The 72,089-nt window shown below is 39.4% G+C and overlaps 1 pseudogene; it reads left to right on the top strand.

The window, feature by feature from the left end:
• The first annotated feature begins 13,111 nt into the window (after positions 1 to 13,111).
• On the top strand, positions 13,112 to 45,654 carry LOC100584871 (annotated as a pseudogene).
• The last annotated feature ends 26,435 nt before the right edge of the window (positions 45,655 to 72,089 follow it).

Consider the following 72,089-nt stretch of genomic DNA (forward strand, 5'->3'; position numbering starts at 1 on the left):
TTCTTTCACTTTCACCTGAAAATGGAGCTGACAAGGCCATCTAAATTTGGTTTTGAGAAAAGTGAACATAGAAAACTTGCTTAGAGAATCAAGTTGCTGCATTTACATTAGTTGAGAAGCATTTTAGAGTCTACCTTAAAGTAATTGTCATATACTCACTTTAACCTAGATCAAACGTGACAGGTCTCTGTTAAAAGCAAGACAGACCAAACTGAAGATGACCAGGGATCAGGAGACAAGACTAATTCATTAGTAAGTAATAGAGATCTAAACAGCAAGCCACAAAAGGTACTGCAGACAGGTGGACAGGTGGTGTCAGCAAGAGCCAGCAGGTGATAATAGATATGATCTCTGAAAGTAGAGGAAGTATGACATTAGGAAAATATGAGTTCAGAATTATATTCCACCCTTAGTATTAGAGACTCAAAAAGTATAGGGTTACGTGAGATTTATTTTCTGTTTCATGTAATTAAAAATCCAGCAGTTTTTATGGCAGGGCTGGTATGGCAGTTCTTGGTGTCATCAGAGAACCAGTCTCCCCTATTGCCTTCATTTGTCATCCCTAGAGTGTGTGACCCTCTTCCTGAAGGCTACATAATGGTCACTGAAACTCTGTTACATCTGCTTTCATAAAGGAAGAAAAGACTAAATGGGGAAGGACACAGCACACCCTTTCAAAGAGACTTCCAAGAAGTGCTGACTACTCTGATAACATGTCCGCTTTTAGCACTCCTATCTGTAAGGGAGACTGTCACATATAATTTCTCATCTTGACACACTGCCATCCCCAAATGCATAAAAGTTCTGTTTGTAAGGAGGAAGGAGAGACTAGAATATTGGCTAGGCAAGTAGCAGCATCTACAACAGTCTAATGCAGTATTCGGTGGGAGACCTTCTGTTCAGTGATTCAAGGTTTCAGATTCCTTCTACCCTACAAGCTGTTTTCAACACATGGTTCCAGTGATCACCATAAAAGGGGAAAGACAGGGTAAAGAAAACACTACCTACTTCTTAATCACATTGACACTGAGTCATATACCTCACTTTTACTCACATCTACAGGTTAGGTACACCCTGGCTGGTCATACACTTCCTACAGTAAAGAAGGGTAACATTGATATTTGGCGGATAGCTAGTCATATCTGCTACAGTAGTTGACATCAGGGAGATTGAGCAACAGAAATAGGAACTCAGCTACAGATACAGGTTCAAAGAGCAGGATACTACTCTATGAAACAACTAGTGGAGTGGCTTCACATCTTGGCTGCTTATTAGATTTATTGGATACACTAGATCTTTTAACAAGTATTAGTGCCCAGCCCCAAGCCAAATATGATGGAAATGGGCATCGGTACTTTTTTTAAAGTCTTCCCAAGTGATTCTAGTGTTTAGCCATAGTTGAGAACCATGCTGTGAGAAGGATATGACTGGACTTCAGACTCAGAAGCATTGAATGTTAGGCAAAGATTGAAGATAGAGACTTAACTAATCTCATAAACAAATTCATGAAATTATGCAGAAAAACAAGCTTGATAATTAATTCTAAGATCCTGAACCTTGAGCTACTTGTACAACTTTATCCAAATATCTGAGGTGAGGCTAATATAAATAGGGGTTATATGGTTCCAGCAGTAAAGTTTAGAAGACCCCTAGGCAGGGAGCCAATCACCACAAAAAAGTTTAACCTTCTAGAATTTTTGAAGTATATGCTATGTACATGATGGACTTTAACAATTTCATGTATTAGCATATCCCCAGTGCTGGAACAGACCCAGACCTAGAGCAGCAAATATTTTTTTAAACTTACAAACTAACAAGTATTTAGGGAGACTATGTACCGTATGTACATTGCAATTCTCCATACTAAGAAAGGTGATTTAAAAAGAAACATTGGAAGGGTATAAAAAATATAAGTAATAATTGCCTCATAAATGAGAGAGAGAGAGAGGAAGGAGAGACAGAGACAAGCTTTAACACATTAAGCAATAGAAATCAGACAAGTGGGCTGGGCTCGGTGGCTCACACCTGTAATCCCAGCACTTTGGGAGACCTAGGTGGGTGGATCACCTGAGGTCGGGAGTTTGAGACCAGCCTGACCAACATGGAGAAACCCCGTCTCTACTAAAAACACAAAAAATTAGCCGGACGTGGTGGCGCATGCCTGTAATCCTAGCTACTTGGGAGGCTGAGGCAGGAGAATCCCTTGAACCCAGGAAGCGGAGGTTGGGGTTAGCCAAGATTGCGCCATTGCACTCCAGCCTAGGCAACAAGAGTGAGACTCCGCCTCAAGGAAAAAAAAAAAAAAGAAATCAGACAAGTGGTTGCCTGCTGCTGGGGATGGATTGATGGTAAAGGAGCATGAGGGAATTTTGGATGTGATATTAATGTTTTATACCTTAATTGTGCTGATGTGTGTAGTTGTCACAACTCATCAAGCTATATACTTAAAATGAGTAGATCTTATTGTATGTGAAGTATAACCTATATTAGTTTTCCAATGCCACATAACAAATTACCACAAATTTAAGGGCATAAAACAACACTCATTTATTAGCTCATGGCAACGTAAGTCTGGTTACAACATGACTGAGTTCTCTGCACAGGATCTCCCCAGGCTAAAATTGAGGTGTCTGGCAAGGTGTGTTCTCATCTGAAACTCAGGATCCTCTTCCAAGCCCACCTGGTTGTGACATAATCCAGTTCCCTGTGACTATAGAACCAAAGTCCCCATTTCTTTTTTCTTTTCTTTTTTTTTTTGGAGAGAGAGTCTCACTCTGTCACCCATGCTGGAGTGCAGTGGCGCGGTCTTGGCTCACTGCAAGCTCCGTCTCCCGGGTTCACACCATTCTCCTGCCTCAGCCTCCCGAGTAGCTGGGACTGCAGGTGCCCACCACCTCGCCTGGCTAATTTTTTGTATTTTTAGTAGAGACGGGGTTTCACCGTATTAGCCAGGATGGTCCCGATCTCTTTACCTCGTGATCCGCCTGCCTCGGCCTCCCTAAGAGCTGGGATTACAGGCACGAGCCACCGTGCCCGCCCTGAAGTCCCCCTTTCTTTGCCTGATATGACTCAGTGGATGCTCTAATCTCCTAGAGCACATATTTCTTGCTGCATGGACCCCTACATCTTTAGACCCAGCAATAGAGAATTTCTCTTGTATTGAATCCCTGTCCTGTTTCAAATGTGTCTCTCCAGGAAGAGCCCATTCCCTTTTAGGCGTTCATGTGATTAGTCAGTTACAATGACAAATTCCCTTTTGCCATAAAACGTGACATAATCATGAGAGTGATGTCTCACACATTCGTGGGTTTTACCTGCACTCAAAGGGAGGAAATTATAAAAGGGAAAGCGTCATTGGGTCATTTTAGAATTCTGCTTACCACATCCCTCAGTAATATTTATCATAAAAGTAGATTAACACATAGGAAATTAAGGAGAATTTAATACTGACCTTTAGCTACTTACTCCCAAGGCCACATCTCAGAGTTTATTATCATCCAGAATTGCTCAACTTTTGAAATCTTAAATTGAGACATCCTACTATCTGTCTACAGCCTGTTGTCTCCCCAGTTTCCTCACTCTGTTTCATCTTTGACCTTGCAGGTCCTCTAGTCCCTTGACAGCTCTATGGTTTTATATCTACTATCATTCTTCTATGTTCACTTTCTTCTCCCAACCAACTTAGATGCTATGATGCATCATTTCACTCTCTTGTTTCTCTCCATAATAACTCTTATTATATTGTGTTGCCATTTGTCTATCTCCCCCACTTGACTGTAAATTCTAAGGCATATACTTACCCTGCTATAAGATAGCATCTAGCAAATAGAAATACCTAAATAAATGTTTGCCGAAAGGAGAAATGAATGGTTGAGATACTAACCATATGTATAAAAGGAATTCAGGGGTGGCAGGAAGGGAGAAGCCCAGTGGGCTGGAGCAGCTACAAAAGACTTAATACATGTGGTAGAAATTGAACTAGGCCTTGCGGATGGAATAAAAATTGAATAACTTGGAGCTAATTGGGGTCATTCCAGGATGAGGATTATTAGTACAAGCACTGCCTTTCACTAATTTTGAGTAAGAATGTGCATCTTGTATGAAGTGGGGTTACAAGAAAACCAATTTGTTTGATTGATCGGGAACAGTGGGAGCAGACAGGAAACTGGGACACATAGCCGATAAGTAACAGAAAGCCTTGAATAGGAGACGCATTCGTAGTGGGAGACACTGTCGTAGATGTCAGCAAAGGTGATTAAAAAAAAAAAAAGAAGTCATGCAGAAAATCTATAAGTCTAATAAGGAAAATCTTCAAGCTAGAAAATAGGAAAGGAGTCAACTATTGGGAACCAGAGTGCTCTATCGTGTATCTAAGAGTGGGAGTTATTAATCTAATTCTGCTGATTATCTTTCTCAACCAGGACAGTTTTCACTAGACTTTCCAACTCTTGCCCTCTCGCTTTAAAAGTTTGCCTAGCATCTGACACAAAAAGTACATTTCATTTTTAAAAATCTATTTGATTTTCCATAGGTTATTGGGGAATAGATGGTGTTTGGTTACATAGATAAGTTCTTTAGTGGTGATTTGTGAGATTTTGGTGCACCCATAACCCGAGCAGTATACACCGCACCCAATTTGTAGTACTTTTTCCCTCAGCCCCTTCCTACCCTTTCCCCCTGATTCCCCAAAGTCCACTGTGTCATTCTTATGCCTTTGCATTCTCATACCTTAGTTCCCACTTATGAGTGAGAACATAACGATGTTTGGTTCTCCATTCCTGAGTTACATCACTTAGAATAATAGTCTCCAATCTCATCCAGGTTGCTATGAATGCCATTAATTCATCCCTTTTTGTGGCTGAGTAATATTCCACCGTATATACATATATATCATATATATATATATCATATATATATATACACACACACCACATATATATGATATATATATGATATCTATACACCACATATATATGATATACACATATGATATATATATATATATATATATATATATATACCACAATTTCTTTATCCACTCATTGATTGATGAGCATTTGGGTTGGTTCCACATTTTGCAATTGCAAATTGTGCTGCTATAAACATGTGTGTGCAAATATCTTAAAGTACATTTCCAAATAAGTTGGAGATAATATTGGAAAGAAAAATAAAGGGCTGGTTATGGAAAGCCTCAGAAACATGGAAGGGAAGTTTAAATTAAATGTGACAATAAACCAAGTGGATACCTGTTTCTTAACCAAAAAGGTGGCAAAATAGAAGCTATGTTTTAGGAACATTTTTTAAGCTGGGAAATGTAGGACGAATTCATCATAATAGATTTTTTTCACCCTAATTTGAAATTAGTGTTGGGGCCATAATAGCATTTTCTATAACCCAGGAACAAGTGATTTCTTAAATAATATGTCCATTTCTTGAAATAAACCATAGAATTCATCCTATTTCTGTCTAATTTTATCAATCCCAAAATGTACTTTCTGTTACAGATACAAGTTGGATTTAAAAAATAAGCAGTTATGTACTAAAATGAGAAGGGTACACAACACATTCAGTTTTTTGTTTTATTTTATTCATAAACATGGTACTATATATTTTAAAATCAATTAATTGACCTAAAGTGCAACAAATATAGAAATTAATGATTTCTTTAAGGCTTTTCCATCTGATTTGAGGGAAGAGATCAAACCAACAGAGAGAGAAACTTTCACTAAATTATAGAATCACATTGTATGATATGGAAAAAGAGGCTCGGTGAAGACTTTAAAAGTTGTCTAATGTGGCCAAGCGTGGTTGCTCACACCTGTAATCCCAGCACTTCGGGAAGCCAAGGCAGGTGGATTACCAGAGATTGGGAGGTCCAGACCAGCCTGACTAACATAGAGAAACCCAGTCTCTACTAAAAATACAAAATTAACTGGGCCTGGTGGCGCATACCTGTAATTCCAGCTACTTGGGAAGGCTGAGGCAGGAGAATCACTTGAACCCAGGAGGTGGAGGTTGCGGTGAGCTGAAATCACCATTGCATTCCAGCCTGGGCAACAAGAGTGAAACTCTCTCTCAAAAAAACAAAAACAAAAACAAAAAAAAGTTGCCTAATGTAACAGGGGGGCCTATATTTAAGAATACATGTTCTATTCGGGCAGACTGCCACCTCAAGTGGGTCCCTGACCCCCGAGTAGCCTAACTGGGAGGCACTCCACAGTAGGGGCGGACTGACACCTCACACGGCCGGGTACTCCTCTGAGACAAAACTTCCAAAGGAACAATCAGGCAGCAGCATTTGTGGTTCACCAATATTCACTGTTCTGCAGCCACTGCTGCTGATAGATACCCAGACAAACACGGTCTGGAGTGGACCTCCAGTAAACTCCAACAGACCTGCAGCTGAGGGTTCTGACTGTTAGAAGGAAAACTAACAAGCAGAAAGGACATCCACACCAAAAACCCATCTGTACATCACCATCATCAAAGACCAAAGGTAGATAAAACCACAAAGATGGGGAAAAAACAGAGCAGAAAAACCGGAAACTCTAAAAATCAGAGCATCTCTCCTCCTCCAAAGGAACGCAGCTCCTCACCAACAATGGAACAAAGCTGGATGGAGAATGACTTTGATGAGTTGAGAGAGGAAGGCTTCAGAAGATCAAACTACTCCAAGCTAAGGGAGGAAGTTCAAACCAATGGCAAAGAAGATAAAAACTTTGAAAAAAAATTAGACAAATGGATAACTAGAATAACCAATGCAGAGAAGTCCTCAAAGGACCTGATGGAGCTGAAACCCATGGCACGAGAACTACATGACGAATGCACAAGCCTCAGTAACTGATGCGATCAACTGGAAGAAAGGGTATCAGCGATGGAAGACGAAATGAATGAAATGAAGCATAAAGAGAAGTTTAGAGAAAAAAGAATAAAAAGAAACAAACAAAGCCTCCAAGAAATATGGGACTATGTGAAAAGACCAAATCTACGTCTAATTGGTATACCTGAAAGTGACAGGGAGAATAGAACCAAGTTGGAAAACACTCTGCAGGATATTATCCAGGAGAACTTCCCCAACCTAGCAAGGCAGGCCAACACTGAAATTCAGGAAATACAGAGAACGCCACAAAGATACTCCTTGAGAAGAGCAACTCCAAGACACATAATTGTCAGATTCACCAAAGTTGAAATGAAGGAAAAAATGTTAAGGGCAGCCGGACAGAAAGGTCGGGTTACCCACAAAGGGAAGCCCATCAGACTAACAGCTGATCTATTGGCAGAAACCCTACAAGTCAGAAGAGAGTGGGGGCCAATATTCAACATTCTTAAAGAAAAGAATTTTCAACCCAGAATTTCCTATCCAGCCAAACTAAGCTTCATAAGTGAAGGAGAAATCAAATCCTCTACAGACAAGCAAATGCTGAGAGAATTTGTCACCACCAGGCCTGCCCTAAAAGAGCTCCTGAAGGAAGCACTGAACATGGAAAGGAACAATCGGTACCAGCCACTGCAAAAACATGCCAGATTGTAAAGACCATCAAGGCTAGGAAGAAACTGCATCAATTAACAAGCAAAATAACCAGCTAACATCATAATGACAGGATCAAATTCAAACCTAACAATACTAACCTTAAATGTAAATGGGCTAAATGCTCCAATTAAAAGGCACAGACTGGCAAATTGCATAAAGAGTCAAGACCCCTCAGTGTGCTGTATTCAGGAAACCCATCTCACATGCAGAGACACACATAGGCTCAGAATAAAGGGATGGAGGAAGATCTACCAAGCAAATGGAAAACAAAAAAAGGCAGGGGTTGCAATCCTAGCCTCGGATAAAACGGACTTTAAACCAACAAAGATCAAAAGAGACAAAGAAGACCATTACATAACGGTAAAGGGATCAATTCAACAAGAACTAACCATCCTAAATATATATGCATCCAATACAGGAGCACCCAGATTCATAAAGCAAGTCCTTCGTGACCTACAAAGAGAATTAGACTGCCACACAATAATAATGGGAGACTTTAACACCCCACTGTCAATATTAGACAGATCAATGAGACAGAAAGTTAACAAGGATATCCAGGAATTGAACTCAACTCTGCACCAAGCAGACCTAATAGACATCTACAGAACTCTCCACCCCAAATCAACAGAATACACATTCTTCTTAGCACCACACCACACCTATTCCAAAACTGACCACATAGTTGGAAGTAAAGCACTCCTAAGCAAATGGAAAAGAACAGAAATTATAACCAACTGTCTCTCAGACCACAGTGCAATCAAACTGAACTCAGGATTAAGAAACTCACTCAAAACTGCTCAACTACATGGAAACTGAACAACCTGCTCCTGAATGACTACTGGGTACATAACGAAATGAAGGCAGAAATAAAGATGTTCTTTGAAACCAACGAGAAGAAAGAAACAACATACCAGAATCTCTGGGACACATTTAAAGCAGTGTGTAGAGGGAAATTTATAGCACTAAGTGCCCACAAGAGAAAGCAGGAAAGATCTGAAATTGACTCCCTAGCATCACAATTAAAAGAACTAGAGAAGCAAGAGCAAACACATTCAAAAGCTAGCAGAAGGCAAGAAATAACTAAGATCAGAGCAGAACTGAAGGAAATAGAGACACAAAAAACCCTTCAAAAAATCAGTGAATACAGGAGATGGTTTTTTTGAAAAGACCAACAAAATTGATAGACCGCTACCAAGACTAATAAAGAAGAAAAGAGAGAAGAAGAAAATAAATGCAATAAAAAATGAAAAAGGGGATATCACCACAGATCCCACAGAAATACAAACTACCATCAGAGAATACTATAAACACCTCTACGCAAATAAACTAGAAAATCTACAAGAAATGGATAAAGTCCTCGACACATACACCCTCCCAAGACTAAACCAGGAAGAAGTTGAATCTCTGAATAGACCAATAACAGGCTCTGAAATTGAGGCAATAATTAATAGCTTACCAACCAAAAAAATTCCAGGACCAGATGGATTCACAGCCGAATTCTACCAGAGGTACAAGGAGGAGCTGGTACCATTCCTTCTGAAACTATTCCCAACAATAGAAAAAGAGGGAATCCTCCCTAACTCATTTTATGAGGCCAGCATCATCCTGATACCAAAGCCTGGCAGAGACACAACAAAGAAAGAGAATTTTAGACCAATATCCTTGATGAACATTGATGCAAAAATCCTCAATAAAATACTAGCAAATTGAATCCAGCAGCACATCAAAAAGCTTATCCTCCATGATCAAGTGGGCTTCATCCCTGGGATGCAAGGCTGGTTCAACATTCGCAAATCAATAAACATAATCCAGCATATAAAAAGAACCAATGACAAAAACCACTTGATTATCTCAATAGATGCAGAAAAGGCCTTTGACAAAATTCAACAGCCCTTCATGCTAAACACTCTCAGTAAATTAGGTATTGATGGGACATATCTCAAAATAATAAGAGCTATCTATGAGAAACCCACAGCCAATATCATACTGAATGGACAAAAACTGGAAGGATTCCCTTTGAAAACTGGCACAAGACAGGGATGCCCTCTCTCACCACTCCTATTCAACAAAGTGTTGGAAGTTCTGGCCAGGGCAATCAGGCAGGAGAAGGAAATAAAGGGTATTCAATTAGGAAAAGAAGAAGTCAAATTGTCCCTGTTTACAGATGACATGATTGTATATCTAGAAAACCCCATCGTCTCAGCCCAAAATCTCCTTAACCTGATAAGCAACTTCAGCAAAGTCTCAGGATGAAAATCAATGGGCAAAAATCACAAGCATTCTTATACACCAATAATAGACAAACAGAGAGCCAAATCATGAGTGAAGTCCCATTCACAATTGCTTCAAAGAGAATAAAAGACCTAGGAATCCAACTTACAAGGGATATGAAGGACTTCTTCAAGGAGAACTACAAACCACTGCTCAATGAAATAAAAGAGGATACAAACAAATGGAAGAACATTCCATGCTCATGCGTAGGAAGAATCAATATCATGAAAATGGCCACACTGCCCAAGGTAATTTATAGATTCAATGCCATCCCCATGAAGCTACCAATGACTTTCTTCACAGAATTGGAAAAAACTACTTTAAAGTTCATATGGAACCAAAAAAGAGCCCACATTGCCAAGTCAATCCTAAGCCAAAAGAACAAAGCTGGAGGCATCATGCTACCTGACTTCAAACTATACTACAAGGCTACAGTAACCAAAACAGCATTGTACTGGTACCAAAACAGAGATATAGACCAATGGAACAGAACAGAGCCCTCAGAAATAATGCTGCATATCTACAACTATCTGATCTTTGACAAACCTCAAGAACAAGCAATGGCGAAAGGATTCCCTATTTAATAAATGGTGCTGGGAAAACTGGCTAGCCATATGTAGAAAGCTGAAACTGGATCCCTTCCTTACACCTTATACAAAAATTAATTCAAGATGGATTAAAGACTGGCATGTTAGACCTAAAACCACTAAAATCCTACAGGAAAACCTAGGCAATACCATTCAGGACATAGGCATGGGCAAGGACTTCATGTCTAAAACACCAAAAGCAATGGCAACAAAAGCCAAAATTGACAAATGGATCTAATTAAACTAAAGAGCTCTGCACAGCAAAAGAAACTACCATCAGAGTGAGCAGGCAACCTACAGAATGGGAAAAAATTTTTGCAATCTACTCATCTGACAAAGGGCTAATATCCAGAATCTACAATGAACTCCAACAAATTTACAAGAAAAAAACAAACAACCCCATCAAAAAGTGGGCGAAGGATAGGAACAGACACTTCTCAAAAGAAGACATTTATGCAGCCAAAAAACACATGAAAAAATGCTCATCATCACTGGCCATCAGAGAAATGCAAATCAAAACCACAATGAGATACCATCTCACACCAGTTAGAATGGCCATCATTAAAAAGTCAGGAAACAACGGGTGCTGGAGAGGATGTGGAGAAATAAGAAACTTTTACACTGTTGGTGGGACTGTAAACTAGTTCAACCATTGTGGAAGTCAGTGTGGCGATTCCTCAGGGATCTAGAACTAGAAATGCCATTTGACCCAGCCATCCCATTACTGGGTATATACCCAAAGGATTATAAATCATGCTGCTATAAAGACACATGCACACATATGTTTATTGCGGCACTATTCACAATAGCAAAGACTTGGAACCAACCCAAATGTCCAACAATGATAGACTGGATTAAGAAAATGTGGCACATATACACCATGGAATACTATGCAGCCATAAAAAATGATGAGTTCATGTCCTTTGTAGGGACACAGATGAAGCTGGAAACCATCATTCTCAGCAAACTATCGCAAGGACAAAAAACCAAAGTCCGCATGTTCTCACTCATAGGTGGAAATTGAACAATGAGAATGCATGGACACAGGAAGGGGAACATCACACACCGGGGCCTGTTGTGGGGTGGGGGGAGGGGGGATGGACAGCATTAGGAGATATACCTAATGTAAATGACGAGTTAATGGGTGCAGCACACCAACATGGCACATGTATACATATGTAACAAACCTGCACATTGTGCACATGTACCCTAAAACTTAAAGTATAATAATAATAAAAAAAAGAATACAGGTTCTATTATATAATGGAAATCTGTTGACATTAGTGGATTCTGTAACTGCTTAACTGTGATTCTTTTTCCTACTTTCCAACATAAAAGTTATGCTTTTCTAAAGGGCGTAGATTTACTTGAGTTCTGAATCTGAACATTTAATAAGTGGATTCCAAGTGTATTTGTATTATAAGCTGATGACCAAAGTTCCCTATGTTTGGAATATAATAACATAACCAAATTTTAGTATTCTAATTATGGTCATTGTTATATAGTCTCAATAAAATTGTTTGTAAAACAGAGGTGAATATATCCAAGTCTGCGAAACCACACAACTTCCTAGATATAAATGCAGATAGACACACTATACTTGTCAATACAAATGGAGCAACTACATGATCAGCTGGGCCAGGTGACAGAGAGGCTGAGCTACTCCTTCAGGCATTAATTTTACTGTCATTATAGTTGACACATTTGCTTCTTTTTCATTCTACTGGGATCACATTCCAGTTGTCAGAAGAGTGTGCGTGGGAGGTAGGATTTACCAGCACTCCCTTAACTACCTCTTACTCCTGACACCAGTGACTGATCACTGGTGAATTCTTTTCAGTTGTCAAGAACTTCTCTCACTCTGTGTGTTCAAGTATGTGTATGGGCACACACACCCGTGGCAAAAAGAAACTTCTAGACTTATGACCCAGTGCTAATGCAGATCCCACTTATTTGGCAGTGAAAAGTAAACACTATATAATATTTATTGTATATATTAATGGATTTTCAAAATCAACATTTGGATAATTGTCTAACTGTGATAGTCACTCAGCTACTTTTAATTTATGCCTAGAAAACATTATACAAAAGAAGGTACTATGTTATTTTATGGAAGGTATCAAAAAGCATGTGTTTTGGGTCTCTGTTCACATTACACATTATCTGTTTTAGAAAAGTGATTCACTTTATATTTATATCCATGAAAGATCAATTGCTTTTCAGTATTTTTATTAGAAAGAATAGTCAAACATAAGCACACTTGAGTTTTCACGGTTTTAAAAATGTCAGCGTCATCACTAAACATTTTTAAACCTTCAGAAATATGTCTCCCTCAAAATACATGATGATGAGCTCATTCCAAATGCTTTAGGTTAAATTATAGTAGTATTTTTATTTAGTAAATTACATGGAAGCTTGTACAAGCTATCTTAGTTTAAGAAATGAATCTTCATAAGCGATTTATGATTTTTATATATATTCCTACGTTTTATTAAATATAATTAGACTATGTTCAAATATGAATACACTATTAAGACTTAGGATAAGTGACATGCCTTTCCCACTAGCATATTATTCAAATGATATATAGCCTTTTCTGGTCAGAATGATAGATAATGACTTTGCACAAGCTAATTTGAAATCGGATCCTTAATTTTCATTCATTTAATTACAAAGCAGCATTATAAAATCCCTACCAAAATAGTTCACATAGCAGTCCGCGATGAGGAAGCTTTTATGTGAAAGCACATTGTGTAAGCTTGGTCAGTTGCCAGAAGTGGTAGGATTTTGCTGAGCAAGTCATGGCATTATTAGAGGATGCTGGCATAAACAGAAATGCAGATCAGTAAATGAAATGGAGGATAGAAAGAAACCAATAAAGATGGCGTATTTAAAAAGTTGAATGTAGCTTATTAGAATACACTTTTAATAGTTCAGTGTGAGTAAAGACCTGAGGAAATAACTTTCCATTTCAGCATAAAAGAAATGTGGTTAAAATTTATTCCAACTGTGCTCTTTCACAATAATATAGAATCATTTACACTTGCCCATGAAAATGATTTTATTGATAAGCTGGCACTAATGATAAACTAACTCTTCATGATACCAACACAATGACTGGTAGAGAACTTACAGAGATGGTGACTTTAAAGAGGAACTGTGTCCTCTAGGACAGCGGTCTCCCACCTTTTTGGCACCAGGGACCAGTTTTGGGGAAGACAATTTTTCCCCAGAAGGAGGAGGGTGGGAGCTTGAATCCGTTACACTTCAGATCATCAGGCATTATTAGTTAGATTCTCACAAGGAGCGAGCCATCTAGATCCCTTGCATGCGCAGTTCACAATAGGGTTCCTACTCCTATGAGAATCTAATGCTGCAGCTGATCCGACAGGATCCGTTGGTGGCCTGTGGGTTGGGGTCCCCTAGTCTAGGAGAATAAAATAATAGGTAACCTATACAGGATAAACAATCCAGTTTGTTATTGTGATATTTATAATATCTACTGCAAAACTCAGGCTTTGTAACAGAAATAGCATGGCCATCAAATTTTCTTTTAAAAAGAGAAAATGAATCCTACTAACAATTTTCTTGTTCAATTAAAAGTAATGATACTATTTCATTTTCACAAAGAAATTATCTATTGAGATATTTATAATCAGATACATCATAGGACACATATGTTTGTCATAGCACTTACCAGAAGAGAGATGACTGGGATCTCAAATCTTAAAATCTTCAGATTCCATCATGCCGCTTGCTCCTGTAGGAGGCTCCTAAGGCATATATATTGCACAGAGGATACACTGGACAAGCGCACACTGCATTCTGGCTAGAGCTGTGGCCTTAAATCTCTATATAGCCTCAGGTTAAATTGAGCTGGACCACTTGTGAATGAAGATGGCTCTTTATATACCCAACCTCCATCCTAGATTATGACCCAGACTAGAGGTAAGAAGAGTGACTTCTTGGCCTTTTTTCTCAGGATTACTCCACAGTCTTGACACTTGTCTTCTTTCCACCCTCAGGTCTTACCCAGATAGTAAGATGGACAAACAGAAAATCTTCCATGAAAAACCTAGAGTAGGACTTGCTTAAAACTGCCTCCTGTGCCCTAGACACTAACCTTAAGTACACTTAGTTTTACCAAAAAAAGGAGTATGAGTGGGCTGTCAACACGGAGGAGGCTCATATCACACCTCTCATATAAGAGCACACCTGAAACTTGAACTTTTACTTCTTTGTGTCTCACACCTAAAACTCTAGCTCTTGAGAATTATGTGTGCTTTACCCTCATTAGAGAGTTGTTCCTTCTACAAGATGGATTTGTTGAAGGAATATTGGGCCTTTCCCAGCAGTTAGAATATGCCACTAATAATAATTAAGACTAAACATGAAGAATGATTAAACATCTTGTGTTGGAGTTATTCTTAATTCAGGGTCACAAAATCTAATACTTCATTGACCTGGTACATATAAAGTAGCAGGAACTGATATATTTTTTTTAATTCTATGTCCACTTCCATTACCTAGCTGTTTACTGAATAATAAGCAATTTATTTTCTCTGTATAGGAATATACACATTACGGTACATATTTGGAAAAATAGCAATTGCTAATTGTTCCAGCTTTTAAAATTTTTTTTGTTTTTTGTAGAGACAAGGATCTTGCTATGTTGCCCAGCCTGCTCTCAAACTCTTAGCCTCAAGCAATCCTCCACCTTGACCTCCCAAAGTGCTGAGATTACAGGAATGATCCACCATGCCCAGCCTGGTCTAGCTTTTGAAGAACTAGTACTGCAGCCAGTCTCTACTATGCAGTTATTTATTTGTTCACTATTAATATCAACACATATTTACTGAGCATTGACATGGTTGTGCATGGCTTCGAAATTGGCTTCTACCTTCTAAAACAATCTAGTATTCAAGATAAACACATTACACAAACAACTTATAAATAATAAAGACTATGATAAATACTATAAGAGATATAGAAAGGATACAAAATATATGTTAGAAAGAAGAGCTATTATTCTGAGAGAAGGAATTTTTATATGGAAGAGGTAGGATTTAAAGAGAGGCCTAAAATACACATAGGATTTCTCAATAGCTGAATTTCACAAATATAGTCTAAACCAGTAATTGCTAATATGTGGTTCAAGGACAAGCAACATCAGCATTACCTAGGAATTTGTTAGAACTGCGACTTATTAGGCCTCACCCAAGATGTAATGAGTCATAAACTCTAGGGATGAGGCCTGGCAATCTATGATTTATCAACCTTCCACATGATTCTGATGCATGCTGGAGTTTGAAGGCCACCACTGGTATAATCAGTCAATAAGCATATATTTATTGATTGACTTACGTGCAAGGCACTGAATAGACATTTTGGGAATGGAAATAATTATAGACACAGTTCTTATTATTCAAAACATTTCACTAACATTAGGATAGTAATCTTACCAGACATACTATAAAAGAAACCTAAAAACACAAAGTCACAAGGCCCAAGGGACTTGGCTCAAGTGCCAAAGTCCAACATGACATGGTGGCAGGTAGAGATTACAGAAACTTCCTACCTAAGGGGAGAGTTCCAGGGTATTCAAAGGGGGATTTTACTAATTTACAACCCTTCCCCTTTGTCAACATGGACATTAGCATTGCTTTGGCCCAGGTGACAATCAGTTTTGAGAAATAAGAAAAGAAAATAGATCAGGGAGCCAGAAACAAGGAAGAATAGAGCTAAGGAATCAGAATAAAAGCCAGTTCAGAAGCCAGGATTCGGGGAACAGGAAAACAAACACAAAGGGCCACTTTATTTTTCCTCCTGGGAGTTTGTTGAGCTTCCCGGATATGTGCATTTGTAGTTTTTATCAAATTTGAAAAGCATTTGGCCATTCTTTTTTCAAATATGTTTTCTTCCATCTTCAGTCTTTTAGGACTCCACTTACAAGTATGTTAGACTGCTTGATATGGTGATTACTTGATACAGTCACTGAGGCACATCTTTTGCTTTTTTAAGGGTTTATTTTCCACTCTATGCTTCCATATGCATAGTTTTACTGCTATGTCTTCAAGTTCATTAATCTTTTCTTCTGCCATGTCTATGTTGTTAATTCCATTCAATGTAATTTTCATTTCAGACATTGTATATTTCGTCACAACAACACTTCCATTAGGTCTCTTGCACCTATCATTTCTCTTCTCATTATGCTCATAGCTTTTTTAAACCTCCTAACATGTATGGAATATGTACACCATAGCAGTTTTAATGTCCTCATTAATTTAATAAGAATGAGAATAACTCCAAGAAGTGTCCAATTATTTTTCATTTTTATTCCTAATTATTTAATGTTCTACTTACATAATGTTTAGAAATTCCATCATCTCTCATTTCAGGGCCTGTTTTCTTCTGCTTATGGGTCACATTTTTTTGCTTCTTCTTATGTCAAGTAATTATTTTACTGGATGGTGGACATTATGAATTTTATGGTGTAGAAGGCTGAATTTTATAGTATTCCTTTAAAGAGCATAGGACTTTATTCTGGCAGGCAGTTAAGTAAGATGAAAATCATCTTTGCTTTTGAGGCTTGTTTTTAAGCATTTTTTTAGCCCAAGTACTAAAGTACGATCTTCTGGGATCTCTGCTGAATGCCCTGGATATTCAACAATGTCTCTCTCTTCTGGCCAGCAGGAGCCAAAATGATTCCCAGCCCTGTGTGAACTCTTGAAACTATTTGGCTTACAGCTTCCTGGTAATTATTCTTTTCCTAAGAGTTGTTCTTTGCCCGTCCTGATGGATTTTCACTCGACATATGCACAGAATGGTTTCAGCCAAAGACTTGAGACTCCTGTGTAGATTTCTGGATCCATTTCTCTATGTAGCTTCCTCTTATCCAGTATTCTGCCTCACAAATTCTAGTTGCACTGGCCTCCTGTAATCCTGATCTCTATCTCCTCATTTTAGTGAGATTCCCTCTCCCTGTGCCACTGTCAGAAAAGTGTTTCTACCAGAAAGTTAAGGTGGTTGTAGGTCTCCCCTCATTTACTTTCTTCCTCTCAGGGATCAAAAGCCTGTACAGCCTACAGTCTAATATCTGAAGTGTTGTTTCATATATTTTGTGCATCTTTCTAGTTGTTTATGAAAGGAAGGCAAGTCCCATAGTAGATATTTTTCGTGGGTGGAAGCTGAAGTCCCCAAAATGCCCACTGCAGAAACATGTAAGAAAAATATAGCCACAGACATATGGGCCTTAAGGATGGGAAGCTGAGAGAGTTGTACTGATATACATTTGGTAAACATATTTTGGAGTAGATAGTTTTTCTACTGAACCCTGGTTAGTTTTAAAGGTGTCCTGGCTCCAAGTGACTGAGCATTCTATATGCACTGACATTAATAAATAATTGCTGTAGACGTTAAGTGCTTCTGAAGGAATGCCTAATTTATTCTCTTTATTAACAAGTCAGATAAAATGCAACATTTGCATTATCTTGTAGACTTGTCTGCTCTTTATGAGAGGAAACTTTTTATTATAAAATAATATATGCTTATTATTAAAATACTCAAACAAGACAGAAATATATAGAACAGAGTAGAATTAAATCACTCCACTCTATCTCATTCACTGTTAGGAGTTTGATGTATATATCTCTCTAGCTAGCTATATATCTATTTCTCATCTATCACAAAAATGGATTTCTCTATCATTTATTGTCCAGTCCCACTGAAGAACCAGTAATAAGGCTTTCCCTACTATATCACGATCATTCTCTGTTTTGGGATCTTATGAGTCTTGGGCTATTGCCAAGAAAAACCATTCACAAGGAGTAGTTTAGATGGGACCCAGAAAACCTCAGTGCCTGCTTCTACTGGATGAGGATCAGTGAGGACCACAGGCAGATCTTAAAGCAAAGTTTTGTCTGATAGATAAAAAATGACATAGTTATGGTCCTTAGCATAGCCATTTACTCTCGACTAATAATGAATTTTTGCTGGTATCAATTCAGCTTTCATTTGGCACCCTGACAGTGGTACCAATAGAGTAGTTGGTGTCCCTCAATACGGCTTCCCTCCTGTCATCCATATTCCTCTACATCTAGTCTTTCTGTGTCTAGCTTATAACCACCTCCAAGGACGCGTCCTTTGCCCCCTTCCCCACACACACACCTATACTTCCTCCTGCCCAGGTGACTTTAATCTCTTCTCAGGACCAGGGATAGAGTGAGTAGACAGGGTTTTTTCTCTTTTATTTTCCTTTCAAACTTTATATTGTCATGAATTCTATGTTCTGCTTTCCAGAGGGCCTTCCATTTTGTTTTTCTATAGCCTTGTCTATAGAAAATGTAATAAAACAAAGAGTGTAATAAAACAAAAACAAAATGTAATAAAACAAAGAGTGTATATTAACTTTTCCTTTGAATTCTTGCAGTAACTATGCCAATTTATCTCCAAAGCCATGCAAGTGGCTTTGACTGACTAGGGAAAGGGTCAATAAGTTCAGGAAGTGAAAGAAAAGAAGAAAAAGCACAAAGATGACATTCAAAGTTATATTCTGAATCCTTACAAGCCACTACATATAGAAATGCTTCAGGTTATTATGCTATTATTACACCATATAAATCACCATAATATAGTTGACCAGTCTCTTAATGATGCACACAATGAAAGAAAACTGCATTGTATGTGCTCAAACTTTTCTGTTTATTTATGTAGGAAAAATTCCTGAAAGTGGAAATGCTGAATCAAAAGGTATGTAAGAACAATTTAGGTTTTAGTTCCAAGATGGCCGAATAGGAACAGCTCCAGTCTACAGCTCCCAGCATGAGTGACGCAGAAGACAGGTGATTTCTGCATTTCCAACTGAGGTACCGGGTTCATCTCACTGGGGCTTGTTGGACAGTGGGTACAGGACAGTGGGTGCAGTGCACCAAGCATGAGCCAAAGCAGGGCGAGGCATTGCCTCGCCTGGGAAGTGCAAGGGGTCAGGGAATTCCTTTTCCTAGCCAAGGGAAGGAGTGACAGATGGCACCTGGAAAATACGGTCACTCCCACCCTAATACTGCACTTTTCCAATGGTCTTAGCAAACGGCACACCAGGAGATTATTCCGTGCCTGGCTCGGAGGGTCCCATGCCCGGCTCGGAGGGTCCCATGCCCATGGAGCCTCATTCATTGCTAGCACAGCAGTCTGAGATCAAACTGCAAGGTGGCAGTGAGGCTGGGGAATGGGTGAATGCCATTGCTGAGGCTTGAGTAGGTAAACAAAGAGGCCAGGAAGCTTGAACTGGGTGGAACCCACCACAGCTCAAGGAGGCCTGCCTGCCTCTGTAGGCTCCACATCTGGGGACAGGGCATAGCTGAACAAAAGGCAGCAGAAACCTCTGCAGACTTAAATGTCCCTGTCTGACAGCTTTGAAGAGAGTAGTGGTTCTCCCAGCACGCAGCTTGAGATCTGAGAATGGACAGACTGCCTCCTCAAGTGGGTCCCTGACCCCTGAGTAGCCTAACTGGGAGGCACGCCCTAGTAGGGACAGACTGACACCCAACATGGCCAGGTACCCCTCTCAGATGAAGCTTCCAGAGGAATGATCAGGCAGCAACATCTGATGTTCAGCAATATTCGCTGTTCTGCAGCCTCCACTGCTGATAGCCAGGCAAACAGGGTCTGGAGTGGACCTCCAGCAAACTCCAACAGACCTGCAGCTGAGGGTCCTGACTGTTAGAAGGAAAACTAACAAACATAAAGGACATCCACACCAAAACCCCATCTGTACGTCACCATCATCAAAGACCAAAGGTAGATAAAACCACAAAGATGGGGAAAAAACAGAGCAGAAAATTCTAAAAATCAGAGCACTTCTCCACCTCCAAAGGAACACAGCTCCTCACCAGCAATGGAACAAAGCTGTACAGAGAATGACTCTGATGAGTTGAGAGAAGAAGGCTTCAGAGGATTAAACTTCTCCAAGCTAAAGGAGGAAGTTCGAACCCATCGCAAAGAAGGTAAAAACCTTGAAAAAAGATTAGACGAATGGCTAACTTCTAGTGTTAGTGTTAACCAGTGTAGAGAAGTCCTTAATGACCTGATGCAGCTGAAAGCCATGGCAGGAGAACTACGTGATGAATGCATAAGCCTCAGTAGCTGATTCAATCAACTGGAAGAAAGGGCATCAGTGATTGAAGATCAAATGAATGAAATGAAGTGAGAAGGGAAGTTTTGAGAAAAAAGAGTAAAAAGAAATGAACAAAGCCTCCAAGAAATAAGGGACTATGCGAAAAGACCAAATCTACATCTGATTGGTGTATCTGAAAGTGAGAGGGAGAATGGAACCAAGTTGGAAAACACTCTGCAGGAAATTATCCAGGAGAACTTCCCCAACCTAGCAAGTCAGGCCAACATTTAAATTCAGGAAATACAGAGAACGCCACAAAGATACTCCTTGAGAAGAGCAACTCCAAGACATGTCAGATTCACCAAAGTTGAAATGAAGGCAAAAATGTTAAGGGCAGCCAGACAGAAAGGTCAGGTTACCACAAAGGGAAGCCCATCAGACTAACAGCTGATCTCGCGGCAGAAACTCTACAAGCCAGAAGAGAGTGGGGGCCAATATTCAACATTCTTAAAGAAAAGAATTTTCAACCCAGAATTTCATATCCAGCCAAACTAAGCTTCAAAAGTGAAGGAGAAATAAAATCCTCTACAGACAAGCAAATGCTGAGAGAATTTGTCACCACCAGGCCTGCCCTAAAAGAGCTCCTGAAGGAAGCACTAAACATGGAAAAGAACAAGCAGTACCAGCCACTGCAAAAACATGCCAAATTGTAAAGACCATTGATGCTAGAAAAAAACTGCATCAACTAACAAGCAAAATAACCAGCTAACATCATAATGACAAGATCAAATTCACACATAACAATATTAACCTTAAATGTAAATGGGCTAAATGCTCCAATTAAAAGACACAGACTGGCAACTTGGATAAAGAGTCAAGACCAATCAGTGTGCTGTGTTCAGGATACCCATCTGACATGCAGAGACACACATAGGCTCAAAATAAATGGATGGAGAAAGATCTACCAAGCAAATGGAAAACAAAAAAAGGCAGGAGTTGCAATCCTAGTCTTGGATAAAACAGACTTTAAACCAACGAAGATCAAAAGAGACAAAGAAGGCCATTACATAATGGTAAAGGGATCAATTCAACAAGAAGAGCTAACTATCCTAAATATATATGCACCCAATACAGAAGCACCCAGATTCATACAGCAAGCCCTTAGAGACCTATATAGAGACTTAGACTCCCACACAATAATATGGGAGAGTTTAACACCCCACTGTCAACATTAGACAGATCAATGAGACAGAAGGTTAACAAGGATATCCAGGAATTAAACTCAGTTCTGCACCAAGCAGACCTAATAGACATCTACAGAACTATCCACCCCAATTCAACAGAATATACATTCTTCTCAGCACCACATCGCACTTATTCCAAAATTGACCACACAGTTGGAAGTAAAGCACTCCTCAGCAAATGTAAAAGAACAGAAATTATAACAAACTATCTCTCAGACGACGGGGCAATCAAACTAGAACTCAGGATTAAGAAACTCACTCAAAACCACTCAACTACATGGAAACTGAACAACCTGCTCCTGAATGACTAATGGGTACATAACGAAATGAAGGCAGAAATAAAGATGTTCTTTGAAACCAGCGAGAACAAAGACACAACATACCAGAATCTCTGGGACACATTTAAAGCAGTGTGTAGAGGGAAATTTATAGCACCAAATGCCCACAAGAGAAAGCAGGAAAGATCTAAAATTGATACCCTAACATCACAATTAAAAGAACTAGAGAAGCAAGAGCAAACACATTCAAAAGCTAGCAGAAGGCAAGAAATAACTAAGATCAGAGCAGAACTGAAGGAGATAGAGACATAAAAAACCCTTCAAAAAATCAATGAATCCAGGAGCTGGTTTTTTTAAAAGGTCAACAAAATTGATAGACCACTAGCAAGACTAATAAAGAAGAAAAGAGAGAAGAATCAAATAGACAGAATAAAAAATGATAAAGGGGATATTACCACCAATCCCACAGAAATACAAACTACCATCAGAGAATACTATAAACACCTCTATGCAAATAAACTAGAAAATCTAGAAGAAATGGATAAATTCCTCGACATATTCACCCTCCCAAGACTAAACCAGGAAGAAGTTGAATCCCTGAATAGACCAATGACAGGCTGTGAAATTGAGGCAATAATTAATAGCTTACCAAAAAAATTCCAGAAGCAGACGGACTCACAGCAGAATTCTACCAGAGGTACAAGGAGGAGCTGGTACCATTTCTTCTGAAACTATTCCAAACAATAGAAAAAGAGGGAATCCTCCCTAACTCATATTATGAGGCCAGCATCATCCTGATACCAAAGCCTGGCAGAGACACAACCAAAAAAGAGAATTTTAGACCAATGTCCCTGGTGAACACTGATGCAAAAATCCTCAATAAAATACTGGCAAAACAAATCCAGCAGCACATCAAAAAGCTTATCCACCATGATCAAGTGGGCTTCATCCCTGGGAGGCAAGGCTGGTTCAACATATGAAAATCAATAAACGTAACCCAGCATATAAACAGAACCAAAGACAAAAACCACATGATTATCTCAATAGATGCAGAAAAGGCCTTTGACAAAATTCAACAGCCCTTCATGCTAAAAACTCTCAATAAATTAGGTATTGATGAGACTTATCTCAAAATCATAAGAGCTATTTATGAGAAACCCACAGCCAGTATCATACTGAATGGACAAAAACTAGAAGCATTCCCTTTGAAAACTGGCACAAGACAGGGATGCCCTCTCTCACCACTCCTATTCAACTTAGTGTTGGAAGTTCTGGCCAGGGCAATCAGGCAGGAGAAGGAAATAAAGGGTATTCAATTAGGAAAAGAGGAAGTCAAATTGTCCCTGTTTGCAGATGACATGATTGTATATTTAGAAAACCCCATCGTCTCAGCCCAAAATCTCCTTAAGCTGATAAGCAACTTCAGCAAAGTCTCAGGATACAAAATCAATGTACAAAAATCACAAGCATTCTTATACACCAATAACAGACAAACAGAGAGCCAAATCATGAGTGAACTCCCATTCACAGTTGTTTCGAAGATAATAAAATACCTAGGAATCCAACTTACAAGGGATGTGAAGGACCTCTTCAAGGAGAACTACAAACTATTGCTCAATGAAATAAAAGAGGACACAAACAAATGGAAGAACATTACATGCTCATGGGTAGGAAGAATCAATATTGTGAAAATGGCCATACTGCCCAAGGTAATTTATAGATTCAATGCCAACCCCATCAAGCTACCAATGACTTTCTTCACAGAATTGGAAAAAACTACTTCAAAGTTCATATGGAACCAAAAAAGGGCCCGCATTGCCAAGACAATCATAAGCCAAAAGAACAAAGCTGGAGACATCACGCTACCTGACTTCAAACTATACTACAAGGCTACAGTAACCAAAAACAGCATGGTACTGGTACCAAAACAGAGACATAGATCAATGGAACAGAACAGAACCCTAAAAAATAATACCACACATCTACAACCATCTGATCTTTGACAAACCTGACAAAAACAAGCAATGGGGAAAGGATTCCCTATTTAATAAATGGTGCTGGGAAAACTGGCTAGCCATATGTAGAAAACTGAAACTGGATCCCTTCCTTACACCTTACACAAAAGTGAATTCAAGATGGATTAAAGACTTAAATGTTAGATCTAAAACCATAAAAACTCTAGAAGAAAACCTAGGCAATACCATTCAGGATATAGGCATGAGCAAGGACTTCATGTCTAAAGCACCAAAACAATGGTAATGAAAGACAAAATTGACAAATGAGATCTAATTAAACAGCTTCTGCACTGCAAAAGAAACTACCATCAGAGTGAACAGGCAACCTACAGAATGGGAGAAAATTGTTGCAATCTACTCAACTGACAAAGGGCTAATATCCAGAATCTACAAATAACTCAAACAAACTTACAAGAAAGAAACAAACAACCCCATCAAAAAGTGGGCGAAGGATATGAACAGACACTTCTCAAAAGAAGACATTTATGCAGCCAACAGACACATGAAAAAAATGCTCATCATCACTGGCCATCAGAGAAATACAAATCAAAACCACAATGAGATACCATCTCACACCATTTAGAATGGCAATCATTAAAAAATCAGGAAACAACAGGTTCTGGAGAGGATATGAAGAAATAGGAACACTTTTACACTGTTGGTGGGACTGTAAACTAGTTCAACCATTGTGGAAGACAGTGTGGCGATTCCTCAGGGATCTAGAACTAGAAATACCATTTGACCCAGCCATCCCATTACTGGGTATATACCTAAAGGATTATAAATCATGCTGCTAAAAGACACATGCACACGTATGTTTATTGTGGCACTATTCACAATAGCAAAGACTTGGAACCAACCCAAATGTCCAACAATGATAGACTGGATTAAGAAAATGTGGCACATATACCCCATAGAATACTATGCAGCCATAAAAAAGGATGTGTTCCTGTCCTTTGAAGGGACATGGATGAAGCTGGAAACCATCATTCTGAGCAAACTATCATAAGGACAAAAAACCAAACACCGAATGTTCTCACTCATAGGTGGGAATTGAACAATGAGAACACATGGACACAGGAAGGGGAACATCACACACCGGGGCCTGTTGTGGGGTGGGTGGAGGGGGGAGGGATAGCATTGGGAGATATACCTAATGTAAATGACGAGTTAATGGGTGCAGCATACCAACATGGCACATGTATACATATGTAACAAACCTGCACATTGTGCACAGGTACCCTAGAACTTAAAGTATATAAAAAAAAAGAATTTAAAAGATAATATCAAATTGCCTTCCAGAAAGATTGTACCAATCTACACTTTTATAAATAGCATATGAGATTATTAGCACTCCATATTAACATTTGCATCAATATTTGACAGTCTAATAGTATAAAATACCTAATTTTTTAAAATTATGTTTTTATGATGAACAAGGTGAAATTTTTGTATTTGTAGGAGCTGCTTGTACTTCTTCTGCGAATTATCTGTTCATATTCTCTGTGCATATCTGATTTTGTTGTTATTCTTTTACTTGTTGATATATAGCAGCTCTACATGGATACCAATATTAACCCTCTAGATGTCATACATTGACTATACAGTTGACTCTTGAGTAACATGGATTTGAACTGGGACCATGTTGAACATGTTGGAACTGGCAGATTTTCTTTTGCCTCTGCCATTTCTGAGACAGTAAGACCAACCCTTCTTCCTACCCCTCCTCAGCCTACTCAACGCGAAGATGATGAAGATGAAGACCTTGATGATGATCCACTTCTACTTAATAAATAGTACATATATTTTCTCTTCCTTGTGATTTTCTTAATAACATTTTCTTTTCTCTAGCTTACTTTATTGTAAGAGTATGGTATATAATGCATATAATATACAAAAGGTGTGTTAATCAGCTGTTTATGTTATTGGTAAGGTTTCTGGTCAACAATAGGCTATTAGTAGTTAAGTTTTGGGGGCATCAAAGTTATCTATGGATTTTTGGCTGTGCGGGGCATCAGTTCCCCTGACCCCCATGTTGTTCAAGGGTCAACTACATATTGTAAATATTTTTTCTAGTTTGATATTTGTATTTTAGCATTATTTACAAAGTCTTTATGCAATGCAAAGGTTAATTCATTCAACAAACATTTATATTGAGAAGCTGCTATGTGGCAGCCAGTAGTATGAGTTGTAGGGACATAGTGGTAAGACAGACAAGGTCCCTGCACTCAGAGAGTTTACATTCTAATGGAGATGTAGAAAAATAAACAAGCAAACAAAAGATGTACAGACTGTAGTTGTATGATAATAAAAATAGACAGTGGCAAAGAGTAGATGGAAGAGAATGACCAGTTAAGGTCTTACTGAGGAGATGACATGTGAGGTTAGACCTGACAGATGAAAGTGAGACAAGAAATAAAAGCACATAGGCAGTGGAGGGGGTTGCTGGGTTAAGAGAAAGTTATGGTGGGGAAACAGTAAACCAAAGGACCAAAGGCAGGAAAAAGTTTGATGTGTTCAAGGACAAAATGAAAAGCATGGATACTAGAACTTAATAAGAAACAGACAAAATGACACGAATGAGGTTGAAGGAAGGGTAGGTGCCAGATAATGCATGATCTTATTTTATTCTAAGAGCAACAGAGAGCCACTGAAGAGTTTTAGGTATGGAGTGGTACTGCTTGATTTATGTTCTTAAAGCTCACTTTTTCAGCTATACAAAGAATAAATTAGAAAGGAGAAAGAGAAAGAGTACAAACAGAAAGAAGAGTTAGGCAACTATTTCAGGATACTAGGTGAGATATTATAGTGGCTTAAATAATGGTGGTAGCCATGATGAGAAAATAAAGTGGGAAGGGAAGTTTTTAGGCAATCCAATCTGCTATTCTATCCTTTCCTGCCACACATAATATAACTTCATTTTCATCTATTCTCTCATCCTTTCTAGTATCAAGGAATGTCTCCTCTGTAAAACAAACTTCTCAAGAAACAGCAAAAATCATCTATTCATTAAGCATTTCTTGAACCTCTTAACTTGGCAGAGTCACTTACCTGTGCCATCAGAGTAATGTGTGCAAACTTCTATGAAAGCATTCGACACATTATGTTTTACATATGTTCACTTGTCTTTCTGTTAGTCCATAGCCTTCGTGAGATAAGTGATTATGTCTTATTCGTCTACAAAACACAGTGCCTGACTCAGCATATGTCATATAGTAAGTACTTAATTATTAATTATTCTTGAATTGAAGGAATGAGTATTAAATTTTACCTAAAGCATCTATGGAGATACTCATTTATCTTCATCTATTGATGTTATATATAAATAGCTTGTCTGGGAAATTGCTCTGGATTTCTGAAATAAGCCCAATATAGTTATGATTATTTCCAGTAATATCAAATTTAATCTACTTATATTTTTCATCTATATTTATAAGTAAATTTGGTGTATCTTGTTAACATTTTATCACCAGGGTTATGCTGACTATAACATATAGTGAGTAGGTATACAGACAGGGTTCTTAATTTCAAGCAGCAGAAAATGATTGTGGTTAATGTAAACAAAGATGGAGCTTATTGGAAGAATGACAGATATTTCATAGAATTCATAGAAAGATCAAAGACCTAGGATCAGTATGAATGCAAGAACCACAGGAGGATAGGGCTCAGCACTACAGCCTACCTCATGCCATTGAAACCGTCTGTTAAGTACACTACTGGAACTGCTACCGTTAGATACTGGATATTGCAGTCAACATCCACGGTAAGGAAGTCTTCCCCATTCCTGCGTCTTTATTTTAGATTCCAAGCTCCTGATCAGAGAATCTGATAAGTTTCGCCTGGGTCATGTACCTAGGCTTGGAGGCAGAGATGAGTATCTGGCCTTGTTAGTTCCTGTAGTGGAAGCCAAGCCCTGCCTTCTCTCCATACTCATACTCTGAGGAAATCCTCAAACATAAAAAGGAGGTTCTGATGCTGGACAGCCACAAAACATACTCAAGAAACTCTTCCAAAAATGGCAAACAAAAACTGAAGTCCACTCCAGGTGATTGTAATCGTTTTGATGATCTTGACTAGACTACATTGTGTGGGAATTTGTCTGTAAACTTGCAAAGAGAATTTCCTGGGAAAAATTCTTCTGTATTTATGATTTAGTTTAGTCTATGGTTATAGCTCTTCTCATGTTGTCTATAATTTTTTCTTATCAATTATTTTCTAAATGTACTAAAATAAAAGCACACAATATGAAATGCCAACCATTTAGATATACAGAGAATAAAAAAGTGACAGTTTCTCTTAGACTTTTCCTGACTTCTAGCAACCATTTCTCTATGTATTTACATAAAGAATATGTGTATACATCCACAAAATATATTTTGTGTTTACAAAAATAGCATTACCTCAGGCTAGAGAATGGAAGATGAAAAAAATAGCATTATCTTAAACATTTTACTCTGATTTTACCTAATTAGATAGCAAAGTCACCTTTCTATGTTATTATGGAGACAACACATTTTAAGGGCTTTATTATAGTCTATTGTATGGGTTATAATACACTTAGCCAATAGTGTCTTGATGGACACTTAGATTTCCAATTTCCTGACATTACATACTATAATGCAATGAATATTATGAATATTCCTGTACTCATATTTCCATGTTCTTAATCTACTCGATAGTTAGAGGCTGTGATGGTATGTTAAGCTTTTGCAATTCTATTTCTCTTTTATTTTTAACATCATCATATGCTGAATGAATTTTGATGTTACCTTTTAGTGCATAAATTGCATGACTGAAATATCTTCATTGTTTGTTGTTAATCGGTATAAACTTATTTTGTCCCATTAAATTTTTGTTCTTAAATTATACTTTATCTGACACCAGTATTGACATCAGTTTTTGTTTTGAATGTGATCGTCATATGTATATTCAGTCATCCATTTATTTTTGTCATTTCTAGATGGTCAAGCTTTAGGAGTATCTCCAACACATGCTTAGACGGGCCATCCCCTTGGTTCAGTATGAGAATTCTCCTCCTCCATCATCGTTTCCCTTTGCATTGAAAGGAAAGATCAGGTGAGTATAACAGCACCCTTCTCAAAAGAAATCTGTAAGGAGTAGACATGTCACTTCTCAATATTTAGATATGCCAAAATAAAAGATTTTTAAAATCAGTTGGCCAAATAATTGGAAGAAATAACAGTAACATAGATTGAATCTAATCGGGCTTGGTGCTTTAATAATTCCTTTCCTTCCCACAGGTGAGGTCACAGATGCCTCACAAAAGGCTACTGCTTCTATATTGTAACACATAAAGGTAATATTTCCTGGAATTCTTCTCCTATCCGATGTCTCAGAATGGTTCTTCCATCTTGGCAGCCTTCTGATTGCAGTCATATTACTTAACTCCTGCTTTTTACCTCTTTTCCCTGCTCTTTTGACGAGGCTCTTTATATGAATTCTTCAGTTCTTCAAACCAGCTTTGTTACCATGGCTCCAGGCTTTGCAGGCCATAGGCTAGACCAACCCTTGCCCCATGCCAAGCCACAGCTTAAAGGAGGCTCCTTGGATCTATGATCTTCAGCATAAAGATTATCCAAGGTAGCAAAAATTCTGAAGTTTATGTATGTATGCAAGAGATTTGAAAAAGGAAATAACTATTTGTCTCTCCTGCTTTCTGATCCAGGCAGGACTAATACTAACTATGCCACTAGACTAGAATACAAAAATGGCTCGTCTACCAACTTGGGACCTAGAACACAAGAAGGTTCATATTTAGCCATTATTCAGTACTATTCCTAAACTTCTCCATCATCTGGATGCTATTTTATAATTTGTGAGCATTTTTGGCTCCTTTGATAGGCCGAAAGTGCCTGTGTCATATCCCCCTTTCTATTCCTTATGTGACCTAGTGGTGTTTTACATGTATAGGCACTCAGTAATTATGTAAAATAAAGAAGAAAATAATAAAACAAATTGTGGGAAAAGAGAAAGAGAACTAATAGTAGCGGTAAAGATGACTTCAGGAATTGTGTTTACATAAAATTGGGATGTGGTAAATTGAATGAAGACTTGTCTAGGTTGGTTGGGTTTGGTAGTAATAGAAAAAAGTAATTATACATATCTGCAATATGCTTGTAACCTTAGTTACTTTAGACTCTACCAATGAGGTGGCACAGAATGTGTGGCCTGAGAGAGTCACAATAATAGTAAAATCTAATCAGTCTCCCAGCCTCTAACAGCTGAGTTTCTGAAATCCAATCCTCCTTCCAATCCCTCTATTCTGGTTCAAGAGGGTGGGACAGGTTCAAAGAGGAACTCACATGGTTTATGAATAGCTAGTGATCATTTTCCTCTTCCTATGGCCTTTGTGATCTCTGCCTTTCCTGCTCCAGACCTGTTCCTTAATGGCAACTACTGCTTCCATAATACCTCTGGATGTCAGCCACAATGTTGTAGCCTTGGCTGCCTTTCCATTCCATTTCAATACTCATTTCTGCCCATATTTGTATATCAATGTATTTCTAAGCCACTAATAGTACTGCCTTGTGCTTTCAAGTTCTTAGGATCACTCTAATGCTAAAACTCTTTCATTTGACCTATTATCTGTCATAGCCCTGCACCAACATCCTGACCCTCAGCCTCCAACACAGCACAGATCCATATGTGCTTTCCTAAACCACCCTTTACCCCTCTAACACAGATCATATTTTTCTGATCAGACTAGTTTACTTCACCAACATGTCACCTAAAAGCTAGTTTCTTCCCATCTATTCAACTGAATTCTTGTTCAAGGGAGGGCTCTTATTCTTCCAAAACTTGGGGAGATGTCTTAGTGCTGTGGGCAGATATCAATTGCAACTTATCCAGTATTATAGCTCACATCAGAGTCCTCAACCCCCCATATAAATAAACCCCTGATGTGTTTTCCCTGTTGGGCATCTAGATATGCCTGGACACGTTTGAATCCACAGTGGGTACTACCACAACTTAGCCTCTCACTCTAGGACTCCTGCCATACTTGAATAGCTTTTATAATTAAAAAATAACAAACAAACCTGTGAGATCAAAATGAGAGCAAGCATGCAAAAGTGCTTTGCAAATGCAGTGTATTATAATAAGTTCCTTATTGTTTATTTGTTTAGTAGAAATTCATGTCCATGGGGGAACTGAAGGCATCAAATTGGGAAGATTAAAAAACTAAAAGACTAGAATGATTAACTGAGGGAGAAATCAAGTTGATAAACACATGGAAAGCAATTCAAAATCTATGCACAAATAGAGTTTCTGTGGGCCTATTTGAATGCAAGACACACTTGTCAAATGAACAGATGCAAAAGTTGGAAGATGGTTCTGGAAAACTTAAAAAGTAGTAATACTTGGTCTATAGACTTTAGGCAACAGGAACCTAAGTGAAGCTGTACAGCATGGAGTATTATAAAGCTTGACTCCAGAGGTCAACTGCTTGGTTTGAAATCTCAGTCCTACCACTTATGAGCTCTAGATGAATTTTGACAAATTACTTAATCTTAGTTTCTCATCTGTAATAAATTACAGATATATGTGTCATCTCCCCCATAGGTTGCTTTTTCTTCTTTTTTTTCTTTTCTTTTTTTTTTTTTTGCAAGTACAGTGGTCCTTCAGTATCCATGGGGGGTTGGTTCCAGGTCCTCTCTCAGATGCCAAAATCCATGCATGCTAAAGTCCGTTATATAAAATGGTATAGTACTTATATATAATCTACATACATCCTCCTATATACTTTATCTCTAGATTACTTATAATATCTAATACACTGTAAATGCTATGTAAATAGCTATTTTACTGTTTTGTTTAGCGAATAATGTCTGTACACTACAGACACAATCATCCTTTTTTCCCAGTATTTTCCATCTGTGGTTGGTTGGATCCAACCACAGATGCAGAATCATGGATACAGACTGCCAACTGTATTATATGAGTCAATACATATAAAACAATATCAGGTCAGGCACATAGCAAGTGCTCAATATAAATAAATTTTATAATTCATCTACTCATGCCATTGTATTTCATAAAAACAAATTGAAGAGGACTATAGCTTACCTAAATTTTCAGTAAAGCAGAAATTTAGGGACTTGTATTTTTCAGTTAAATAGTTTGGTGAATGTTATCTGTAATTGAATTGAAAATTACTTTTTTTCTTTAGGTTTAAGCAAAAGTTAGAGAGTAGTCCAGAATATTCAAGTGGCTTAAACAATGCACATTATACACAACTAGGTCATTCATCCTTTTTCTCACAATATGGGCAAAAGGACACACTATCACAGAATAAGATCAAGAAATAACAGTTGCTATTAAAATGATTAAAAATCTCATTTACCCAAAATGACTGCTATAAATGGAGATCACTCTCACAATTGCTATAGAAAACTATTAATATTCATGTACACACACAGTTTTATTTACAAATACCAGAGAGTTTACAGTGTACTTCGTTTTAAACAGCTGCCATAAATGAAAATCACTTTTGTTACTACTATAGAGAGCTGCATTAATAATCATATGTAGATACAGTTGAAGTTCTGAATATTAGTGAGTGTAACAAGTAATTTGTCCTGAAGTGCATCCTTATAAAAGGAAATTACTTTCACAACCATTTAGAGCTTACTTACTAATCAAACATAGATACAGTTCTTGTTACTAATATTACAGTTTATTGTGTAATATTTGAAAGTAATTGTACTCTAAAAACATTTATTTTTGACAATTTTTGAAAACCAAATGCTTAACACAAGCCACAAAATGTTTGCACCATAACAAGACTTTCAAAATGCTGTTTACTGAAACACGAATTTGGAGCAATGATTTTTTTTTTAATGATCAGATACCAGTAATGCTTATATTCTCTCCCAGAAAGGCATGGGGGTGAGTCAATAACATTTCCATTGGTCTAAAAGCAGGGCTGTCTGCCAGAGTCTGGACTCATAAGCAGCCTGTTGGCCATATTTAGCAGAGGAGCCTGCAGTTGATTAGCTATGCTCTGATGATGAATATCCTATCATTGCCATCAAGGAAAATCACTACAGTATAGAGAACTTGTAAGACTATACTGTAATTCATGTTAACCAAGCTTGAATATGTACATGTGAAAACCCTTAATATGAAGATCTGGTTTAGTGACATATATCCTCATGGAATTTTGTTAATAGCTGATCCTCAGTGCAGTTAACTTAGTCATTTTGAGGGTGATTATCCAGTTTCTGGGTTACCCATGTCCTGCATTTTCTCCTACCACTTCCTTTGGCTGACATCCCTTTGACCATTTCACTGTTCATTAGCACCTGCAAAGGATAACTGAAAGCAGATGAACGCAAACCACTCAATTATGCTTCTCATAATTAGCAGCTCTATGAAAGGGTTCTGTCCAGGAGGTGGTTGCAACTATTAGGTAAAATTAGGTTTCCGGATTATCAGCGGGTTTCAATTATCCACGTTGTTTCTGTCCCTCATGACCCTGCATAATCCAGAGTTGGCCACATATGCATTATTTGCCTTGCCATATGGAGAAAAGAGTGGGTCTTTAATAGGAAAATTAAAGATACTGGCTCTCTGTTATGCTGTTTCTGTTGAGAATTTTCTCCCTAGTTCCTCTTTTGTATAGCTAACTAAAAAGTACATGAGGCTCTGAGAATCCACATTAATTATTCATTTAATTATTGTAATTGGTAAAACCCTGAAAGTAATCTTATGGACATGTGGATATTTCCCCACATTTCTCACATTTGAAGAGTTTTATGTGAGAGTTTAAAATACTTAATTTGGCAACTCATTACTTATACAAATCTCAATAAGAAATATTGTTGTCAGGAAGTGCCAGTAATAATGCTGTTGGAAGTTTATTCTGTGATGCATGAACAAGGGTGAGTCTCCAGGGAAAATAAGACTTGTATATCTTTCTAAATCGTGAAATCCTTTAGTCTATTGTAATCTTTATTGTTCCATGCATTCAAACATTTGTATTATAACAGTATTAACATTTTAGAAAATAGGGATAATCATAATCCCACCAGTGATAATCAGTTTCCATTTTGTGTTATATGCTTGTAGAACTTTTCTGTTCATAAATAGATTAACCTATCACCCTCCAAGAGGGGTCACATGTAATGCTGGTTGTTTTTTTGTTTGTTTTCTTTTTTGTTTGTTTTGAGACAGGGTCTCACTGTCACCCAGGCTGGAGTGCAGTGGCACGATCATAGGCACTGCAGCCTCCAACTCCTGGGCTGAGCCGCGAGGCTGAAACTCCCACCTCAGCCTCCCAAGTAACTGGGACTACAGGCATGCACCACCACACCATATATATATAGTCTTGCTATGTGGCCCAGGCTGGTCTCAAACTCCTGAGCTCAAGCAATCCTCCCATCTTGGCCTCACAAGGTACTAGGATTACAGGTGTGAGCCACCAGCCTGGCCTGTAATGCTGTTCTCTAACTTCTTTTTTTTCTGTCAATATGATGGAAAAAAATGTAGGTAGGTTTTTTGTGCTAATATATATGCTTCTACAACATCCTTTCAATTGACTCTCTAGTATTCCATTGTATGAGCGTGCCATAATTTACTTAAATACTCTAAGTTTGGATATCTAAATTGTTTCCAATTTGAATTACAATAGCCACAAGAAACACTCTAGGATATAAACCTGCACATTCTTAATATTCTTGTTCAAAGGATATGGATGTGTCACCAAGCACATTTTTTGCTTGCCAAATGCCCTAATTTTAGCCATACTGAGATTGTACAGATTTGTTATGAGTGAAAACAGCAACATAGTCCTTATGATTTAACACTCAGGATACAGTGTAACTTCTGAAAGGGGTTTAGTTTAATATGGTACAGCGAATTGTCACACTGATCTTGTTTTCATTATAATTTCTGTTTCATGCACATATAGATATTTAATCTTTACAGTTTACTGATATCAATTTAAGAGGACAGCTTGGCACCAAGAATACTTAATTTCTCTCAGTGAATTATCATAATAAAACCCTAACTGAATATATTTCAATGAGCACAATCTACAATGACAATTTTATTATTTCTTTGATATACCATTTGCACAGCTTTCTCTATGTCAATTACAACTCAAGTGTTCTTTTTTTAAATCCCATTGGCTGTACCTTAAAAATATATCCTCCATCTGACCAGCTCTTAAAACCTCCACTACTGGCCAGGCACAGTGGCTCATGCCTGTAATCCCAGCACTTTGGGAGGCTGAAGCAGGTGGATCATGAAGTCAGGAGTTCAAGACCAGCCTGGCCAAGATGGTGAAACTCTGTCTCTGCTAAAAATACAAAAATTAGCCAGGTGTGGTGGCGGGCACCTGTAATCCTAGCTACTCGGGAGGCTGAGGCAGAGAATTGCTTGAACCCAGGAGGCAGAGGTTGTAGTGAGCTGAGATCGCGCCACTGCACTCCAGCCTGGGCAACAGAGTGAGACTCAGTCTCCCAAAAAAAAAAAAAAAAAAAAAAACTTCAAGGTTCAAGGCATCATCATCTATTCCCTTGGATTACTGTAGTAGTCTCTTAGTTGGTCTCCCTGCTTCAGACTTTGTCCTCCTTTGGATAAACAATCCACTGCAATGAGCTCAGTGTGCTCTGTATCCTTCATTCATCCACTCTGAAACATCCCATAAACATTTCTTAAACCTCACACACCTAACTTATTCAGTCAACAAATATTTATCAAGAGCCTATTATATTACAGACAGTGTTGTATATTCTAGGCATATATCAATGAACAAAACAAGACTTTCTACCCTAGTAGAGTTTCCATTCTCTGTGGGAGGGAGCAAGTATATAATAATAAGTAATTTGTGAAGTATATGTTAGAAAGCAATAATGCTATGGGAAAATATAGAGCAAGAATGTAGGATTGGGAGTGCTTGCATGTGTTTATAAGTGCTGTGTCTGGATGTGCCTCTGTGTGTGTGTGTGCAGTTTCACTATTGTTCCTTGCTACAGTGTTATACTTGGATTTGACATATTTCTTGGGCTATATTTTGTATAGGTCAGAGATTCTATCTATATGCAATATCCTGGTTTCTGACATGGCTTCCCCATAACTTGGCTATTATATGTGGTGATCTTCCTGCACTTTCCAGCATACTCTTGTTTTCGTTCCTTGAATTTATTGTTATTCCTTCCATTGCCTTAACACCTAGTGCATTTAACTCACTGCCCTCTGAGCCAGTGGTGGAAATTATTGCTTGCATCTTAAGATTTAGTTGGCGGGACGGGAACAGTGGCTCATGCCTGTAATCCCAGCACTTTAGGAGGCTGAAGCAGGTGGATCACCTGAGGTCAGGAGTTCGAGATCAGCCTGGCCAACATGGCAAAACCCCATCTCTACTAAAAATACTGTAATCCCAGCTACTCAAGAGGCTGAGGCAGGAGAATTGCTTGAACCCAGGAGGCGGAGGTTGCAGTGAGCCGAGATCGCGCCATTGTACTCCAGCCTGGGCCACGAGAACGAAACTCTGCCTCCGGAAAAAAAAAAAAAAAGAATTACTTGGTGATCTTCTACCACAACAACTTCTCCCCTTCTATTTGGTCTTCTCTCTTGTTTATGCCTCGGGCCTGCCAGTGGCAGTCAGTGACACCCACATGCATTCCTTCACCCGAAAAGTTTGATTGAAACTGCCATAGTCAGAAATGAATTATTGACCAGCAAGGAATTAGACATGGTGAGTCAACTGGTTATTTTCTTAGAAATATGTCCAATTCTACTCAGAACCAGTGTTATTTGGCTTTAAATCCTTCCATCGTTGATCCGGAAGATGTCCAAATATCTAAGATGATCCTGGGCTCCCTTGATTTCTCAATTCTGAGACGTTGGCTTACTGTGGAACAATGCTTTAGGTTATCCCTAGGGGTCTCAAGCAAAATGGAATTTCTTTATCTACTGAACAGCCTGACTGTTCAGATAAGAGGAATTTAATTGACTTACCTATTTAGGAGATTCTGTTTTGAGATGAGCTATGGAAAAATACAGCTCCAATAGGAACTTTTCACTTTTCTCTCCTCAAAACTCTGTTTTTCTCCTAGTCCAGCCATGCTCATAGGGGTTTTAAGCGGATTAATTAGTGCTTAAAAAGTACCTTTATAAATGAAAAGCAGCTAAGTACAAAGATAATCTTTTAAACTCTAGATGTTTGCCTTTTTTATTCATATTACAGTTCTAATTTCATACTTTTTCCATAATGTCACCAGATTGTAGGTGAGGTCCCAAAATAGACAGTTACTAGGACTAAAACTGTTGTATGACCCAATATGCAAAATAGTTCTGGGAAAAGAATGCTGAAATTGACTTGATTGTAGCAATGGCCTATTCTTTTAAAAGGATTCTTGTTTATTCGATGTCATAACAGTTTTTCAGGGATTTGGAAATGAGAACACTTGTATTTGCTGTAGTGCAAAAAAAGCTATTTATGTAACAGTCATCACAGATTAGCTATAATGCCATAAGAAAGTTTGTTTCAAAACTCAGTCTTGGAATTTGAGTTTAGCAATAGGTCAGATTAATTTTCATGAAAATCTTGGTATTGTAAGTCCTCGTTCTCCTTCCTTAAACTTTTCATTACATTCTTCACAAATAAAGCTTGGTGGGTTTTTTCAAGACATTTCTCTTCCCAGACTGATTTAAAAAAATTCATTTGGATTTATAACCAAGTGTCTAGGTGAGAAACAAATCAAAATATTAAACCTACAGGCAATGCAGAAATACCATTGCATTGTAATGATTTTCTATTCTATTTCACCTTTCCCAAGTATCTTGCAAAAAAAAAAAAAGGAAAGCAAAAGCTATAATAATAATATGAGCTGAAGCTACCAAGTTCTGAAATAGGCAGGTTACTGAAAGGTAGCTCAGAGAGTATGTGGGTGTATCATTGTTTCTAACTTTGAACAAGTTTCAACTTTTGTAGCTACTCTATAATTAGTACATAGACTATAATAAAGGAAGATTTGTTAGTTTGCTGCATCTACCTGAACAGAATAAGGATCTACTGTTGTCCATAATAAAGATAACGATTACTTAATAGTCTTCTCAGCTAGCTCTATGCATTACAATATTAAGGAAGCCAAAAATTTAACTGCTCTGTCATATGAATGTATTAATTTTGTAAACATTTTTCTTTGAAGATAATCTTTTGTCCTTTTAGGAATTCTATCCGTATAGTCTCTGAAAAATCAAGTGAAGAAAATTGATATAAGCAAATGAAAATATATACATATTATTCTGATGTAGATTTCTAATGAATATTTATTCTGTAATATGTCTTCAGTAATTAATATGTCAGATGCATTTAGTCAGTTAAAGGAATAATAGTGAATATATGAGAAGAGCTGGAATACTTGGCAAACTATTTTTTAAGGAAAAATAGAGAATAATTATCTATGATATTCAATAGGTAAACTAAATGGCTACCCTCTAGGGAAAAAAAGCATTTACCTCTATAAAACAATAGAATTCTCACATTCTTTGGTGATTATATATTAAATTCAGTATCTAAAGGGTGAGCATGTGCCACTTTGGCTGCGGCTTATAAAGTATTTAAGAGGTGGAAAGCTAACAGTAAAAATAAATGACCAACTTTCAGTGTGTATAAAAGGTTAACAGGGCGATGGTGTAGACCTATGTTTGACTGGTGGTGTTGCAGTTTCATCAATTTATTAACAACCGGAAGAGGGATGAACATAAGACCGAGTTGAAATGAGGCGGGAATTATAAAACGCTCCTGGGGAACTGAGCAAATGTTATCATTGGGCAACAGATGAACAATGACAGATATAATTTAATGTCTCTGTGTACAAGTCAATGCACGTTGGAAAAAATTAAACTGCTGCATACTCTGAAAGATTCTGAATTAGCACATCTTGAGGGAGGTAAAAACAAAACAAAACAACAACAACCTTAAATGCTGACCACAGACAGCTCAGTGAGATTGTCTGCTCACTGTTCAGTTGTGGTCAAATACCAAGCAAAGTATTAAAACTGCCATGACCCAAGTGAAGAATTATTCAAAAGATATAATGATATACCACATACATCACACATCTAAGCTTTGTGATCATAACACACACACACACACACAAATAATACATACATATATGCATAAAAGTAGTCATTTGGCCTTGTTTAGAGCAAACAGATGTTTTTCAACTTTATTTTGGTGTCATGAAACACAATTAAGGAGATAGATAATATTTCACTGTCACTTAGTGTCACAAAATAAAACAGGAAAAGATATGAAACCACAGTTGTTTGTCATAAGTAGATAAGGAGGAGAATATCTAATCATAATGGAAGGCTGTACAAGATAGTGGCTATGAGCGTGGGCTTTGACATCAGACACACCTAAATTCCAATCCCAACTCATCTATCAAAAGGCAATCCCTGCCTCATGAGATTAACCCATTGTGTAGTAGGTAGTAAGTTTTCCCCATAAGAGTTTAAAATAATATAAATTTCCTGTCATATGCATTCTGATAGTTTTTATAGAACTCAGTAGGTTCTGTTGGATTGCTTATAAGTTTCTTTAATAAATGTTTGTGCCAAAATAAAACAACATGCATTTTAAAAGTACACAAATCACAAGCATACAGCTCGATGAAATTTCACAGAATGAAAACGTCTTGTAACCATCGCCCAACACAAGAAATAGAGAGTTACTCAAACTCAAAAGGCCTCCCTCATTCCCCTTCCAACTCATCATTCCCCCTGGTTTCCCAAGGTTTTCGCTATTTATCACAGATAAGTTTTGTGGTTCTGAACTTTATATAAATGTAAAAAGAGTATGTAGCCTTATATGTCCAACAGCTTTCACTTAGATGGTGTTTGTGAGATTCATCCATGTTGTTGCCTACGGTAGTAGTTTGTTCATTTTCATAGCTAAGTATTCAAGTTGTCTGAATGTACCTCAGTTTATGTATCTGTTCTGTATAAATAAATATTTTCTTTTTTCTGGCTCTGGTATAATGCTTCTGAGATGCCCAAGTTTCTTGGTGAATATATGTACTCATTTTGTGAGATTTGGAATTACTGGGTCATAATTATTTAGCATATATTTAGATTTAATCAAAACAGACAAGTGGTTTTCCAAAGTGGTTTTACCCATTTACACTTCCACCAGCATTGTGTAAGAATTCCAGTTACTTTAAATCTGTGATGATTGATTTTAGGTGTTAACTTGATTGAATTAAGGAATATCTAGAGAACTGGTAAAGCATTATTTTGGAGTGAGTCTGTGAGGGTGTTTCCAGAGGAAATTGGTGTGAGTCTACATGCACTAAACGGGAAAGATCTGCCCTCAATGTGGGTAGGCACCATCCAATGGGCTGGAGGCCTAGTGTATCAGTCCATTCTCATGCTGCTAATAAAGACATACCCGAGACTGGGTAATTTGTAAAGGAAAGAGGTTTAATTGACTCACAGTTCAGCATGGCTGGGGAGGCCTCAGGAAACTTACAATCATGGTGAAAGTGGAAGCAAATACGTCCTTCCTCACATGGCGGCAGCAAGGAGAAGTGCTGAGCAAAACGGGGAAAGTCCCTTATAAAACCATCAGATGTCATGAGAACTCACTCAGTATCATAAGAACAGCATGAGGGTAACTGCCCCATGATTAAATTACCTCCCACCAGGTCCCTCCCATGACATATGGGGATTATGGGAACTACAATTCAAGATGAGATTTGAGTGGGGACACAGCCAAACCATATCACTTGGATAGAACAAAAAGAGAGGAAAAGCAAATTGGTCTCTCTCTCTCTCTCCTGGATCTGGAATACATTCTCTTCTTCTGTCCTTGGACATCAGAACTCCAAGCCCTTTGGCCTTTGAACTACAAGACTTACACCTGAGTTCTCATTCTTCAGACTTGGACTCAGCCATGCTACCAGCATCCCAGGGTCTTCAGCTTGCGGATGGCCTGTCATGGAACTTCTCAGCTTCCATAACCCTGTGAGCTGATTTTACTAATAAATCCCCACTCATATCTGTCTCGATATATATATATATCGAGAGAGAGAGAGAGAAATACATATAGATATATAGAGACAATAAAATGTATATATATATTTCTCTATAGAGAAAATATGTATATATATAATATATAGGTATATATGTATGTATATATATTTTATTGGTTCTGTATTAGAGAACCCTGACTAATATAACATCCTAATCAACACTTAATTTGGAAAGTTTTTTTAAAAAAATTTAGTCATTCTGGTAGAAAATATTTGAAACTATGCATCTGACAGGGGATTAATATCCAGAATTTACAAGAAACTCAAACAATTCAACAATAAAAAGTAATCCCTTAAAAAGTGGGAAAAGGACATGAATAGACATTTTTCAAAGAATACATACAACTGGCATATGAAAAAATGCTTAACATGATTAATCATCAGAAAAATGCAAATTTAAACCACAATGAGATATCATCTTACACCAGTCAGAATGGCTATTATTAAAAAGATAAAAAATAACTTGTTGCCAAGGATGTGAAGGAAAGGCAACTCACATACTGTTGGTAGGAATGTAAAGTAGTACAACCTCTATGAAAATACAGTATGGAGATTTCTAAAAGAAGTAAAAATAGATGTAGCAATTTGATGTAGCAATCCCACTACTAAGTATCTATCCAAAGTTAAATAAATTATATTAAAAAATATAAATTATATCAAAAAGATTCCTGCACACATATGTTCATCACAACACTACTCACAATAGCCATGATATGGAATCAACCTAAGTGTTAACCAACAGAAGACTGGATAAAGAAAATGTGGCATATACGCAAAATCGAGTACTATTCAACCATAAAAAAGAATGAAATCATGTCATTCGCAGCAATGTGGATGGACCTGGTGGCCATTATCTTAAGTGAAACAAGTCAGACACAGAAAGACAAATATCACATGTTCTTATAAGTAGGAGCTAAATAATGTGTACACATGGACTTAGAGTGTGGAATAATAAACAAATGGAGACTCTGAAGAGTGAGAGGGGTGGATAATGAGAGATTACTTAATGCGTACAACATGCATTATTTGGTGATGGCTAACCTAAAAGCCCTGACTTCACCACTAGGCAATTTACTCATGTAACACAATTACACTTGTACCCTATAAATTTATACACTTAAATAATTTTAATTCCAGAAAGGAAAAGTGGAGATTAAAAAACAGTAACAGGGAGTGCCCATCCCACTTGAAATGTTGCTAGAGTTCATAGATCTAGCTGCTGCGTTCCTAAGCAAGCTAGGGGCTGCCGTGCACCAAAGCAGGAATCCAGGAGGCAGGAAGCTGTGCAATTAAAAGCATGTACTTAAAACTCCCAAACCTGCAGATACCGTGCACAAGAACCACCTTTAAGAGATTCCAGACCAGAGTAGCAATGTTACCACCAGCTTCGTGTGGGGATAGGATTCCAGCAAGACTTCTGAACTACTGTCAGGCATCGGGGTCTACGCCCTGGAGAAGGAGGAGGCAGACAGTAAGAATATCCCCAAGGAACTGCTCTAAAACCTGGGCCAATCACACAGCCACCCAAGGAAATGGCTGAAGAGCAAAAGGAATGACAAAGACTGTGATCATCAACAGGCCTAAACTAAATGGAGAGAACTTTCCAGGTGTTTCATGGGACTCCCTTCCAGATGAGCTGCTCTTGGGAATATTTTCCTGTCTGCGCCTCACTGAGCTGCTAAAGGCCTCTGATGTTTTAAGAGATGGTATTGCCCTAGCATTTGTTGAGTCTCTGTGGCAGACTTTATACCTCACAGGTAAAAATCTGAAGCCAGATGTGATTAGTGTGGGCTGGTTGCCTTTCACTGCCAACAATCATTTATGACCAACCATTGGTTGAACATTTCAGCCCTCTGCATATACAGCAGAGGGATGTGTTGAACTCAGTTATAGATGTGTCTGCCCTCCATGGCATTCTGTCTTGGGGCTCCAAGCTGCAGAATCTAAGCTTTCTGGAAGACCTATGGCTCTCAGATCCCATTATCAATAATCTTGCACAGAAGTCAAATTTAGTGCAACTGGGTGTTCTGGGTTCTCTTAATCCAGCTGTTCCAGACTGGATGAGCTAAATCTCTGCTGGTGATATGACTTCACTGAAAAAACATGTGCAAGTGGCTGTTGCGCATTTGTCAGAGAGCATCACCCAGCTGAATCTCAGTGGCTGCCGAAAGAATATCCTGAAATCCAATGTCTGTACTTTAGTTAGAAGATCCCCCAATGAGGGTCTAGATGTCCACCTAAACATAAGTGATAATGTCATGCTAAAGCTAAAGAATGACCGCTTTCAGATATTTTCCAGCTCAACTACCTCCAATACATATCACTCAGTCGGTGCTATGATATACCCAAAACGTTACTTGAACTTGAAGCAATTCCCACTCTAAAAACACTACAAGTCTTTGGAATCCTGCCAGACAGCACCCTTCAAGTGTTAAAGGAAGCCTTTCCTCATCTACAGATTAATTGCTCCAAGTTAACTACCACTGCCAGGCCAACTATTGGCAACAAAAAGAATTAGGAGATATGGGGCATCAAATGCTGACTGGCATTGCAAAAGTCCAATTGTCTATAAAGTATTTATTGCAAGATGGTGTCTCCCTTTTCTTTGGGACAGGGAAAATAGGCAGGAAGCCGAATTGCTGGAGTGCTTGGCTAGTTTTATTCTCGGTTTTCTCTTTGCCTTCATTCCAGGAGTATTAAGTAATGATTTAAGAGGGAAAACAATGTGCTTTTCTGACATGACTCTGAAGCTTCATCACTGATTTGCCCTTAAGGTAAGCCTTTCAAAAAGGCTTTTTGAAATGTTGGGAGAGTGAGCCTATAATTTCAAGACACCTTAAAAAGCAAAATTTGAGCCACCTCTTCTAAGTGCCCTTCTTATTAAGTCTATTCAGAATCAAGCTTAAAAATTACCACCAGCAAACAATCTTCATAGCCTATATGGTAACTTTTATCCGTTTAATTTTATAGTATTGCCTTATAAGACAGTTTGGAAGAACAATACGCTATTTTATTATGAGCTGAACAGAAAGAGAATCATAAGATAGTAGCATTTCAGGCAATTTCTTCTGGAAAAAGGAAAAAAATGCATTTTAATTTTGCCTTTAGATTTGAAATTAGGTTAGAGAAACAAATAGCCCCATGTAGTTCACCTTAAAACAAAAAAATAAATATATAAATAAATAAACAAACAACAAAAGGTAAAGAATTGGTATAGGATTTGAAAGCTCAAGAGACAATTTTCTATGACAGGCTAATTTGAGGTATCCTTTAATGCTTACTAAGGTAATATGTTTCCAGAATTCTAAATTAGGTGAAGAAATATAATTCTGGTTTTCTAACTTTGTAATCAAATTATATTAAGAGGGGTTCTTTAGCTTTCAAAATGACTTGCTTTGTTTTAGAAAGGTAGTATTAACCCAGTCTCTATTCTTGAAAAGTTTGATGGAAGAATTCAGAACAGTAGTTGCCTGCTGTTTTCCTTTAGCACTGGGTTTCTTGAGGTTACGTGTATATTAATTTGGAATCAAGTATTTTAAATTGTCTTTTTTTAATGATCTCTCACAATAATTATTCAAAACTATTCATTTTATAGGGTAATGGGGCCTAAAATTCCCTAAGAGGAACTGCATGTTCCCTTCAATTGAAAATAAACACTAGAAGCCTGAGCACGGTGGTTCATGCCTGTAATTCCAGCACTTTGGGAGGCCGAGGCAGGCAGATCACTTGAGGTCAGGAGTTCGAGACCAGCCTGGTCAACATGGCAAAACCCCATCTCTACTAAAATTACAACAATTAGCCAGTCATTGTACCGCACACCTGTAATCCCAGCTACTAGGGAGGCTGAGGCAGGAGAATTGCTTGAACCCAGAGGGCAAGGTTGCAGTGAGCCAAGATTACACCACTACACTCCAGCCTGGGTAACAGAGCCAGACTCTGTAAAACAAACAAACAAAACAAAACAAAAAAACACTAGAAGAAGGTATATAGGTATATGTTCCATGCAGTTTCAGCAGTAAGAACTACTTTCACCTGTGTAAGAGTTAAGATTCAGGTACTGAACATTTTGATAGCATCAGTGATTTTTTTTAAAAACTGGTACATAGAAGTAAAAAGATTATATTCTGCTTTTTAAAAATAACAAAAAAAAAACATTTAAATTGATGAACTCCTCATATGTTCAAAATGCAACAAAAAAAGCCAAAACTCATCATTCCTATTAACTTTTCTTTTAAATCAAAAAAATTTAATGTTAGGAACAATAGTATGAAATGCCCTTATCCGCTCAGACCTAAGTAGTGTTACACAGGAAATTATTAAGCTTCAATTTCTTAGTAGTTAAAAAATGCTAAATTCGACTTGAAATTATTGTTTACAGATTATTGACAAGGACTGGTCAAGGACTCTCACTTCTGGATGCCCTCAAACATACAGAACCCCCAAACTCAAGTGCAGCTATAACCTACTTTGCATAACCTACTTTGCCAACATGTCAGAGTAATCCATATTTTTGTGTGTGATTTCTACTTTTATAGACTTGTTTTAAAATAAAACACATTATTGTTTAAAAAAAAAAAGAGGCCAGGTGCGGTTGCTCACACCTGTAATCCCAGCACTCTGGGAGGCCGAGGCGGGCAGATCACCAGGTCAGGAGATAGAGACTGTCAGGCCTCTGAACCCAAGCTAAGCCATCATATTCCCTGTGACCTGCACGTACACATCCAGATGACTGGTTCCTGCCTTAACTGATGACATTCCACCACAAAAGAAACGAAAGTGGCCTGTTCCTGCCTTAACTGATGACACAGTCTTGTGAAATTCCTTCTCCTGGCTCATCCTGGCTCAAAAGCTCCCCTACTAAGCACCTTGTGACCCCCACTCTTGCCCGTGAGATAAGAACCCCTTTGACTGTAATTTTCCTTTACCTACCCAAATCCTGTAAAATGGCCCCACCCCATCTCCCTTCACTGACTCTTTTTGGACTCAGTCCACCTGCACCCAGGTGATTAAAAGCTTTATTGCTCACACAAAGCCTGTTTGGTGGTCCCTTCACACGGACACGCATGAAATTTGGTGCCGTGACCCAGATCAATCCACTGTCCTCCTGCTCTTTGCTCCGTGAAAAAGATCCACCTATGACCTCAGGTCCTCAGACCCACCAGCCCAAGGAACATCTCACCAATTTTAAATTGGGTAAGTGGCCTCTTCTTACTCTCTTCTCCAACCTCTCTCACTATCCCTCAACAACTTTCTCCTTTCAATCTTGGCACCACCCTTCAATCTCTCCCTTCTCTTAATTTCAATTCCTTTCATTTTCTGGTAGAGACAAAGGAGACACATTTTATCAGTGGACCCAAAACTCCGGCACCAGTCATGGACTCAGGAAGGCAGCCTTCCCTTGGTGTTTAATCATTGCAGGGATGCCTCTCTGATTATTCACCCACGTTTCAGAGGTGTTTGACCACACAGGGATGCCTGCCTTGGTCCTTCACCCTTAGCGTCAAGTCCTGCTTTTCTGGGGAAGGGGCAAGAACCCTGACCCCTTCTCTCTGTCTCTATCCCCTCTCTGCTTTTCTGGGGGGCAGGAACCCCACGATCCCTTATTTCCATGTCCTGACCCCTTATCTCTGTGCCCCGATCCCTTATTTCCACGCCCTGACCTCTTATCTCTACGCCCGATCCCTTATTTCCACACCCCAACTTCTTAACTCTGTGCCCCAATCCCTTATTTCCACACCCTGACCTCTTATCTCTGTGCCCCAACCCCTTATTTCTGTGCCCCAACCCCTTTCCCACTTTTCTAGAGGGTAAGAACCCCTGAACCTCTTCCCTCCATGTCTCTACTCTCTCTTTTCTCTCAGATTGCCTCCTTCACTATGGGCAACATTCCACCCTCCATTCCTCCCTCTTCTCCCTCAGCCTGTGTTCTCAGAACTTAAAACCTCTTCAACTCACACCTGACCAAAAACCTAAATGCTTTATTTTCTTCTGCAATGCTGCTTGACCCCAATACAAACTCGACAGTGGTTCCAAATAGCCAGAAAACAGCACTTTCATTTTTTCCCTCCTACAAGATCTAAATAATTCTTGTCATAAAATGGGCAAATGGTCTGAGGTGCCTGACGTCCAGGCATTCTTTTACACATCAGTCCCTCCCTAGTCTGTTCCCAATGCAACTCGTCCCAAATCTTCCTTCTTTCCCTCCCACCTGTCCCCTCAGTCCCAACCCCAAGCATCACTGAGTCTTTCTAATCTTCCTTTTCTACAGACCCATCTGACCTCTCCCTTCCTCACCAGGCTGAGCTAGGTCCCAATTCTTCCTCAGCCTCCACTCCTCCACCCTATAATCCTTTTATCACCTCCCCTCCTCACACCTGGTCCGGCTTACAGTTTCCTTCCGTGACTAGCCCTCCCCCACCTGCCCAGCAATTTACTCTTAAAAAGGTGGCTAGAGCTAAAGGCATAGTCAAAGTTAATGCTCCTTTTTCTTTATCCCAAATCAGAGAGCGTTTAGGCTCTTTTTCATCAAATATAAAAACCCAGCTCAGTTCATGACTCATTTGGCAGCAACCCTGAGATGCTTTACAGCCCTAGACCCTAAAAGGTCAAAAGGCCGTCTTATTCTCAATATACATTTTATTACCCAATCTGCTCCCGACATTAAATAAAACTCCAAAAATTAAATTCCGGCCCTCAAACCCCACAACAGGACTTAATTATCCTCACCTTCAAGGTGTACAATAATAGAGTAGAGGCAGCCAAGTAGCGACATATTTCTGAGTTGCAATTCTTTGCCTCCACGGTGAGACAAATCCCAGCCACATCTCCAGCACACAAGAACTTCCAAACGCCTGAACCACAGCAGCCAGGCATTCCTCCAGAACCTCCTCCCCCAAAAGCTTGCTACAAGTGCCAGAAATCTGGCCACGAGGCCAAGGAATGCCCACAGCCCAGGATTCCTCCTAAGCCACGTCCCATCTGTACAGGACCCCACTGAAAATCAAACTGTTCAACTCACCTGGCAGTCACTCGCAGAGCCCCTGGAACTCTGGCCCAAGGCTCTCTGACTGACTCCTTCCCAGATCTTCTCAGCTTAGCGGCTGAAGACTGATGCTGCCTGATCACCTCGGAAGCCCCTAGACCATCACGGACGCCAAACTTCGGGTAACTCTCACAGTGGAGGGTAAGTCCGTCCCCTTCTTAATCAATACGGAGACTACACACTCCACATTATCTTCTTTTCAAGGGCCTGTTTCCCTTGCCTCCATAACTGTTGTGGGTATTGACGGCCAGGCTTCTAAACCTCTTAAAATTCCCCAACTCTAGTGCCAACTTAGTCAATACTCTTTTAAGCACTCCTTTTTAGTTATCACCACCTGCCCAGTTCCCTTATTAGGCTGAGACACTTTAACTAAATTATCTGCTTCCCTGACTATTCCTAGGCTACAGCCGCACCTCATTGCTGCCTTTTCCCCCAGTTCAAAGCCTCCTTCACATCCTCCCCTTGTATCTCCCCTCCTTAACTCACAAGTATAAGACACCTCTACTCCCTCCTTAGTGACCAATTATGCACCCCTTACCATCCTATTAAAACCTAATCACCCTTACCTCACTTAATGCCAATATCCCATCCCACAGCATGCTTTAAAAGGATTAAAGCCTGTTATCACTCGCCTGCTACAGCATGGGTTTCTAAAACCTATAAAACTCTCCTTACAATTCCCCCATTTTACCTTTCCAAAAACCGGACAAGACTTACAGATTAGTTCAGGATCTGCGCCTTATCAACCAAATTGTTTTGCCTATCCACCCTGTGGTGTCCAACTGGTACACTCTTTTGTCCTCAATACCTTCCTCCACAACTCACTATTCCGTTCTTGATCTTAAAGATGCTTTTTTCACTATTCCCCTACACCCCTCATCCCAGCCTGTCTTCGCTTTCACTTGGACTGACCCTGACACCCATCAGGCTCAGCAAATTACCTGGGCTGTACTGCCACAAGGCCTCACAGACAGCCCCCATTACTTCAGTCAAGCCCAAATTTCTTCCTCATCTGTTACCTATCTTGGCATAATTCTCATAAAAACACAAGTGCTCTCCCTGCTGATCATGTCCAACTGATCTCTCAAACCCCAGCAAATTCTACAAAACAACAACTCCTTTCCTTCCTAGGCATGGTTAGATGCTTTCGACTTTAGATACCTGGTTTTGCCATCCTAATAAAACCATTATATAAACTCAATAAAAGGAAACCTAGCTGACCCCATAGATCCTAAATCCTTTCCCCACTCCTCTTTCCATTCCTTGAAGATAGCTTTAGAGACTGCCCCCACCCTAGCTCTCCCTGACTCATTGAACCCTTTTCATTACACACAGCTGAAGTGCAGGGCTGTGCACTCAGAATTCTTACACAAGAGCCAGGACCGCACCCTGTAGCCTTTATGTCCAAACAACTTGACCTTACTGTTTTAGGCTGGCCATCATGTCTCCATGCAGCGGCTGCTGCTGCCCTAATACTTTTAGAGGCCCTTAAAATCACAAACTGTGCTCAACTCACTCTCTACAGTTCTCATAACTTCCAAAATCTATTTTCTTCCTCACACCTGACACATATATTGTCTGCTCCCTGGCTCCTTCAGCTGTACTCACTCTTTGTTGAGTCTCCCACAATTACCATTGTTCCGGGCCCAGACTTCAATCCGGCCTCCCACATTATTCTGGATACCACACCTGACCCCCATGACTATACCTCTCTGATCCACCTGACATTCACCCCATTTCCCCATATTTCCTTCTTTCCAGTTCCTCACCCTGATCACATTTAGTTTATTGATGGCAGTTCCACCAGGCCTAATCGCCACTCACCAGCAAAGGCAGGCTATGCTATAGTATCTTCCACATCGATCATTGAGGCTACCGCTCTGCCCCCCTCCACTACCTCTCAGCAAGCCGAACTAGTTGCCTTAACTTAAGCCCTCACTCTTGCAAAAGGACTACGCGTCAATATTTATAGTGACTCTAAATACGCCTTTCATATTCTGCACCACCATGCTGTTATATAGGCTGAAAGAGGTTTCCTCACTACGCAAGGGTCCTCCATCATTAATGCCTCTTTAATAAAACTCTGCTCAAGGCCGCTTTACTTCCAAAGGAAGCTGGAGTTATTCACTGCAAAGGCCATCAAAAGGCATCAGATCCCTTTGCTCTAGGCAACGCTTATGCTGATAAGGTGGCTAGACAAGCAACTAGCTTTCCAACTTCTGTCCCTCACGGCCAGTTTTTCTCCTTCATATCAGTCACTCCCACCTACTCCCCCTCTGAAACTTCCACCTATCAATCTCTTCCCACACAAGGCAAATGGTTCTTAGACCAAGGAAAATATCTCCTTCCAGCCTCACAGGCCCATTCTATTCTGTCGTCATTTCATAACCTCTTCCATGAAGGTTATGAGCCGCTAGCCCATCTCTTAGAACCTCTCATTTCCTTTCCATCCTGGAAATCTATCCTCAAGGAAATCACTTCTCAGTGTTCCATTTGCTATTCTACTACCCCTCAGGGATTGTTCAGGCCTCCTCCCTTTCCTACACATCAAGCTTGTGGATTTGTCCCTGCCCAGGACTGGCAAATTGACTTTACTCACATGCTCCGAGTCAGAAAACTAAAATACCTCTTAGTCTGGGTAGACACTTTCACTGGATGGGTAGAGGCCTTTCCTACAGGGTCTGAGAAGGCCACCGCAGTCATTTCTTCCCTTCTGTCAGACATAATTCCTCAGTTTGGCCTTCCCACCTCTGTACAGTCCGATAGCAGACTGGCCTTTGTTAGTCAAATCAGCCAAGCATTTTTTCAGGCTCTTGGTATTCAGTGAAACCTTTATATCCCTTACGGTCCTCAGTCTTCAGGAAAGGTAGAACGGACTAATGATCTTTTAAAAACACACCTCACCAAGCTCAGCCACCAACTTAAAAAGGACTGGACAATACTTTTACCACTTTTCCTTCTCAGAATTCAGGCCTGTCTTTGAAATGCTACAGGGTACAGCCCATTTGAGCTCCTGTATGGACGCTCCTTTTTATTAAGCCCCAGTCTCATTCCAGACACCAGACCAACTTGGACTGTGCCCCAAAAAACTTGTCATCCCTGCTATCTTCTGTCTAGTCATACTCCTATTCACCATTCTCAACCACTCATAAATGCCCTGCTCTTGTTTACACTGTCAGTTTACACTATCTCTCCAAGCCATCACAGCTGATAACTCCTGGTGCTATCCCTAAACTGCCACTCTTGACTCTTGAAGTAAATAAATAATCTTTGCTGGCAGGACTATGCTGAATCTCCTTAGGCACTCTAATTAGATGTCCTGGGTCCTCCCAATTCTTAGACCTTTAATACCTGTTTCTCTCCTTCTCTTATTCCATTTAGTTTTTCAATTCATACAAAACTGTATACGGGCCATCACCAATAATTCTAAATGACAAATTTTCTTCTAACAGTCCCACAATATCACCCCTTACCACAAAATCTTCCTTCAGCTTAATCTCTCCCACTCTAGGTTCCCATGCCACCCCTAATCCCTCTCGAAGCAGCCCTGAGAAACATTGCCCATTATCTCTCCATACCACTGCCAAAAATTTTCGCTGCCCCAACACTTTACCACTATTTCATTTTATTTTTCTTATTAATATAAGAAGACAGGAATGTCAGGCCTCTGAGCCCAAGCTAAGCCATCATATCCCCTGTGACCTGCACGTACACATCCAGATGGCCAGTTCCTGCCTTAACTGATGACATTCCACCACAAAAGAAATGAAAATGGCCTGTTCCTGCCTTAGCTGATGACATTATCTTGTGAAATTCCTTCTCCTGGCTCATCCTGGCTCAAAAGCTCCCCTACTGAGCACCTTGTGACCCCCACTCCTGCCCGCCAGAGAACAACCCCTTTGACTGTAATTTTCCTTTACCTATCCAAATCCTATAAAACGGCCCCACTCCTATCTCCCTTTGCTGACTCTCTTTTTGGATTCAGCCAGCCTGCACCCAGGTGATTAAAAGCTTTATTGCTCACACAAAGCCTGTTTGGTGGTCTCTTCACACGGACGTGCATGAAAGAGACCATCCTGGCTAACACCGTGAAACCCCATCTCTACTAAAAATACAAAAAATTAGCCGGGCATGGTGGCGGGCACCTGTAGCCCCAGCTACTCAGGAGGCTGAGGCAGGAGAATGACGTGAACCCAGGAGGCGGAGCTTGCAGTGAGCTGAGATCGCACCACTGCACTCCATCCAGCCTGGGCGACAGAGTGAGACTCCATCTCAAAAAAAAAAAAAAAAAAAAAAAAAGAATTGCACATACACAGACTGAGATGCGTTCTTCTGTGAGGGATTCACGAACAGAACAACTTCACAACAATACTGAATCACGTAAGGGTGAAAACCCAATTATATTCTGATCACAGAAAATGAATAATGGTTCCTTTTCTGTAAGTGAATGGAAATAAAACAGTTAAAATATATGTAGAAAAAGTAAATGTCACTTCTGCTTCCATCAAGTGACCAGGCTTGATGATGTCTCTATGTTATATGTTTCCAAGGCAGATTGTACATTTGCTTTATGGCAACCATCAATATTGAAATAAAATAAATACTTTAGAAATTTTTAGTTATTCTGGTGGGTATCGTCATTTGCTATTAAGGCATGTCTCTTCATGTTTCTTGTTTATGAAAAAAAAACAGGAGAAACAATGGTAGGAGTCTTTGATTATCCAAATTAAGTAAAATTAGGCAGGTTGAGTAGAATTACTCAGATATATCTCTACTGCTCATTGCATTTCTCGGGCTCAAGTTTCATAATTGAAAGTTTTAAAAGCAAAGCAAACCCGAGCAAGTTATTTTGTGGGTATTGACTGATTCTAAAGTTTATATAGAGAGGCAAAAATTCAGAATAGCCAACACAATACTGATGGAGAAGAACAAAGAAGAAGACTAACACTTCAAGACTTACTATAAGACTACACAGTAATCAAGACAGTAATCGAGTATTGGCGGAAAAATAGACAAATAGATCAGTAGAACAGACTAGAAAGACAAGACCAACACAAATATACTCAACTGAACTTTGACATAGGAGCAAAGCAGTTAGGTGGGGAAAAGACAGTCTTTTCAACAATGGTACTGGAATAACTGAGTATCCACATAAAAAGAAAATGAATCTTAACATAGACCTTACACTCTTCACAAAAATTAGTTCAAAATGGATCATAGACCTAAATGTAAAATGCAAAACTATAAAATTCTGAGAAGATAACATAGGAGAAAATCTAGATAATCTTGGGTTTGGCAATGACTTTTAAGATACAACACCGGGGCTGGGTGTGGTGGCTCAAGCCTGTAATCCCAGCACTTTGGGAGGCCGAGGTGGGCGGATCACGAGGTCAAGAGATGGAGACCATCCTGGCTAACACGGTGAAACCCCATCTCTACTAAAAATAAAAAAAAAAATTAGCTGGGCGTGGTGGCGGGCATCTGTAGTCCCAGCTACTCAGGAGGCTGAGGCAGGAGAATGGCATGAACCTGGAAGGCAGAGCTTGCAGTGAGCCGAGATCACTCCACTGCACTCCAGCCTGGGAGACAGAGCGAGACTCTGTCTCAAAAAAAAAAAAAAAAAAAGATACAACACCAAAGACAAAGCCCATGAAAGAAAGACTTGATACAGTGAACTTCATTCACAATAAAAACTTCTGCTCTGTAAAAAACAGTCAAGAGAATGAGAATACAAGCCACAGATTGGGAGAAAATATTTACATAAGACATATCTGATAAAGGATTGTTATTCAAAATATACAAAAGACTCTTAAAACTCAACAGCAAGAAGTCTAACAACCTAATTAAAAATGGGCAAAAGATCTGAACAGATGCCTCACCAAAGAAGATATACAGATGGCAAATAAGAATAAAAAAGATGCTCAACATCATATGTAATTAGATAATTTCAAATAAAAACAATGAGATACCACTGCACACCTATTAGAATGGCTAATATTCAAAACACTGACAACATCAAATGCTGTTGAGGATATGAAACAACAGGAGCTCTTATTCATTGCTGGTGGAAATGCAAAATGGTGCAGCCACTTTTGAAGCCAGTTGGGCAGTTTCTCAAAAAACTAAACATACTCTTACCCATATGATCCAGCAATCATACTCCTTAGTATTTACCCCAAGGAGTTGAAAACTTATGTCTACCCAAAAACATGCACACAGATGTTTAGAGCAATTTATTCATGATTGCTAAAATTTGGAAGCAACCAAGTTATCCTTAAGTAGGTGAATTGATAGATTGTGGTACATCCAGCCAATGGAGCGTTATTTAACACTAAAAAGTAATGAGCTATCAAGCCGTGAAAAGGCACAGAGGAACCTTAATGAATATTACTAAGTGAACTGGCTAGCCATATGCAGAAAACTGAAACTGGACCCCTTCCTTACAGCTTATACAAAAATTTACTCAAGATGGATTAAAGACTTAAATGTAAAACCCCAAACTATAAAAACCCTAGAAGAAAGCCTAGGCAGTACCAGTCAGTATGTAGGCATGGGCAAAGACCTCATGACAAAAACACCAAAAGCAATTGCCACAAAATTCAAAATTGACAAATGGGATCTAATTAAACTAAAGAGCTTCTGAGCAACAAAAGAAACTATCATCAGAGTGAACAGGCAACCTACAGAATGGGAGAACATTTTTGCAATCTACCCATCTGACAAAGGTCTGATATCCAGAATCTACAAGAAACTTAAACGAATTTACAAGAAAAAAACAACCCCATCAAAAACTGGGCAAAGGATATGAACAGACAATTCTTAATAGAAGACATTTATGCAGCCAAGAAACATATGAAAAAAAGCTCAACATCACTGATCATCAGATAAATGCAAATCAAAACCACAATGAGATACCATCTGACGCCAGTCAGAATGGCAATTATTAAAAAGTCAGGTAACAAGAGATACTGGCGAGGCTGTGGAGAAATAGGAATGCTTTGACATTGTTAGTGGGAGTGTAAATTAGTTCAACCATTGTGGAAGACAGTATGGCAATTCCTCAAGGATCTAAAACCAGAAATACCATTTGACCCAGCAATCCTATTACTGGGTATATACCCAAAGGAATATAAATCATTCCACTATAAAGACACATGCACACGTATGTTTATTGCAGCGCTATTTACAGTAACAAAGACATGGAATCAATCCAAATGCCCATAAATGACAGATCGGATAAAGAAAATGTGGCACATATACACTATGGAATACTAGGCAGCCATACAAAAAGAATGAGATCACGTCCTTTGCAGGGACATGGATGAGACTGGAAGCCATCATCCTCAGCAAAGTAACACAGGAACAGAAAACCAAATACCACGTGTTCTCACTCACAAGTGGGAGATGAACAATGAGAACACATGGACACAGAGAAGGGAACAACACATACCAGGGCCTGTTGGGGGTTGGGGGCGAGGGGAGGGAACTTAGAGGATGGGTCAATAGGTGCAGCAAACCACCATGGCACACATATACCTATGTAACAAACCTACACATTCTGCACATGTATCCCAGTTTTTTTTAGAAGAAATTTTTTAAAAAAGAATATTACTAAGTGAAAGAAGCCAATCTGAAAAGGCTACATACTATATGATTCCAACTATAGGACCTTCTGGAAAAGGCAAAACTATAGAGAAAGTAAAAAGATTGGTTGTTTCAAGGAAGTGGGAGGAGGGAGGGATACATAGGTAAAACATAGAGGATTTTTAGGGCAGTGAAACTATTCTGTATGATGTTATAATGGTGAATACATAGCATTATGTACTTGTCCCAAACCAAAGAATATACAACACCAAGAATGAACCTAAGTATTTACATTAACTATGCACTCTGGGTGATAATGCTGTGTCAGTTTAAGTCCCTTTCTTGTAACAAATGTGCCAGTCTGGTGCAGGATGTCGACAGTGGGTAAGGCTGTGGGTGTGTAGGTGTAGGGGGTACATGAGAACTCTGTGCTTTCTGCTCAATTTTGCTGTGAACCTAAAATTGCTGTAAAAAAAAAAAAAAGTCTATTTTAAAATATGTAAAGCAAAAGCTTATGGTTTCTGAGAGATACACTAAGGATGTGGCCATTGTGTATTTTATCATGAGTATTAAAAGGCCAGTAATTGCAGGAATTTTTTAAAGCATGCAAGCTTTTATACAGACCCATCATCTTCTCAATTAAAACGATGTTCTTATTGTTTTCATTATGTAAGAATTGGAGGCAAAACTGGGTAGGCACTTGGGAGGCTCTATTTATTCCCCACCATATGGAGTAGGGCCGCTCTTTAGGTAGGTAGCCACCTACATGGTGAGATATGAGAGATGCTTAAAGGCTACTTTTAACCTAAAATTTCACCTACTATTCTGTCATGGTATCTCCTTTTTCCTCTCCTAACCAGAAATGGATGCTGCCTGCTTCTCATTTTTAACACATCTAGTATCTAGCCCATGTACTGATTGACACATAGAAGATGTTCAATAATTGTTTAATAAATTAGTTGTTAATTCTGAATTTTAAAAAAAAGGACAGTCTCCAACATCTTTTTTTTTAAAAAAAAGTTGTGTATTCTTTCATTTCTTGAATTTGACAAAGCCAAATTATTTAAGCCTGAATATATCATAACTTTCTTTTAAATTACATTGTTTAGCCAGGTGTGGTGGCTCAGGCCTGTAATCCCAGCAATTTGGGAAGCCAAGATGGGTGGATCACCTGAGGTCAAGAGTTCAAGACCAGCCTGGTCAACGTGGCGAAACCCCATCTCTACTAAAAATACAAAAATTATCCGGGTGTGGTGGCACATGCCTGTAATCCCAGCTACTTGGGAGGCTGAGACAGGAGAATTGCTTGAACACGGGAGGCGGAGGTTGCAGTGAGCCAAGATCATGCCACTGCACTCCAGCCCGGGCAACAGTGTGAGACTCTGTCTCAAAAATAAATAAATAAATAAATAAATAACATTGTGTATTTTGCTTCTTACAAGGGCAAATAACATGATTTTGAAACAAATAGAATGTTTCAAACTGGGTTGACAGACCAGTTGACTTTGAATTCACTGATGTTGCAATTAGGCATGCTCATCTTCAAATGGGCTGATTTTCATATTTGAGGTATAAAGCGTATATGTAAATAAAATGTATTCATACCTTTTATTTAGTGTTTCTCCTAGTAGAAATGTCAGATGGCATTCTAGAGCCTTTAAATATAATGAAAACGAAAAGCCTATTTGTACGAGTCTGGCTTTATTTCTTATTCTTTTCCTTACTGTTATACACATCTTAAGGCATCATTGCCTTCCTGTATCTTCTTGCTTCCATGCAAAGTGGCAATAGTGTATATCTTCTGTCATTATGGCCACTACCTCACCACCTGGTCTGGCCCCAAATCACTCTAATGTTTGCATAGACGTACACCCATTTCATTCCTGGCTTTCTGATTGGTGAGCTTTTTGTTCTATACTGATATATACCTAGACTACTTTAGAATTAAAATAGTTTGAGATTGTGCAAAGTAACCTAGAAAATGAAAGGTAGAAACAATAATTGAGATAAACCAAAAACATATCATACATTTGTATAAAAACCATCTGTGATGAAGTAGTAAGGAAAGAGAAAAGTTAAAAGATAAATGAGTCCTCATCCTTCTGGATATAAGATGAATATAACCTGGGATCAGGAAAAAAATTCCCCTTAGGGTGTTTTATTACCCAGTCCCATAGAGCGTAGGATTTATGCTCTCCCCTTCCCCCCGTTGAGCACTGTGTAAGAAAGACGTGAATTAAACAGATGGCTAAAAATACAATTGATGCCTAGGTTTCTAAGCTTTGAAATGATAATTCAGCAAATACTACCCTAGTCTCTGACTTTACTCCAAGAAGTGTTTTACAAACTCATTTAGGAGCATGGCCTCCAAAAAAAATAAGTTTTGGAAGGTAATTTTTTATTTTTGTTTTTCCTTCGAAATGCCAATAAAGCTAGAGTGACTACGGTCAACAACTTTCTAATCCATATTTCTAGCTTATAAGAACCGAGTTATTCCACAAATATCTCTCTCCCATCACACCTGTATCTGCCCATGTATTAGAAGCAGTCTTCCACTGTTTAAGAAGAGGAACAGCAGGTTGGGCATAGTGGCTAACACCTACAATCACAGCACTTGGGGAGGCCGAGGTGGGAGGATTGCTGGAGGCCAGGTGTTCGAGACCAGCCTGGGCAACATAGGGAGACTCTGTCTCTACAAAAAATACAAAAATTAGACAGGCATGGTGGCATGCACCTGTCGTCCCAGCTGCTCAAGATGCTGAGGCAAGAGGATGGCTTGAGCCCAGGAGTTCAGGTTACAGTAAACTATGATCACACCACTGCACTCCAGCCTGGGTGACAGAGTGAGACCCTGTCTCAAAAAAAAAAGAATTGCAGCAACACATATGTAGTAACAACAGCTTTTCCAAGTCTTTTACAGTGCCCCCTTCAGATGCAAGTAGCAATAAACCAAGTCCTATTAAGATGGAATGATTACTGCTCTGTAGCTACTTTGTCCAAATATGGGCTCCTGGTTTATGCCATTAAGTTCAGAAGTTTGAACTATACCAACCTTTTCTAGCCATTGTCACTAGACTACGGACATCAGCATTTTTACTGTTAGTAGGTACATAGCTGACAACAGGTGATAGTCTATACTCTGTCCTTAATCCAGGCTTGGCCTAACAAAAGAGACAACATCTAAATGGAAAAGAACCAGGATAGTTTTGATTTCCTTTGATATTGCCAATGCTTTATGTTATTACTCTCTAGGCTGACTTGAAAGAACACAGACTTTGTGAAAACATTTTAATGGAAGGAAGTATCAAGTAAAACTCAGAATTGTAACATTACTTAGCAATGCCTGGAGCCTGCATCTTCCTGCCACCATTATCACAATAAACTCATAAAGGTGTAAAACTATGCAGAGCTATGTCAGACACGTTAAAATAACATCTGCTAAATGACTCTTATGGCACATTTCTTTCCTTGTTATTCTTTCCATTCATCATTTTCTCCTTACCTAGTTTTGAACTGGGCTGAGATAGAAAACAAAGAAACAAAAAACATTACTATAGTTCCTGTAGTACAGCCGTTTTGGTATTATCTTTTACATAGTTTTTCTATCAGTGGTCTAAGAAATATTAAAGGACAGCATAAGCATAGTAGTATGCAAAGAAAAAATACTGTTATCCTGATCTCAATCTACTTGTGAATTTTTGGAAAATAATAAGTTTGTATAAATGTCAACTTTAAGATTTGAGGCTGTAATATGGTTTGGCTCTGTGTCTCCACTCAACTCTCATCCTGTTGCTCCCGTAATTCCCACATGTTGTGGGAAGAACCCAGTGGGAGATGATCGAATCACGGGTCTCACAAGATCTGACGGTTTTAAAAATGAGAGTTTCTCTGCACAAACTCTCTCTTTCCCTGGTACCGTCCATGTAAGACATGACTTGCTCCTCCTTGCCTTTCACCTTCAACCATGATTGTGAGGCTTCCCCAGCCAATAAACCTCTTTCTTTTGTAAATTGCCCAGTCTTGGGTATGTCTTTATCAGCCGTGTGAAAATGGACTAACACAGTAAATGGGTACCAGTAGAGCAGTGTGCTGCTGGAAAGATACCCGAAAATGTGGAAGTGACTTTGGAACTGGGTAACAGCAGAGGTTGGAACAGTTTGGAGGGCTCAGAAGAAGATAGGAAAATGTGGGAAAGTTTGGAACTCCCTAGAGACTTCTTGAATGGCTTTGACCAAAATACTGATAATGATATGGACAATGAAATCCAGGCTGAGGTGGCCTCAGATGGAGTGGAGGAACTTGTTGGGAACTGGAGCAAAGGTAACTCTTGTTATGTTTTAGCAAAGAGATTGGTGGCATTTTGCCCCTGCCCTAGAGATTTGTGGAACTTTGAACTTGAGAGAGATGATTTAAAGTATCTGGCAGAAGAAAATTCTAAGCAGCAAAGCATTCAAGAGGTTAGTTGGGTGCTGTTAAAGGCATTCAGTTTTATAAGGAAAGCAGAGCATAAAAGTTTGGAAAATTTGCAGCCTGACAATGTGATAGAAAAGAAAATCCCATTTTCTAAGGAGAAATTCAAGCCAGTTGTAGAAATTTGCATAAGTAATGAGGAGCTGAATGCTAATCCCCAAGACAAGGGGGAAAATGTCTGCAGGGCATGTCACAGCAGCCCCTCCAATTATTTGCCAGGAGGTCTAGAAGGAAAAAGTGGTTTCATGGGCTGGGCCCAGGATCCCCATGCTGTGTGCAGCCTATGGACCTGTTGCCCTGCATCCCTGCTGCTCCAGCCATGGCTGAAAGGAGCCAATATAGAGCTTGGGCTGTGGCTTCGGAGGGTGCAAGCCTCAAGCCTTGGCAGCTTCCACATGGTGTTGAGCCTGCCAGTGCACAGAAGTGAAGAATTGGGGTTTAGAAACCTCTGCCTAGATTTCAAAGGATATATGGAAATGCCTGGATTCCAGGCAGCAGTTTCCTGCAGGGGCAATGCTCTCACGGGGAACTCTGCTAGGGCAGTGAGGAAAGAAAATATGGGGTTGGAGCCCCCACACAGAGATCCTACTGGGGCACCACCTAGTGGAGCTGTGAGAAGAGGGCCAACGTTCTCTGGGCCCCAGAATGGTAGATCCACTGGCAGCTTGCACTGTGCACCTGGAAAAGCCGCAGACACTCAACGCCAGCCCATGAAGGCAGCCAGGAGGTAGGCTGTACCTTGCAAAGCCACAGGGGCAAATCTGCCCAACACCATGGGAACCTACCTCTTGCATCAGTGTGACCTGGATATGAGACATGGAGTCAAAGGAGATTATTTTGAAGCTTTAATATTTGACTCCCCCGCTGGATTTCAAACTTGCATGGGGCCTGTAGCCCCTTTGTTTTTGCCAATTTCTCCCATTTGCAATGGCTGTATTTACCGAATTCCTGTACCCCCATTGTATCTAGGAAGTAACTAACTTGCTTTTGATTTTACAGGCTCATACATGAAAGGGACTTGCCTTCTCTCAGATGAGACTTTGGACTGTGGACTTTTGAGTTAATGTCAAAATGAGTTGAGACTTTGGGGAACTGTTGGGAAGGCATGATTGGTTTTGAAACGTGAAGATATGAGATTAGAGAGGGGCCGGGGCAGAATGATATGGTCTGGCTCTATGTCCCTACCCAAATCTCATCTTGTAGCTCCTGTAATTCCCATGTGTTGTGAGAAGGACTTGGTGGGAGATGATTGAATCATTGGGGCGGGTGTTTCCCTTCTTGTTCTCATGATAGTGAATGGGTCTCGCAAGATCTGATGGTTTTAAAAATGGAAGTTTCTCTGCACAAGCTCTCTCTTTGCCTGCTGCCATCCAAGATGTGACTTGCCCCTGCCTTTCACCTTCTGCCATGATTGTGAGGCCTCCCCAGCCACAAGTCCAATAAGCCTCTTTCTTTTGTAAATTGCCCAGTTTCGGGTATGTCTTTATAGCAGCGTGAAAATGAACTAATACAGGCTGTATAATTACTACTTCTGATAGATACTTCTACAATTAGCAAAACACTTAAACTTGCTTTGGTTATCAGAGATATCAGAGCTTGGATAATCATGTAACCATTGTCTCCTTCTGTATTTCCTATCTTGGTGAATCATCTGATCACCCTAGACAGAAACCTAAGACTCTTTTTTGAGATAGCTACCTCTTTAAATTCACACATCCAATCTATGTTGATTCTACATCTTTGATATATTTTGAATTTTTTCTAAGGACCCGTAATTAGTAATTTTAATCTTTTCCATATTCTCATTTCTACTATCTTAGTTTTGGTTTTAATCACCTGGATTATTTAAATGTTCTATCTAGTCCACCTGCCACCATCAGTCTCTCCTCCCCAAAATGGTCCTAAATATTTTAACAAAAGGATCTTTCTAAAATGCAAATATTAGGTCATTAAAAAATTTATCGGCTGGGCACAGTGGCTCACACCTGTAACCCCAGCATTTTGGGAGGTTGAGGCAGGTGGATCACTTGAAGTCAGGAGTTCGAGACCAGCCGGCCAACAAGATGAAACCCTGTCTCTACTAAAAATACAAAAAAATTAGCTGGGTGTGGTGGCGGGCACCTGTAATCCCAGCTACTCGGGAGGCTGAGGCACAAGAATCTCTTGAACCTGGGAGGTGGAGATTGCAGTGAGCTGAGATTGCACCACTGCACTCCAGCCTGGGTGACAGACTGAGACTCTGTCTCAAAAAATAAATAAATAAAAAATTATAAGTGATGCTCCACAACCTTTATGATAAAGCTCATATTCCCTAACATGGGTTACAAGGAACTGGTCTTTACTTACCTCTCCAACTTCATCTCTAGCCACTTTCCCTTCATAACCCCAACCAATTTGGTCTACTTACAGTTTCTTCACCTTGAAGGCGTCTAACTCCATTAACTCCATGCCTTTGCACATGCCATTGTTTCCCATACCAGGAACGCTTTGCAGTGGTACAATCATAGCTAACCGCAGCCCTGAACTCCCAGGTTTAGGTGATCCTCCCGCTTCAGCCCAAGAGTAGCTGGGACTACAGAAGCACGCCACCATGCCTGGCTAATTTTTTGTATTTTTACTACAGATGGGGTTTTGCCATGTTACCCAGGCTGGTCTTGAACTCCTGGGCTCAAGTGATCTGCCCGCCTCAGACTCACAAAATGTTGGTATTACAGGCGTGAGCCACCATGCCCAGTCCCCAGTATTCTTCTTTATTATTTAGAATTGTGTTTAATGATACATAATAGGCACAATAGAAAAGTGACAACAGTAGCTTAAACACAAGTCCAAAGGAAGTAGAAGTTGCATGATATAATCAGAGTCTGAGACTCCTACTATCTCTTTTATTTTACATTATTATAATGAGGCTCCAAGATGATAGTTCCATCTCTAGGTTTCATATCTGCATTGCAACAACAAAGAAAGAGAAGAGCAAAGAACCTGTCAGCTGAGTTTATCAGGAAAAAAAATGACTTTCAGCAAAGCCCTACTCAGTAGATTTTTTCTTATATGGTCACTAGGCCTAAAATGCTGTATAAAGGGGTGAGCAGATTTTACAAAAAATTCAGAATTCTGTTTGTATGTAAGAAGGGAAGAATAGACATTGTCTGCCACATCCTTTTACCTGGTTATCTCTTACAAGATTCAGATCAAGCTTCACTTTCTCTTGGAAGTTTTTCATGACATCACAAGTCCAGGTTCGGGGTCACCCTCTATTTTCCCAGATTAGTGCATGGAAAACAGAAGGCACTCAATACATTTGGTTAACGGGATGAGAATGAAAGTCCCCTCTCTTCTTTGTGCTTTCAGCACACTATTCTGGAATCACCACTTTAGATGCTGACTCCTTCACAAACCTGTAAGTTTTCTAAGGCCAAAGCTGTGCTTTATTTACCTCAGTATTCCACAGTATCTGAAATATAGTAATCATTTAGTAAATGTTTGTTGAATAAATATGTGATTGAACACATTTTAAAATGAGATTTTATAAGCAAGTGAAAATATTTAGAGACACAAAGATTAATTTCATGCTGTGCTGGGGAATAGTAGCAGAGATCTATCTAAATAGAGGTAGCACAGGAATACATTAATCTCAGTGTCTAGCTTAGAACTCTGAGAGTTAAAGAATTCCAATAGCTAAAGCCATTGAATTTCTGCTTATGGGTTAAACTCTGTCCCCAATTTTTCTGAAACCATAATCTCAAAGATCAGTACTATCACCTTTATTTTAGGTTTCATTCTGACCTCTTGCCGTTGCAGAACTTTCTCCTCAGTTCAGTTAAAAACTGGGTTCTTGTCACACAACCAGGAAAGATTAGGCTCGTGGACACACAGAAGGGTGAGAACAAAAAAGGAAAAAAAACTCAGCAAAGCTAGAGGGGTTCCTGTTAACAGGCCCCATCTCACTGATTGAATCCCAGGTTACCACCCAGGAGCAGGAGAGGCCAGGCTCCTCCCCCTTGCAAATGGCAAGAACTTCCCAAGGCCCCACCCCATCCTCCCAGTGTGCAGGCCGGGCGGAGGTTCTCCGGGAAGCCGTTTTTATTCGGCTGTCTCATTGCCTTATTATAACCCATCTTAGCTTCATGCGTAACTTGGAATCCATGTTTAAAATTTCTCTTTATGATTTGAGTCTGTCTGCTTTTTTTTTTTTTTTGAGACAGAGTCTCGCTCTGTCACCCAGGCTGGAGTGCAGTGGCGCGATCTAGGCTCACTGCAAGCTCCGCCTCCCGGCTTCACGTCATTCTCCCGCCTCAGCCTCCTGAGTAGCTGAGACTACAGGCACTCTCCACCACGCCCGGCTAATTTTTTGTATTTTTAGTAGAGACGGGGTTTCACCGTGTTAGCCAGGATGGTCTCCATCTCCTGACCTCGTGATCCGCCCGCCTCGGCCTCCCAAAGTGCAGGGATTACAGGCGTGAGCCACCGCGCCCAGCCTAGTCTGTCTGCTTTTAACCTTATCCTCATGACTTGTTCCTTGCCATCTCATGTAATACCTCTTTTATACCAAACATTGGCCTTGTGGGACTTAACATAGCATCTGGGCTCTGTTTAACTATCTGTACCTCCTTCTAATGCTTGCTATTGGGATGTCTAGGCTGCCTGACTCCCTGTTGCCTGCTACCTGTAAGACTGTTTAGATTCTCAGCCCAAACTTCTCCCTCTTTGGCCCATTCTATCAGTGAGAACAAAGCCTGGTTCTGACATGTGTGGGTGGGGCTGGGTTTACCTAAGGAGCTCTTTTTCAGAGAATAGCTGGTGTGTCAAAGAGGGAAGCAGACATTTGATAAGAATTGTGGGAAATATTCAGATAGTTGAATGAAACCAAATTCTTATTAAATATGATTGTCTGGACTAATTTGCATAATGCTTTCTATCTTAGGAAGCAAACAACTCTTTTTCTTTTTCATAGAAATGGTGGCTACTATTAACCTTTCTATTACTGACTTATGATTGTAGCTGCAGAAAAGTGTAAATTTAGTATTATTTACAACACTCAGTATTGCCTTATTTTCTCTGGTGGCAGTTGCTAATTAAGTGGAAGTGTCAGTAAGAAGACAGCTTAAGGATACATAATATAAATAGCTAGTGCTGGGATAGATGTGCCAAAGTATACCATCCCTTACCCCATGCTGCTGTGTCTCTTAGGACTACAACCAAGTGCAAGTGGAGTGGACATGTGCAATTCTTCCATTCCTATCTCATTACTCTCATGTAAGTTAAATCTTTATTGAGAGCCTGCTAGGTGCACAATCCTGTGCTAGATGGAGGAATATAAAAAATGAGACTGGGAAGCCGAGGTAGGTGGATCACCTGAGATCAGGAGATTGAGACCAGCCTGGCCAACATGGCAAAACCTCATCTCTACTAATAATACAAAAATAACCCCGGCATGGTGGCATGCACTGATAATCCCAGCTACTCGGAAGGTTGAGGCAGGAGGATCACTTGAACCCAGGAGGCAGAGGTTGCAGTGAGCCGAGACTGCGCCACTTTACTCCAGCCTGGGCGAAAGAGTGAAACTCTGACTCAAAAAAAAAAAAAAAAAAAAAAAAAGAGACAAAGTACCTGCCCTCAGGAAGTTAACCATCTAATTGACTGGAAGAGGAGACAGTACTCTCAGTCATAATTAACAGTCAAATGTTTCAATAACAACAGAAAACCACTGTATATGTAAAATCTCAAATTCCGTTTAAGTGCCACTAGGACCTATGCTCTCTGGTGCCCCCATTAATAGAAAAGAAAACCAGCCCTACCTTTCATGGCTTTTCACAGTTGAAGAAATGTTACCATAAAATAATGGGATGGTTTCACAAAATACACACCATGAAAAATACAAACATTTCCTCCATTTTTCAAATATCACTGAAAAAATATTTTTTCCTCACTTTTAAAGAACTCTAAATGCCTTTTCAAATAGTGTCTACTTTGTGTACCTTGTTCTTGAATTTCAAATGCATTCCTAACATAATTTAACAATGAATAATAATTCAAGAGTCAATTCTGATAATGTTATAGGGGAACTGCTTAAGCTCTAAGACAAATAAACAACAAGAGGTGTTTGAGAAGTCAAAAAAAGTTCTTGCATTTCAGATCTTTCCTATTCTTCTCATCCGTATTCTCCAACTGAAAAAGATCTTGTTCCTGCCAGTTGGTGGCCTGACCTTAGACCAGGTTTAACTAATTAGCAATCTTCTCCAGCTGTCATCTGGCCTTATTTGCCTAGACCCTAACCACAGCTCAGTACATTACTGAAGCTGAGATTCAAACCATGAACTTTTTGGTCCACTGAGTGAGAGTGACTCAACAGCCAATCAGATCTACCTCCTCTTTCCACTGTGCTGCAAACCTCATCACCCCTGACAATGGAGGCCAAGTTTAACTTTCCACATGTAGATCAGTGTTTGTCAAAGTGTGGATTCCAGACAAGTGTCCTGCACATAACTGTGGTGTTTGTAAGAATGCAGATTCCAGGGCGCTATTCTTAGAGATTCTGATAGAGTAGATATGGGATGAGACCTGAGGATATGCATTTTCAAAGGTTACACTTCGTGAGATTTCCTTGAGACTCATTGATTGATGGTGCAAATACAATTAGGGAATGAGACCTAAGGCCTATAGGACCCAACTTAATGTCCCAAAAGGTCAAGATGGAAATAATTCAATTTGCTGGTAACAATGTGAATAGAATCACTTAGGAAGCTTGTTAAATATACACATTCCTGGGTCCTAACCCCAAACTAAAGGAATCATAATCATAAGGAGGGCCTGAGCATCTGTATGTTTAAAACGACTCAGGTCGTTCTGATAAATTTTAACAGTTGAGATCCTTTGTACCAGATCAATTACTTCAAGGTATCCAGCAAATGGCAGAGTAAAAGAGGTAACTTGCTGAAGACCCAGGAACCTATTCCCCATTCTTGGAGTGTACCTATTTTAAATGACAAAGATACATACATTTTTGCGGTGCTTAAGGGATACCTTACATTGAATGTGGTTGGAGTAAATACCCCGCAGGCTTTGGAGATGGAAGGAAGCAAAAGATACCATGGTGGGAAGTAGGTGATAACAGGTCCTGAGATAGCCAAATGTTTATGGCCTCACTCCCTCTATATTTATAGCAACCTATCCCAGCCCGCCAATCCTCCCACCCCATCTTGAAGGGCTGAAGGTGGTTAAAGAGTGCTTCAAGGGCTGCCGTGGTGGCTCACACCTGTAATCTCAGCAATTTGTCAGGCTGAGGAGGGCAGATCCCATGAGGTCAGGAGTTCAAGACCAGCCTGGCAAACATGGTGAAACCCTGTCTCTACTAAAAATACAAAAATTAGCCAGGAGTGGTGGTGCATGCCTGTTATCCCAGCAACTTGGGAGGCTGAGGCAGGAGAATTGCTTGAACCCTGGAGGTGGAGGTTGCAGTGAGCCGAGATCACGCCACTGCACTCCAGCCTGGGTGACAGAGCGAAACAACATCTCAAAAAAAAAAAAAAAAAAACAGTCCTTCAAGAAGAAGCAAGTACCCACGTGGAGACAGTAGGGTTTTGTCTTAGCCATTTTTACTAGTCCTATTGGTTCTGTACAAATCAGCAGGACACGACTTCACTAGCTCCAGGAGCAGAGTAGGACAGCCTAGATAGATACATAGTCACGTCACATTGCCACAAATGTTCTCACGCTATCTGCTATTACTCTGTGCTCATTAGTCACAGTAACGCATCTAAGCAGGCAGCCACCATGCTCTCCTGGAAAAAGAGAACACCTTTCATGCCATCCTACTGTCTAGAGTCTATGACCATCTATTAATTCCCTCTCTCTTTTCCCTCTGGGTCTGGAAGGGTGCCTTAGCCATAGAGGTGACAATCAAGTAGAAGAGTGAAACTAATTTGAATCTACTACTGAGAGTCATGATACCTTAACACATGGTTCCAGAGTATAACAAAAAAGGACCTCATGGCTAAAGGAAAGTATATGAGAACTCTTCCCAAAGAGCCTATTGCACTCATTCTCCTGGAACACATCATAATCCACCTCTAGGCTTTATATTAATAGCACCAAACTCTCTCCAAATGTCCACATCCACAATCCAGCCACCTCCTGGACATAATCTAAATGATTCACTTGCATCTCTAACACTACATATCAAAAACTAAACCTATCTTCTCCAAACTAATTTCTGTTAATGATATTACCATCTTCCCAATTACTCAGGCTAGAAACCTACAGGCTACCTTCAATTCCTTCCTTGACCTCATCCTCTACCTCCAATTAAGACTTTAAACCACTACTGGCTGGGCACAGTGGCTCACGCCTGTAATCCCAGCACTTTGGGAGGCCAAGGCAGGTGGATCACATGAGGTCAGGAGTTCAAGACCAGCCTGGCCCACATGGCGAAACCACGTGTGTACTAAAGATAAGAAAAATAGCCAGGTGTAGTGGCACGTGCCTGTAATCCCAGCTATTTGGGAGGTAGAAGTGGGAGAATCACTTGAACCTGGGAGGCGGAGGCTTCAGTGAGCCGAGATCGTGCCACTGCACTCCCGCCTGGGCAACAGAGCGAGACGCCATCTCAAAAAAAACCAAAAACAACAACAACAACAAAAACACTTTAAACCATTACTGATCCAACCAAATAATGACTAAGACACTGGGGAAAAGAAAGTAAAGAATGGGTAGGAGGAATGATCAGGAGACATTTGATAGGATTTACCTTCCAGAACATACAATAGCAACAGTCTCCTTCATATCTCCACTTATACCCTCCAGGCCTCCTCCTCCTCATTCTTCCACAGGCTTGTTACTCCCCCGTCCAAAACCTTTGCTTTCTCCTCAATCTTACCTTCAGCTCCTCCTCTTGCACACAAAATGACTTTTTAGTTTTTCCCACTGTTTCCCTACTTATAACCTAAACTTTAGCCAAATTATACCATTCCTTCTTTCCTGAACATGCCCCTTGTTTTCCTTGCTCAAAGTTTTTACTAATGCTCTTCCTATTGTTTGAAAATTCCTTCCCCCTCCATCTGTTGAATCTGTACTCATCCCTCTGGGTTCAGCACCAATGCTGTAACACCTCCTTCATCCTTCAACTTCATGTATTCTTTCCTTCTCAGGACTAAAAAGGGCCTCACATTTTAAAGCTGCTTATTGCATTCTGCCTTATCACACTTTTACTTCCCCCACCTAGGGGATGGAAGGCTTATATTTCCACATGGTACCTAGCAGTGCCTTTCCTATAGCAATTACTTTAAAATTGTGTGGAACGAATGAATTTTCCCTTTCCTCAATTGCCAGGGAAATTCCCTACATGAAACCTACTTGTATTAGTAACAAGAGAAGCTTTCATCCTAGCACATACCTTGGTTTCTTTCTCTGTGCCCGTGCCTATCTCTATTCCTATGTAAAACCCTATGTCTAGCTCTCTCTATGCCTCTGTCTGTTTTCTCCATCATTGTCTTTGTCTTCTCACCTCCTTCCCTCCTCTATCTGGCACTGTCAATCTGCCTTTTAGTGTCTTTTTCAGTCTTTTCCTTGTTGCTGTAGCTCTGTCTTTAACTTTATCCCTGCTTTCTCTTCTACTGTCTGTCCATTTCTGTTTCTTGTTTCTCTGACACCTACCCCTTCTAACATGCAGGTCAAACTTTGAAGCTCTTTCACAGCCCTGCTTAAACTGAAACTGATAAGAGAGTGTTCTTGGGTCTTTTCAAGTTGGAACTCAAAGAGAAGGCTTGAAAATCAACATTCCAGGGACAGGTGATGTCCAGTGCCTATGGTAGAGGGTATTAATTGGAATGTTCAGACACTCTGAATGCTTAACTTACATGATAAGGCATAAAGATATAAAAGGTGACCCACAACAGGTAATCAAAATAACAATGCTTATTTCTCTAACTCTGGCTTCAACGATAAGGACGTGTTAGAGAGCAAACAAAAAATTCTTGAAAATCATTGACCACTTTGGCACCTTGCCCAGGAGACTCTAAGGATTCATATATAAGTATAACTGAATTGAAACTAAACACAATAATAATGCCAACAGTTTTTTCGGTGCTCACTGTGAGACAAATGTCTTACATATATTAACTTATTTAATCCCAATGCAACATTTTGCAGGGAAGAAAACTGAGGTTGAGGGTGGCTAATTAATTCCATGGTCAGCCATCTCCAAGAAGGGGAGCTAGGATTTGAATTCAGGTGTAGTCTGATTCCAAACCCTGGGCTCCTAATCACTCCAGCACTTCTCAAACTTGTCAGCTGTTAGGAATCCTTTGAATGCTCATTAAACCTTCAGATTTCTGAGCCCTATCCTAAACCTACAAAATCCCAGGGGAAAGATCTGGGAGTCCAGTGTTGAGCAAATGACCCAAGTGATTCTATTTGTCAGAACTGTTTGAGAACCACTGCACTAAATAGCTTCCTTAACCACGATGTAAAGGAGGGGAGAGTTAGATTTTCCTGGTAGTTACTAGCATTACTTGACCCAGCTTCTTCTGTTCAGTCATTTGCTAGCCTCTCCTTTCCAGAGAATCAAAATCAGCCTTAGATTCTTTGTTTAATCTATTGTTTCAATGTACAATGGGAACATTTGAATTTTGAACTGAATTTCAACCAAGTCAGCAAAGAGATAGCACTTTATTGGTGGAATGGAAGTGAATAGAAGAGTATGCTGTGTTCATGTGGGGACTGGGGGAACGAAGGGGTTGGTATTTTCCTGATACTCTTAGAAATCATATTATGTAGATGATTGACTATTTCATCCTTTTAAAGCTCAGCCTTTATTATAAAAAGAATTTTTCTTTTAATGATTAGAATAGATCTGGTACTAATAATGGAAACACCAAGAAAACATACATGCTGAAAATACAAAATGGCAATGACTTACATATAAAGTATTGACTGTCAGACCCTATATTAAGTGTTTTGCATGAATCTTCTCCTTGAATATCACAACATACTTGTGAAGTAGTTACTTTAATGATCTGTATTTTACAAATGATGAGACTGAGGTTCAGAGAAATTCCTTGTCCGAGATCTAAGAGTCCGACCCAGGTTTGTTTGACGTATTAAGAGAGAAACTTGAAATACATTAAATTTAACAGAATTTAATAGAGCAAATAATGATTCATGAATCAGGCAGTCACTCTCCCCACCCCTTGCCCTCTTCCCTGCAACCGGAATAGGTTCAGAGAGACTCTAGTGCACTGCCACATGGTTGGGGGTAATTTATGGACAAAAGAAGTAAAGTGATGTACAGAAAATGAAAGTGAGATACAGAAACAGCTGTATTGGTTAGAGTGTCTTATTTACGCTGCACACAGTTTGAACAGTTGGCCGCCTTTGATTGGCTGAACCCTGGAGATTGGTACAAGAATAGGTTACACATCCAGTTAGGTTACAGTTCACTATGTATGGAGAAACCTTTAGGCTGAACTTAAAAGGAGGAAGCTTTAGGCTAAACTTAATTTAACAGACTGCAGTTTGTGCCCTTAACACTTTGCTGCACACCCTCCACTTCAAATAGGTCAAAGAAAGATTTGGGTAAATTCCGTGATTATAGATTCCTAACGAGACATGAAAGGATGTTTTGGGATATTGAGGGTGTTTTGAAAAGTATTTTGAGGTTAATTACTTTGACCAGAAGCACAGGGTCCTCCCACAAAGATTTATTTAGTATCACTTCTAAAGAGATGCTGATATGATCCAGTATAGCATTTCTTGTGTTTTTATCTTCTTTGGTTTATTAGCAACCAATTTCTTTAGTAAGTGAGGGTACCATTTGGATCACCTATTTTGAATTCACAATGAATTCAGAACCCTTTTCTGAATCCTCAGAACCCAAAATCTCCAAAATTTATAGATG

The sequence above is a fragment of the Nomascus leucogenys genome, chromosome X (assembly GCF_006542625.1).
Source record: "Nomascus leucogenys isolate Asia chromosome X, Asia_NLE_v1, whole genome shotgun sequence".
In the NCBI taxonomy this organism is placed as follows: domain Eukaryota; kingdom Metazoa; phylum Chordata; class Mammalia; order Primates; family Hylobatidae; genus Nomascus; species Nomascus leucogenys.